This window comes from Hordeum vulgare, chromosome 4H, assembly GCF_904849725.1.
Source record: "Hordeum vulgare subsp. vulgare chromosome 4H, MorexV3_pseudomolecules_assembly, whole genome shotgun sequence".
Lineage (NCBI taxonomy): Eukaryota > Viridiplantae > Streptophyta > Magnoliopsida > Poales > Poaceae > Hordeum > Hordeum vulgare.
The window spans coordinates 23,714,971-23,786,385 of NC_058521.1; the positions used below are offsets into that span (position 1 = coordinate 23,714,971).

A 71,415-nucleotide genomic window follows, 5' to 3' on the forward strand; every position below is an offset into this window, starting at 1 on the left:
AAAATCAACATAGCCTCTATGATGTTCATCTTCATGGTGATTTATGTCCTACTCATGCTTGCATTCAATGTTAGTTAATCTCAATGCATTTTGATGACTGTTGTCTGATACGTCTCAAACGTATCTATAATTTTTGATGGTTTCATGCTATTATCTTGTCAAACTTTGGATGTTTTGCATGCTTTTTATTTATTTTCTGGGACTAACTTATTAACTCAGTGCCAAGTGCCAGTTCCTGTTTTTTCCATGTTTTTGACCCCTTTCAGAGGAGATTTTGAAACGGAGTCCAAACGGAAGAAAATCCCCAAAAAGATTTTTTTGGAATGGAAGAAGATCGGAGAACTTGGGAGCCAAGCCAGAGGAGCGCCAGGGGCCCCACAAGCCCCCACCCCGCGGCCAGGGGGGCCGCGCCATCCAGGCTTGTGGCCCCCCTCGAGGTCCCCTGACCTAGATCTTGCGCCTATATATTCCCAAATATTCCCAAAAAATCAAGAGATCATCGCAATCGCTTTTCCGCCGCCACAAGCTTCTGTCTCCACAAGATCCCATTTGGGGCACGTCCTGGTGCCTTGCCGGAGGGGGATTCGGACACGGAGGGCTTCTTCATCAACACCATGACCTCTCCGATGATGAGTGAGTAGTTCACCATAGACCTACGGGTCCATAGCTAGTAACTAGATGGCTTCTTGTATCTCTTGGATCTTCAATACAAAGTTCTCCATGATCTTCATGGAGATCTATCCAATGTAATCTTCTTTTGCGGTGTGTTTGTCGAGATCCGATGAATTGTGGATTTATGATCAGATTATCTATGAATCTTATTTGAGTTTCTTCTGATCTCTCTTATGCATGATTTCATATCCTTGTAATTCTCTTCGAGTAGTGGGTTCTGTCTGGCCAACTAGATATATGCTTCTTGCAATGGGAGAAGTGCTTGGTTTTGGGTTCATACCGTGCGGTGACCTCACCCAGTGACAGAAGGGGTAGCGAGGTATGCATCGTGTTGTTGCCATCAAGGGTAAAAAGATAGGGTTTTCATCATTGGTTTGAGATTATCCCTCTACATCATGCCATCTTGCTTAAAGCGTTACTCCATTCGTCATGAACTCAATACACTAGATGCATGTTGGATAGCGGTCGATGTGTGGAGTAATAGTAGTAGATGCAGAAAGTATCGGTCTACTTGTCTCGGACGTGATGCCTATATGCATGATCATTGCCTTAGATATTGTCATGACTTTGCGCGGTTCTATCAATTGCTCGACAGTAATTTGTTCACCCACCGTGATATTTGCTATTATGAGAGAAGCCTCTAGTGAACACTATGGCCCCCAGGGTCTACTCCACACCATATTTTTGTTGGAATTATGCCCTAGAGGCAATAATAAATGTATAGTTATTATTATAATTCATGTATCAAGATAATAGTTTATTATCCATGCTATAATTGTATTGAATGAAGACTCATTTACATGTGTGGATACATAGACAAAACACCGTCCCTAGCATGCCTCTAGTTGGCTAGCCAGTTGATCGATGATAGTCAGTGTCTTCTGATTATGAACAAGGTGTTGTTGCTTGATAACTGGATCACGTCATTGGGAGAATCACGTGATGGACTAGACCCAAACTAATAGACGTAGCATGTTGATCGTGTCATTTTGTTGCTACTGTTTTCTGCGTGTCAAGTATTTATTCCTATGACCATGAGATCATATAACTCACTGACACCGGAGGAATGCTTTGTGTGTATCAAACGTCGCAACGTAACTGGGTGACTATAAAGATGCTCTACAGGTATCTCCGAAGGTGTTAGTTGAGTTAGTATGGATCAAGACTGGGATTTGTCACTCCGTATGACGGAGAGGTATCTCGGGGCCCACTCGGTAATACAACATCACACACAAGCCTTGCAAGCAATGTAACTTAGTGTAAGTTGTGGGATCTTGTATTACGGAACGAGTAAATAGACTTGCCGGTAAACGAGATTGAAATAGGTATGCGGATACTGACGATCGAATCTCGGGCAAGTAACATACCGAAGGACAAAGGGAATGACATACGGGATTATACGAATCCTTGGCACTGAGGTTCAAACGATAAGATCTTCGTAGAATATGTAGGATCCAATATGGGCATCCAGGTCCCGCTATTGGATATTGACCGAGGAGTCTCTCGGGTCATGTCTACATAGTTCTCGAACCCGCAGGGTCTGCACACTTAAGGTTCGACGTTGTTTTATGCGTATTTGAGTTATATGGTTGGTTACCGAATGTTGTTCGGAGTCCCGGATGAGATCACGGACGTCACGAGGGTTTCCTGAATGGTCCGGAAACGAAGATTGATATATAGGATGACCTCATTTGATTACCGGAAGGTTTTCGGAGTTACCGGGAATGTACCGGGAATGACGAATGGGTTCCGGGAGTTCACCGGGGGGGCAACCCACCCCGGGGAAGCCCATAGGCTTTGGGGAGACACACCAGCCCTTAGTGGGCTGGTGGGACAGCCCCAAGGGGGCCTATGCGCCAAGAATAAGAAATCAAAGGAAAAAGAAAAAAAAAGAGGGAGGAAGTGGGAAGGGAGGGGGACTCCTCCCACCAAACCAAGTCCAACTCGGTTTGGGGGGGAGTCCTCCCCCCCTTGGCTCGGCCGACTCCTTGGGGGTCCTTGGACCGCAAGGCAAGGCCCCCCTCCCTCCTCCTATATATATGGAGCAATTAGGGCTGATTTGGGACGACTTTCTCACGGCTGCCCGACCACATACCTCCATAGTTTTTCCTCTAGATCGCGTTTCTGCGGAGCTCGGGCGGAGCCCTGCTGAGACAAGATCATCACCAACCTCCGGAGCGCCGTCACGCTGCCGGAGAACTCTTCTACCTCTCCGTCTCTCTTGCTGGATCAAGAAGGCCGAGATCATCGTCGAGCTGCACGTGTGCTGAACGCGGAGGTGCCGTCCGTTCGGTACTAGATCGTGGGACTGATCGCGGGATTGTTCGCGGGGCGGATCGAGGGACGTGAGGACGTTCCACTACATCAACCGCGTTCTCTAAACGCTTCTGCTGTACGATCTACAAGGGTACGTAGATCACTCATCCCCTCTCGTAGATGGACATCACCATGATAGGTCTTCGTGCGCGTAGGAAAATTTTTGTTTCCCATGCGACGTTTCCCAACAATTTTTAGCCTTACAGTTTTTACTTCGTTGCACTTTCCGCCTTCAGATCTCACTTTGCAAACAATCTTGAAGGAATTGACAACCCCTTTGAAGCGTTGGGTGCAAGCATGTTTGTGTTTGCACAGATACTTTGGACTTGACGAGGCCCTCCTTCTAGATCGATACCTTGGTTCTCAAACTGAGGGAAATACTTACTGCTCCTGTGCTGCATCACCCTTTCCTCTTCAAAGGAAAAAACCGATGCAAACCAGAGAAGTAACAAGAAGAATTCCTAAGCGCCAGGGAAGGACTTTTGTTGTCGTAGCAGAAGAATTTCTGGCGCCGTTGCTGGGGAGGAAGATCAAGTCAAGAACTCATCCAAGTAGGTGTCGCAAACTCATCTCTTGCATTTACTTTGTTTGCCAGTTGCCTCTCGTTTTCCTCTCCCCCACTTCACCAATTTGCCTTTTTCGTTTGCCTTTTCCGTTTGCCTTTTCGTTCGCCCTTTTCTTTGGCTTGCTTTCTGTTCACTTGTGTTTCCATGTGCCTTCAATATGCTTGCATCTTCGCTTGCTGAAAATCTATTGATATGGATCCTCATCCACTTGTTAATCTCTTTAAGAGGTCCAATTATGTTGATCCAATTGCTAGTGAGTTGAGTGCATTTGACTTTCTCTATGGAGTTTTGCTTGAGATGCCTGAATCTAAAAATTGTGATGAAGAAATTTATGAAGTGATTCACGAGGGCTCCTGGAATGAAAAGCATGATTGCAATGGTTTCACTATAAATCCTATTAGTGTCAATCATGCGAAAAATATGCAAAACCCTAAGCTTGGGGATGCTAGTTTTGCTATGTCCACTACTTGTTGCAATAATCATGATTGGGGCGATGATTTTTCTTATGATCTTGAAAATTTGTTTAAGCCTCATGATGAATATGATGTTTGCAATAAGATTGAAAGTGGGTTTGGAGAAGTCATGACTTTAGTTGATGATAATCCCACTATTTATCAAGAGCGTCAACTTTGCATGCATGTGGATCATGAAAAGAATATCCTATGGGATAGCTATATTGTTTAATTTGAATATGATCCCACATGTAATTATTACGAGAGAGGAAAAGATTGTGGTAGAAACTTTCGTGTTACTAAACCACCTCTCGTTTTGTTGAGATTGCTATTGTCTCTTTCTTCTTCCTTGCATTTGGTAACTATTGGTTGTCTTTCCAATTTGTTTTCCTATAAAATGCCTCTGCATAGGAAGTATGTTAGACTTAGATGTGATTTTCACATGCTTTATGATGCTCTCTTTATGCTTCAATTCTTGTCCTTTATGTGAGCATCATTGAATTATCAATGCCTAGCTAAGGGCGTTAAACAATAGCGCTTGTTGGGAGGCAACCCAATGATTTATCTTTTTATTTATGTTTTTTTGCGTCCACACTTTCATAATTCTGTTGTGATTGTGTTTTTTGTGTTTCTCTTTGTGTTTGAGCCCAGCAAAACCTTTATAACTAGTCTTGGTAATGGTTGTTTGATCCTGCTGGAAAAAGACAGAAACTTTTCGCTCACGAGATGATTTTTCATTTTTATTCAGAAAGAGCTTTTGAGTTGATTCTTTTTTCCGCTGATTGATATGCTTTTTCCCCAGACCGTCGTAATTGTTCAGAGTTTTTGAGGTACCATAAGTATACGAAGTATACAGAGTGCTACAGACTGGTCTGTTTTTGACAGATTCTGTTTTTGTTGAGTTGGTTGCTTGTTTTGATGAAACTATGGTTAGTATCGGGGGGGGTACTAGCCATGGAAAATTGAGAGTAGAGTATCCCATCATCAATATAGATGGAATTCAAGTTTGCTACAGTACCAAAAGAAGTGGTAGTTTGTTTTCTTGTACTAATGTTATCACAAGTTTCTGTTTAAGTTTTGTGTTGTGAAGTTTTCAAGTTTTGGGTGATGTTCTCATGGACAAAGAGATAAGGAGTGGAAAGATATCAAGCTTGGGGATGCCCAAGGCATACCAACCCAAATTCAAGGACACCAAAAAGCCTAAGCTTGGGGATGCCCCGGGAAGGCATCCCCTCTTTCGTCTTCAATCCATCGGTAACACTACTTGGAGCTATATTTTTATTCACCACATGATATGTGTTTTGCTTGGAGCGTCTTGTATCTTAGGAGTCTTTTCTTTTTGTTGTGTCACTATCATCCTTGCTGGACACCTTTTTGAGAGAGAGAGACATGCACTCATCGTGATTTTGCTAGAATGCTCATAGTGCTTCACTTATATCTTTTGAGCTAGATACTTTTGCTCTAGTGCTTCACTTATATCTTTTGAGCTAGATACTTTTGCTCTTGGGCTTCACTTATATCTTTAGAGCACGGCGGTGCGTGATTTGGTAGTTGGCTTATGCTATGAAAGTAGTCCCAAATGTGCTAGGTACCCAAAGAGGATGCAAAAACCTCCATCTTCATGTGCATTGAGTAGAAAGAGAAGTTTCGATTCCTCTCAATTAGTTTTGAGACGTGGATTTGGTAATATTGAGAGTTATGTTAGTAGGGTGTTGTGAATCTAGAGATACTTGTGTTGAAGTTGGTGATTCACGTAGCATGCACGTATGGTGAACCGCTATGTTAGGAAGTCGGAGCATAATTGATCTATTGATTGTCATCCTTTGTGTTGAAGTCGGGATCGCGCGATGGTTTACACCTACCAACCCTTCCCCTCGGAGTATGCGTTTAGCACTTTGTTTCGATTACTAATAAAAACTTTCGCAATAAGTATGTGAGTTCTTCATGACTAATGTGAGCCCATGGTATAGATGCACTTTCACCTTCCACCATTTCTAGCCTCTCTAGTGCCGCGCAATTCTCGCCGGTGCACAAACCCACCAAATTCCTTCCTCAAAACATCCACCATACCTACCTACGATGGCATGTTCATAGCCATTCCGAGATATATTGCCATGCAACTCCCACCGTTCCGTCTCATGACTTGTGCCATCACTCTCATATTGCCATTGCATGATCGTAAGATAGCTAGCGAGATGTTTCAACGTCATACGCCATGCTAGATCGTTGCACATCCCGGTACACTGCCGGAGGCATTTCCTATGGAGTCATCATCATTGTGATCTTTGAGCTGCGAGTAATTAAAAGTGTGATGATCATCATTATTAGAGCATTGTCCCATGTGAGGAAATAAAAAAAAGAGGCCAAAGAGCCCAAAAAGAAAAGAAAAAAAAGAGGCCTAGGACCCCAAATAAAAAAATGAGAGAAACAGAGAGAAGGGACAATGCTACTATCTTTTTCCACGCTTGTGCTTCATGATAGCACCATGTTCTTCATGATTGAGAGCTTCTTGCTTTGGCACTACCATATGCTAGTGGGAATCTTCGTTTTATAACTTGGCTTGTATATTCCAATTATGGTCTTCCTCAAAATTTCCCTAGGTCTTCGTGAGCAAGCAAGTTGGATGCACACCCGCTAGTTCTCCTCTTGAGGTTTCACATACTTATAGCTCTAGTGCATCTCTTGCATGGCAATCCCTACTCATTCACATTGATATCTATTAATGGGCATCTTTATAGCCTATTGATACGCCGAGTTAGTGTGATCATCTCCTCATTTTTGTCTCACAACCACCACCACACTCTATTCCACCTATAGTGCTATATCCATGGCTCGCGCTCATGTACTGCGTGATAGTTATAAAAAGTTTGAGAAAGTAAGCGTGTGAAAACAATTACTTGGCCAATTCCGGGGTTGTGCATGATTTACATTAGTTGTGTGAGGATGATAGAGCATAGCCAGACTATATGATTTTGTAGGGATAACTTTCTTTGGCCTTGTTATTTTGGAAGTTCATGATTACTTCGCTAGTTTGCTTGAAATATTACTGTTTTCATGTCAATAGCAAACTATTGTTTTGAATCTTACGGATCTAAACATTCATGCCACGTGAAAGAAGTTGCAAAGGACAACTATGCCAGGTAGCATTCCACGTCAAAAATTCATTCTTTATCACTTCCTTACTCGAGGACGAGCAAGAGTTAAGCTTGGGGATGCTTGATATGTCTCCAACGTATCTATAATTTTTGATGGTTTCATGATATTATCTTGTCAAACTTTGGATGTTTTGCATGCTTTTTATTTATTTTCTAGGACAAACTTATTAACTCAATGCCAAGTGCCAGTTCCTGTTTTTTCCATGTTTTTGACCCCTTTCACAGGAGATTTTGAAGCGGAGTCCAAATGGAAGGAAATCGCCGAAAAGATTTTTTTTGGAACGGAAGAAGATCGGAGAACTTGGGAGCCAAGCCACATGAGCGCCAGGGGCCCCACAAGCCCCCACCCCGCGGCCAGGGGGGCCGCGCCATCCAGGCTTGTGGGCCCCCTGGAGGTCCCCTGACATAGATCTTGTGCCTATATATTCCCAAATATTCCCAAAAAAATCAAGAGATTATCGCAATCGCTTTTCCGCCGCCGCAAGCTTCTGTCTCCGCAAGATCCCATCTGGGGCACGTCCTGGTGCCCTGCCGGAGGGGGGATTCGGACACGGAGGGCTTCTTCATCAACACCATGACCTCTCCGATGATGCGTGAGTAGTTCACCATAGACCTACGGGTCCATAGCTAGTAACTAGATGGCTTCTTCTCTCTCTTGGATCTTCAATACAAAGTTCTCCATGATCTTCATGGAGATATATCCGATGTAATCTTCTTTTGCGGTGTGTTTGTCGAGATCCGATGAATTGTGGATTTATGATCAGATTATCTATGAATCTTATTTGAGTTTCTTCTGATCTCTCTTATGCATGATTTCATATCCTTGTAATTCTCTTCGAGTTGTGGGTTTTGTCTGGCCAACTAGATCTATGATACTTGCAATGGGAGAAGTGCTTGGTTTTGGATTCATACCGTGCGGTGACCTCACCCAGTGACAGAAGGGGTAGCGAGGCACGCATCGTGTTGTTGCCATCAAGGGTAAAAAGATGGGGTTTTTATCATTGGTTTGAGATTATCCCTCTACATCATTTCATCTTGCTTAAAGCGTTACTCTGTTCGTCGTGAACTCAATACACTAGATGCATGCTGGATAGCGGTCGATGTGTGGAGTAATAGTAGTAGATGCAGAAAGTATCGGTCTACTTGTCTCGGACGTGATGCCTATATTCATGATCATTGCGTTAGATATCGTCATGACTTTGCGCGGTTCTATCAATTGCTCGACGGTAATTTGTTCACCCACTATGATATTTGCTATTATGAGAGAAGCCTCTAGTGAACACTATGGCCCCGAGGGTCTACTCCACACCATATTTTCAGCCTTACACTTTTTACTTCGTTGCACTTTCCGCCTTCAGATCTCACTTTGCAAACAATCTTGAAGGGATTGACAACCCCTTTGAAGCGTTGGGTGCAAGCTTGTTTGTGTTTGTGCAGGTACTTTGGACTTGACGAGGCCCTCCTTCTGGATCGATACCTTGGTTCTCAAACTGAGGGAAATACTTACTGCTCCTGTGTTGCATCACCCTTTCCTCTTCAAGGGAGAAACTGACGCAAACCAGAGAAGTAACAAGAAGAAATCCTAAGTGCCAGGGAAGGACTTTTTTGCCGTAGCATTGTCGCTCTCTAGTTGGTCGCTTCCCAGTCTTTTGCTAGCCTTCACTTGTACTAAACGGGAATACTTCTTGTGCATCCACTTCCATAAACCCAAAGTTGTTCCATGTGAGTCCACCATACCTACCTATGTGCGGTATCTACCTGCCGTTCCAAGTAAATTTGCATGTGCCACTCTCTAAATCTTCAAGAAATAATCTGTTTTGCGTGCCCGAACCGCTCATGTGGTGACAGGGGGCTATCAGTATCTTCCATGATAGGCGTGTTATCCTCGATATGTGTTTATTCACTATCATTCACGAGAAAGGGCCATGTAATTGGAATGCCCAGTTCGATGCTCAAATCGAAAAGATAATTACAAACAAAACTCCCCCAGGATTGATGTTGGTATGGACGGTACCTGAGGATTCGGCTAGCCGTGGAGTGTGATTGATTGGTGGTGGGGGAGTCAAAACTTTACTTTTCTGTTTGGGAACCGTCTATAGCATGTGTAGCGTGGAAGATGTTGAGAACTCTTAGTCATTGCGTTGACAATGAAAGCATGCCACCCAAAATTATTATCTCTGTTTTCAAAGCTTGAGCTCTGGCACCTCTACAAATCAATGCTTCCCTCTCCGAAGGGCCTGTCTATTTATGTTCCTGTTGAGTCATCCTCCTCTTACAAAAGCACCAATTAGAGAGCACCTCTGTCGTTTTTATGCTTTGGTTTTAACTATGTTGAGTATGACTGTGACTGGATCTTTTTTGCCATGAATTACAATGTTTAGTCAGCCCTTGGTCTTAGAAGGTGCTCTGCATTTATGTTTTGCGGTCTCAGAAAGAGCTAGCGAGATACCATCTGTTCGTACTGCTTCATGTTGTTTTGATTGAAGTGTTGTCATTTGAGGCTTATTATTATTTGCTCGCTAGTTGATTATGCCATTGATATGAGTTCACTGTGAGACCTAGATGTCATTTTCTTATGTGGTTTGCTTGTGATCTTGCTGAAATTCTGGTTATGAGTTAGACATAGTTGCAACAACAAGATCAAACAGAGTTCGTCAAAGTTTTTCTTTTGTCTCTTTCAGTTTGTCAACTGAATTGGTTGAGGACAAGCAAGGCTTTAAGCTTGGGGGAGTTGATACGTCTCCGTCGTATCTACTTTTCCGAACTCTTTTGCCCTTGTTTTGGACTCTAATTTGCATGATTTGAATGGAACTAACCCGGACTAATGCTGTTTTCAGCAGAATTGCCATGGTGTTGTTTTTGTGCAGAAATAAAAGTTCTCGGAATGACCTGACAATTGATGGAGAATTTTTCTGGAGTTAATGAAAAATACCTGCGCAAAGATCCACCGGAGGAGGTGAGCGAGTGGGCCACAAGCCCAGGGGCAGCGGCCACCACCCCTGACCGCGCAGTGAGGGCTTGTGGGGCCCACGAGGCTCCATCGCCTCCAAACTCAGCTCTACATATTCTGTTTCGCCCAAAAAAACACATAGAGGGATTCATCGCGTTTTACGATACGGAGGCGCCGCCACGTCCTGTTCTTCATCTGGAGGGCAGATCTGGAGTCCGTTCTGCGCTCCGGAGAGGGGAAATTGTCGTCATCGTCATCATCAACCTTCCTCCATCGCCAATTCCATGATGCTCTTCACCGTCCGTGAGTAATCTCATCGTAGGCTTGCTGGACGGTGATGAGTTGGATGAGATATGTAATGTAATCGAGGTAGTTTTGACGGGGATTGATCCCTAGTATCTACTATGTTCTGAGATTGATGTTGCTACTACTTTACCATGCTTAATGCTTGTCACTAGGGCCCGAGTGCCATGATTTCAGGTCTGAACCTATTATGTTGTCGCTAATATATGTGTGTTTTAGATCCTATCTTGCAAGTTGTGGTCACCTACTATGTGTTATGACCCGGCAACCCCGGAGTGACAATAGCCGGAACCACTCCCGGAGATGACCATAGTATGAGGAGTTCATGTATTCACCACGTGTTAATGCGTTGGTCCGGTTCTTTATTAAAAAGAGAACCTTAATATGTCGTAGTTTCCATTAGGACCCCGCTTCCATGGGAGGGATGGACAATAGATGTCATGCAAGTTCTTTTCCCTAAGCATGTATGACTACATACGGAATACATGCCTACATTAGATTGATGAATGGGAGCTAGTTACATATCTCTCCATGTTATAGTTGTTACATGATGAATCACATACGGCATACTCATCCATCACCGATCCAATGCCTACGAGTCTTTTACTACTGGTCCTTGCTACGTTACTTTGCCGCTACTGCTGTTACTCTGTCGCTACTGTCGTTACTTTGCTGCTACTGCTGTCACTACTGTTGTTACTTGCTGCTGCTGTCACTACTGCTGTTCTTTGCTACTGCTGTCACTTGCTACTTTGTTGTTACCTGCTGCAACACTATTTACTGGTGCCATTGATACAACAAGTCAGGAATAGTCTGCCGTCAACAGACATTTTTCTCGCACCGTTGCTATCATACCACTTTGCTACTGATACTTTGCTTGCAGACACTAATCTTTCAGGTGTGGTTGAATTGACAACTCAGCTGCTAATACTTGAGAATATTCTTTCACTTCCCCTTGAGTCGAATCAATAAATTTGGGTTGAATACTCTACCCTCGAAAACTGTTGCGATCCCCTATACTTGTGGGTCATCAGCCAACAGGGAGCCCACAAGCCCCCTAGGCGCGGCCGGGGGGGGAGGGGGTTGGCCGCGCCTAGCAGGCTTGTGGCCTCCTACTAGGTCTCCCAGTCGCTTGTGACCTCCGGAGAGCAACGTCGAGGTGTTCCGCACACCCGTCCTCAACCTGGCTGCCGCTGCCAAGATAGCCGATTCCCTCCAACCGACTGACTCAAAGGCTGGTAGAGGGATCGAGCAGATTCGCGCCCTGTTGCATACGGTGCAGCGGCAGAATTCGGCGGTCTCCCAGTCGCACAACATGATCCATAACAGTTTTGTTCACGCGAACACGCATCGGTCGGTTTTCAGCCCTGACTCTCATCAGCGACGCAGAGGGGACAACCGTTCCATGAATCCTGAAGATCGTCGCCGTGCACGCACTCCTCCACGGGGTGGGCCTTACGGGCCCCGACATCACGATGATCGGCGTTCAGTCGGTGACGCGTATGATCCAAGGCCCGACGCAAGAGGGTACATCGCCCAGAGGAAGGTCGACAGGAGTCGAGCCCACCGTGATGGTCACGATAGAGACCGTCCGAGTGGAAGCAGGACCATCGTCTCTGGCCCCGAGTGCTTCAGTCGGGCCATCCGTTCAGCTGACATCCCTCCCAACTTCCGATTGGCGGTGGGGATCAGCAAGTTCACAGGAGAATCCAAGCCAGAAACGTGGTTGGACGACTACCGAGTGGCGGTCTAGATCGGTGGCGGAGATGACCAGGTCGCCATGAAACATCTCCCCCTGATGCTCGACGGCTCGGCACGAGCGTGGCTGAACCAGTTGGCTCCATCAAGCATCTACAGCTGGGCAGATCTGTCCCGAGTCTTCATCAGGACCTTCGAGGGCACGTGCAAATGCCCTGCTGGTCTCGTGGAGCTCCAGCACTGTGTCCAGAAGCAGAATGAGCCCTTGCGCGATTTCATCCAGCGCTGGACGACCCTCTAACACACGGTGGAGAATGTCACAGAGCACCAAGTAGTCTGCGCCTTCAAGGCAGGCGTGCGGTACAGAGATCTGTACCTGAAGTTCGGTCGGACAGGCGACATCTCCATGAGCAAGATGATGGAGATAGCCGCACGCTATGCAAATGGCGAAGAAGAGGACCGCATATGTAGCGGCAAGCATAAGGCAGTCGCCGACGGAGATGGGAACAGCAATCGGAAGCAAAAGCAGAAAGCTCCGTCCACTCCCCAGGCAGAGGCAGTAGCCGTTACCAATGCCAAGTTCAAGGGCAAGGGGAAGGCTCAGTATACCCCCAAGAAGAAACAGTTCGGGAATTCCATCCTGGATCAGCCATGTGCAATCCACACGAAGATGGACGAAGAAGGCAACGACATATTACCGAAGCACACCACTCGGCAATGTCGCCTCCTGATCCAAGGGTTCGGCGAAGCGCAGCCGAGTGAAAAGGACAACGAGCAGGATGATGAGGACAAGGAGGATCCGTTCCCCCAAGTCCATGCAACATTGATGATTTTTGCTGACGTGGAAAGCAAGAGTCGACTGAAGCTGGTGAACAGGGAGGTGAACATGGCAACCCCAACCAACCCCACGTTCCTCAAATGGTCTCAGACTACGATCACCTTTGATCAGTCGGATCATCCAACACACGTGCCCACCCCAGGGAGGCAAGCTCTGGTCGTCGACCCGGTGGTGGAAGGAGTCCAACTGCGCAAAGTCCTCATGGACGGCGGCAGCGGTTTGAACATCATGTACGCCGACACTCTCAAGGGGATGGGCATTCCGATGTCCAAACTTAGCGAGAGCAGCATGCAGTTCCACGGAGTCGTCCCAGGACGAAAGGCCAAGTCACTCAGTCAGATCGCGTTGGACGTCGTTTTCGGTTCCGACAAGAACTTCTGCAAGGAAAAGCTGACATTCGAGGTGGTGGACTTCCACATTGCATACCATGCAATTCTGGGCCGTCCGGCGTATGTACGTTTCATGGCCCGTCCATGTTACGTGTATTTGAAGCTAAAGATGCCGGGTCCCAAAGGTGTGATCACGGTCACGGGCAATCGGCAGCGGGCCGAGGAGTGTCTGCAGCAGGGGTTGAGGATTGCCGATCAGCAGATGGCTATCCTCGAGCTGGATGAGTACAAGAAGACAGCCGACCCCGCTGACTTGATGCGTTCAAAGAAGCCAGCTTCGGAGTCCGCATTCCAGTCGGCGGGCGACACGAAGAAAGTCAGCATCCACCCGACGGACGACACCGCCGCCCCGACGAACATCTCCACCACCCTTGATCCAAAATAGGAAGCCGAGCTCATCCAATTCCTCCGTGAGAACTGGGACATTTTCGCATGGAAGCCCGCTGACATGCCAGGTGTACCCAGGGAGTTGGCTGAGCACCGACTGCATGTGGATCCTGCTGCTCGGCCCGTCCGAGAACGCCTGCGTCGGTCCGCCGAGCACAAAAGGAAGGCAATCGGAGAGGAGGTGGCTAAACTTTTGGCACCCAACTTCATTCGCGAGGTACACCACTCGAGTGGCTCGCCAATGTTGTCATGGTGCCCAAGAAGGACAAGTCTCTCCGTATGTGCATCGACTTCAAGCATCTCAATAAGGTCTGCCCGAAAGATCATTTCCCGCTCCCCCGCATTGATCAAATTGTTGATTCAACTGCGGGCTGCGAGCGTTTATCATTCCTTGATGCCTATTCGGGCTATCATCAGATCCGTCTGTATGGTCCGGATGAATTAAAAACAGCCTTCATCACCCCATTCGGGTGTTTCTGCTACATCACTATGCCATTCGGTTTGAAGAATGCAGGAGCAAATTTTATGCGCATGATCCAAAAATGTCTCCTTGACCAGATCGGTCGAAATGTGGAGGCATATATGGACGATATCGTAGTCAAGTCACGCAAAGGTTCCGACCTGCTGACTGACTTGGCAGAAACATTCGACAACCTTCGTAGGTATGATATCAAGCTCAACCCTGCCAAGTGTTCATTCGGTGTTCCCAGCGGAAAGTTACTCGGTTTCTTCGTTTCCGAACGAGGGATCGATGTCAACCCCGAAAAGATCGGGACCATCGTCTGAATGGAGCGGCCGGTCAAAATACATGATGTTCAAAGGCTCACAGGTTGCCTAGTGGCTTTGAGCAGGTTTATCGCTCGACTCGGCGAGAAGGCGTTACCTCTGTACCGACTCATGAAGAAATCAGATACTTTCGAGTGGACAGACGAAGCCCAAATTGCATTCGACGACCTCAAAGCCCTGCTTTCCACCCAGTCGGTTCTTACTGCCCCGCTCAGTAAAGAACCCCTTCTTTTGTACATCGCGGCTACAAATCAAGTCGTCAGCACTGTTCTCACAATCGAACGCGAAGAAGAAGGCAAAGCGTACAAGGTTCAGCGGCCAGTATATTATGTCTCCGAAGTCCTAACTCCTTCCAAGCAGAGGTATCCCCATTATCAAAAGCTTATTTTTGGGATCTACATGACTGCAAAGAAGGTGGCTCATAATTTCCAAGACCACTCGGTGTTTGTCATTTCTGATGCTCCGTTGTCGGAAATCCTCCACAATCGAGACGCATCAGGCCGAGTGGCGAAGTGGACTATGGAGATGTTATACTGCGACATCAAGTTCGAAGCCAAGAGGGCTATAAACTCTCAAGCTCTGGCTGACTTCATAGCAGAATGGGTAGAACAACAGCAACCGACTCACATCTACTCGGCTCATTGGACTATGTTCTTCGATGGTTCCAAGATGTTGAATGGCTCCGGCGCTGGCGTAGTGATCATATCGCCAAAAGGTGATAAACTTAAGTATGTGTTGCAGATACATTTCGATTCTTCCAACAATGAGGCAGAGTATGAAGCTCTCCTTTATGGATTGCGCATGGCCATCACACTCGGCGTCCGTCGCCTGATGGTCTATGGCGATTCAGATTTGGTGGTTAATCAAGTGATGAAGGAGTGGGATGTCAGGAACCCCACCATGACTACATACTGCAACGCAGTAAGGAAGCTCAAGAAGAAGTTTGAAGGTCTGGAACTCCACCATGTCCCGCGATTGAAAAACCAAGCAGCTGATGAATTGGCGAAACTTGGATCCACTCGGAGACCGGTCCCGAGTGATGTCTGCCTCGAGCACCTACACCTTCCCTCAGTAAAAGAAGATCCTTTCACAGAGGAACCAGTACAACCGAAGAGCTCAATAGATCTGACTGAAGTCGAGGTCCCCGCTGTGGTTGATTTGATCATGGAGATTCTTGCTCTCATCCCCGATTGGACTGTGCCGTTCATTGCGTACATCCTGAGGCAAGAATTACCAGAAGACGAAGTCCAAGCGAGGCAGATCGTCCGCAGGTCGAAGTCCTTAACCGTCATTGATGGCCAGTTGTACAAGGAAAGTGTTTCAGGCGTCCTTCAGCGATGCATCTCCCCTGAGGAGGGACAGTTAATCCTGGAAGAAATTCACTCGGGAACCTGCGGCCATCATGCATCCTCAAGAGCAATCGTCGCCAAAGCATTCAGAGCTGGTTTCTTCTGGTTGCAGGCGAATGAAATGGCAAAAGTTATGGTCGACCGATGCGAAGGTTGTCAGTTCTATTCGAACAAGTCCCACAAGCCAACATCTGCGCTGAAGACAATCCCTCTTGTTTGGCCGTTCGCCGTGTGGGGATTAGATACAGTCGGACCATTCAGAACAGGCCAAGGGGGATTCACTCATCTGTTGGTAGCAGTCGACAAGTTCACCAAGTGGATTGAAGCCAATCCCATCAAGAAGCTCGACGCCCTTACGGCCATCAAATTTGTCAGAGACATCATCGGCAGATTCGGAGTCCCGCACAGCATAATCACTGACAATGGCACAAACTTTGACTCAGACAGATTCAAAGGTTTTTGCACAGGCCAAGGTATCCGAGTGGATTTTGCATCTGTGGCGCACCCCCAAACAAACGGGCAAGCAGAGCGGGCGAATGGACTTATTCTTCAAGGGTTGAAGCCTCGACTCCCGCGAGAAGTTGGACATGCCGCCGGCGCATGGGTCATCGAGCTGCGTTCGGTGTTGTGGGGCCTCCGCACAACTCCGAATAGATCTACCGGGCGATCCCTGTTCTTCCTCGTTTATGGAGCCGAGGCAGTCCTTCCGAGTGACTTGCTTCACAACTCTCCACGAGTCGAACTCTTCTCCGAAGCCGAAGCAGAGCAAGCCACGCAAGACGGAGTGTATCTACTAGAAGAAGAGCGCGAGATGGCACTGACTCGCTGAACAATTTATCAACAAGATCTACGGCAATTTCACGCGCGGCACGTCAGGAGTCGCACATTCCAAGCAGGCGACCTGGTGCTCCGAGTGGACCAGCAGAGGCCTCACAAGTTGGCTCCCGCCTGGGAAGGACCCTTCATCCTAAGGTGCTGAACAACGGAGCATATCGACTCTACAACCTCGACAGAGAAATGGACGAGCCGCGAGCATGGAACGGAGATCTCCTGAAGCGCTTCTACACGTGACCGCTGACGGGGGCAATGTAAAGAACAAGTATCATTGAAGTAATACAAAGCAGATTGATTTCTTGCAGGTTCAAAATTCTTCCGCGTTCGCACACTCCGGTCTAAAAAATTCGCTCCGAGTGCGCACTCAAAGTCACACTCAGGGACTTAGCTGCGACCCAGAATCGCCTAAGTACAAACTTGCTCCGAGTGCGCACCAAAAGCCGCACTCGGGGACTTAGCTGCGACCCAGAATCGCCTAAGTACAAACTCGCTCCGAGTGCGCACCAAAAGCCGCACTCGGGGACTTAGCTGCGACCCAGAATCGCCTAAGTACAAACTTGCTCCGAGTGCGCACCAAAAGCCGCACTCGGGGACTTAGCTGCGACCCAGAATCGCCTAAGTACAAACTCGCTCCGAGTGCGCACCAAAAGCCGCACTCCGGGACTTAGCTGCGACCCAGAATCGCCTAAGTACAAACTTGCTCCGAGTGCGCACCAAAAGCCGCACTCGGGGACTTAGCTGCGACCCAGAATCGCCTAAGTACAAACTCGCTCCGAGTGCGCACCAAAAGCCGCACTCAGGGACTTAGCTGCGACCCAGAATCGCCTAAGTACAAACTTGCTCCGAGTGCGCACCAAAAGCCGCACTCGGGGACTTAGCTGCGACCCAGAATCGCCTAAGTACAAACTCGCTCCGAGTGCGCACTAAAAGCCGCACTCGGAGACTTAGCTGCGACCCAGAATCGCCTAAGTACAAACTCGCTCCGAGTGTGCACTAAAAGCCGCACTCGGAGACTTAGCTGCGACCCAGAATCGCCTAAGTACAAACTCGCTCCGAGTGCGCACTAAAAGTCGCACTCGGGGACTTAGCTGCGACTCAGAGTCGCCTAAGTACAAACTCGCTCCGAGTGCGCACAAAAAGCTGCACTCGGGGACTTAGCTGCGACTCAGAATCGCCTAAGTACAAACTCGCTCCGAGTGCGCACAAAAAGCTGCACTCGGAGACTTAGTTGCGATCCAGAATCGCCTAAGTAAAAAAGCTTCCTTCGAGTGTATCCTCGAGATCCACTCGGAGGCTTAGCAGACCCTCATTGAGGCTCATGTGGATGTGAAGACAACTGACAACTACATGAGTATCAACTCACTCCGAGAGCGCACGAGATGCCGCACTCGGGGACTTAGCTGCGATGCAGAATCGCCTAAGTAAAAAAGCTTCCTTTGAGTGTATCCTCGAGATCCACTCGAAGGCTTAGCAGACCCACATTGAGGCTCATGTGGATGTGAAGACAATTGACAATTACATGCTCCGCATGTTTGCCATTGGCTTCACCAAGAAACGCCAAACAAAAACCACGAGCCAAAATCATGTCAAAAAAAACTTGGCGAAAGAAGAGAAAAATATTCGATTCGAATTCAAAGTTGGATCTACGATCAGTCGGCTCAGTGTGGATCAAGCTTATCCACACCGAACCACGAATGTGAGGGCCAACAGCAGTGGCCAAAGTTTGATACAGATAACACTCGGCATTCCGAGGCAAAAGTGTGTTCACCATAAATTTTTTCAAGCGGCACCAGGACTGGCAGGCTCCACAAAGGTGTCAAGGTCGATTGCGTCTGCGATGCGAGTGGCTGTGTCGATGAAGGTCTCCATGAAATCTTTGAATCGAAGCTTCTTGGTGTTGGCGACCTGCAAAGCCTTCAGCTTTTCTTCGCGAGCTTCTTTGCAGTGCACTCAGACCAGAGATAGCGCCACGTCCGCACCACAACGAGCGGCAGACTTCTTCCATGCCTGCACTCGGTTCGGGACGTCCTCCAGCCGAGTCATCAACCCTTCTATTTCTTGTCGAGAATCGTCTTCGGGCCATAGCTCCTTGTCGATCCGGCCGATGACTTCTCTCAGGCGGCCCATGAAAGGTCCCACTCTGCCAAGGCGAATGTGCGCTCAGAGCATGTCCCGGTTGGCTTCGTCGCCGAGTGGAACGTTCGGAACAACCGACCGTTCAATGTCGGCTGCTTCAGCCTCAGCGTCCAGACAAAAATCTGCCAAGAAAAGACAAGCAGAAAGTAAGCGCAGAATAAACTCCAAAGACAAGAAGCACTCGGCAAAAAACTTACCACCAAGCAGTGCAATCATCTTCCTTGCCCAGTCGCTGACGTACTTCTCCTGCGCCATGCACCGATTGTTCATCAACTTCATCTGACCCATCTGTTCAGTTCTTTGCCTGCCCATTTTCTCAATTTCGGCCACCAATGCCTTGTTTGTCTCCCGGGACTCCTCCCGAGACTTCTCTCGGTCAGCAAGAGCCCCCTTCACACCAGCCAAGTCATTCACAACCGCCTCCAATTCCGCAGCAAGCTGAATCTTTTTAGCCTTCAGAGCATTGTACGCGGATCCCATTTCGCAAGTCTTCTGCCAAATCAACGCAAAGGGAAGATCAGACACATTCAACAAGGAAAACAAACAAAGCTCAAAGTTCTTCAGACCCCTGCCGATGCAAGGAATCGACAGCGGTCTCGGGGACTACACACAGTGGGTTCACTAAGAGTGACCCCACTGGCATGAAGCTCGAACAGGCCGGCCCTATTGAGCTACATGACAAACAGACAAGCCTATGAGACCACTATTACCCGACCTGAGTAACACTACTCTCGGGGATTACACCCAGTGGGTGCACTCGGAGTGCCCCCACTGGTACCATTCAGGCAGATCAGCTCTGATCTGATCAGGTCACGGAAAATGCATATAAAGACATCTGCTGGTGCAAGCACTCGACAGAAGTCTCGGGGACTACACCCACTGGGTTCACTCGGAGTGAACCCACTGCAAACTAATCCTATCGTATCCGAGTATATCACTTAAACCCCCAGTGGGTAACAAGAGGAAAGTAAACACTTACTAGCGCACTTACTCGGATATCGTCCCGGAGTTCCAAGCTTCTCTTGTACAAAGACGTGATGGAGTCATACGCTCCCTTGGCGTCACCCACCATCAGCTCCACCTACACCATGGCTTCCTTGGCAGCCCCCACTTGGTCTTCCGGGAGATGTCGGGCGTCGTACTGGACGATCGACGGACCCGGCACGACAGAAGACTCCTTGGGCATCCCAAGTTCCGCTCCAGTCGGTTCCGCCACGAGGGGCACCGTCTCAGTCGGCGGCATCGTCTCGGTCGGCGGCACGTCCATGGTGGGAGCATCAGCAGATGGGACAACCTCAAGGACAGGTGCCAAAGCTGGCCCTGACCCCCTTTGGTCGTCGTCCTCCATGTGAATCACCTCCGGAGGAAGCCCGACTGAACAACATGAAATTACAGAAAAAGGGCAAGATTAAAGATAGCACTCGCGAAACAATAATACAAACTCTCGGAGTCATGACAGTGTACCTTGCTAGGATGTGGCAGCGTTATCCGTGTCCATGGGATCATCATCTTGGCGCGGCAGAGAGGTGGCAGAGGTAGCAGCTCTGTCGAGTAAAATCCACTCGACGGATAAGCATGAGTTCAACTAGATACTGAAGCAAGATGGGAGAACAAGACACTTACGCTGAGGCGACTGGAACAACGATCCTCATCCGAGGCAAAGCTTTCCGAGGCTTGGGCCCACTAGGTTTTGCCACCTTCGACGGCTGATCCGTGGGCTCGGCAGCAGCGTCCCTAGTCCTCTTCACGCTCCGAGCACTCGGAGCCACGGGAGAGGCTGGGGGAGCACTCGGGGCCACTGGAGGAGCCGGCGGAGCCGCAGGTTCGTGACGATGCTTAGTTCGAGCCTCTGATGGTGGAGATGGCGAGCTCTGCTCCCCAACCTCACCCTCCTCCTCTTCAGTCTCCTCCTCCGTCTCCCCACTGTCGAAGACGTACTCGACACTATCCACGCTGCCCGATTCCCGTTCGAGACGGAAGAATACCAGTTGGTCCACTCCTGCACAAAACACAGTCGACAACATCAGACGTCAGGTGGTGGTACAAGAAAAGCGATAAATCTAAGAAGATTGAAAGCACTCGACAAGAGGTGCTCACCTCATTCGGAGGAGGATTATCGGCGCGGAAGGGCTTCACCCGTCGGGCTCCTCTGGGGTTGTCGCATGCGCCTGTGATGCCGCGGACCCACGCTGTCACAACCTCCCCGGTCACGCATTCTGGATGAGTCCGAGTGGAAGGCCCCGTGTAGTGCCACATGGCGTGGTGTCGGGCTTGCAGCGGCTGGATGCGCCGACCCAGAAAAGTCTCCAGCAAATCTGTGTCGGTGACTCCCTTGCGGACGACAGCTATCAGCGCGTCGACCAGAGGTTGGATCTGGATCTTTTCCACCTTTGAGAGCGCAAGCTGCCTGGGAGGGGCCGGACGGTCTAGGCTAAAGGGTGGCAACCCAGTCGCGGCATTCGGACAAGCGATGTCCTGGCAATAGAACCAGGTCGACTGCCAATTCCTAACTGACTCGGACAACTGGAGAGGGGGGTAGCTACTCTTCGTTTTCTTCTGGAAGCCTAAGCCCCCGCAGAGCTGGAGGAGATGGGTTTTATCGTCCGACTGGCTAAACTTTTTGACAGTCTGGGACCTAGCGGAGAAGATGTACTTAAAGAGCCCCCAATGGGGGGGGGGGGACATCCAATAAAGCACTCGCAAAGGATGACGAATGCGGCAAGATGGGCTATCGCGTTCGGAGGAAAATGATGGAGCTGTGCCCCGAAGTGATTCATAATACCTCTGAAGAAGGGGTGGGGAGGCAAGGAGAAGCCCCAGAATGGTCCGGAGGTAAAGATTGATATATAGGATGGATGGTTTTGGACACCGGAAATGTTTCGGGCGTCACCGGTAGCATACCGGGACCACCGGGACAACCGGAAATGGTCCCGGGGGTCCACCGGGAGGGGCCACCAGCCCCAAGAGGTAGCATGGGCCAAAAGGTGGTGCGCCTCCCACAAAGGGGCCCATATCGCACGAGGTGGAGAGGGGGGAACCCTAGGCGCTGGTGGGCCTAAGGCCCACCTAGGGGTGCGCCACCCCCCCCTGCCCTGGCCGCCGCACCTCCCATCTGGGGGGGGGGGCTTCCGCACCACCTAGGGGGGAAACCCTAGGGGTGGCACCCCCTCTCCCCTCCTCCTATAAATAGAGAGGGGTTTGGGGCTATTTTGCACACCGTTTCCTCTCTCCTTCGGCGCAGCCCTGCTCCCCTCCTTCCTCCTCCTCCCATAGTGCTTGGTGAAGCCCTGCCGGGAGACCTCGTCTCTCAATCAACACCACGCCGTCGTGTGATACGTCCATTTTGCATCATGCTTTCATGTTGATATTTATCGCTTTATGGACTGTTATATTACTTTGTGGTACCATACTTATGCCTTTTCTCTCTTATTTTGCAATGTTTATTTGAAGAGGGAGAATACCGGCAGCTGGAATTTTGGATTGGAAAAGGTGCAACTCCGAGTCCTCTATTCTGCGCAACTCCAAATGCCCTGAAAATCAACGTGGAATTTTTTGGGAATATATAAAAAATATTGGGCGAAAGAAGTGCCAGAGGGGAGCTGCGAGGGGCCCACAAGTCTGGTAGCCGCCGCTTGCCCACCTGGCCGCGGCTATAGGGCTTGTGGGCGCCCTGGTGGCCCACTGGCCCCCCTCTTCTGAAATATGCCCTGGCCGCTGCACCTCCCATCTAGGGGGCTGTTGCACCACCTAGGGGGAAACCCTAGGGGTGGCACCCCCTCCCCTCCTCCTATAAATAGAGAGGGGTTTGGGGCTGTTTTGCACACCGTTTCCTCTCTCCTTCGGCGCAGCCCTTCTCCCCTCCTTCCTCCTCCTCCCACGGTGCTTGGCGAAGCCCTCCGGGAGACCTCGTCTCTCCATCGACACCACGCCGTCGTGCTGCCGGAGATCTTCCCCAACCTCTCCCTCCTCCTTGCTGGATCAAGGTGCGGGAGACGTCACCGGGCTGCACGTGTGTTGAACGCGGAGGTGTCGTGGTTCAGCACTAGATCGGAATCACACCGCGATCTGAATCGCCGCGAGTACGACTCCATCAACCGCGTTCTAGCAACGCTTCCGCTTAGCGATCTTCAAAGGTATGAAGATGCACTCACCCCTCTCTCGTTGTTGGTCTCTCCATAGGAAGATCTGAATATGGCGTAGGAAAATTTTGAATTTATGCTACGTTACCCAACAATAAGATCGGTGATGTGGCGCGAACTGCAGCAACAGTCGGGACCCTCAAATGTGAGAGTCCTCGTGTCTCTCATATTCCTCACTTGAGGCTTTTGTAGGATTAGGCTTGGGTTGAACATCATGAGGAAATTCATTCTGTAGTGTTACCTCGACCCCCTTTAACAGTACGGTGTTTCTATGACTCGAGAGTGAAGAAAATGAAACAGAAAGAATAAATCTTCACGCTTCAAAGTCTTCGTATTGTTTTTCTTCAGAACACACTGAATTCCTCATCTTCAATATCTTCATGAGGAATATGAATCTCATCACAATTTCTTCGCGATCACAGTCTTTAGCCGAAGATATACATTTTTAGGGGTCGATATTCATCGTATAACTCAAACTCCTCACCGACTTATAGAGCATGTGTATACTTATAAACACATTAGTTACTTAACTTATAAGTCTTCAAACCACCAAAATCACTAAGGGCACTAGATGCACTTACACATCTTCATCATCCGAGCGGAGGCCATGATGAGGATGGAGTGGTCCACCCTTGGGGCTGAGGGCTTGTACCAGTAGCTATGTGTTTAATCTCTCTCTCTCTATCTCTCTCTCCTGTTCTTAAGATGTCATGATCTTGATATACCACGGGACTTGTTAATATAGTTGGATCATATGGCGTTTGTCCAGAATGGGGCAAGAGGGGCCACAGGGAGTCGACAAGGCATCAGGGCGCGCCGACCCCTCCCCCCCCCCCCGCCGACGCTCCCTGTTGCCTTGTGGGCTCCTCGTGGAGCTCGAAGTCTCCCCCGAAGCTTCCACGTCTTATTTGGTCCAGAAAAAATCTTCAATTTTTTTTCTGGCAATTGGACTTCATTTGGTACTGGAAACCTGAAAAACAAAAAACACACAGAAAACAACAACTGGCATTGGGCACTAAATTAATAGGTTAGTGCTAAAAAATAATATAAATTGGTGCATTGTGACCCAAAAGGTATTCTAAGATGATAATATAACATCACTGCATAATAAAAAAATATAGATAAGTTGGAGATGTATCAACCATCGTCATCACCAACGCTTCCTCCTTCATGGGAGGACCAATCTTCGTCAACATCTTCACAAGCACCATCTCATCTCCAACCCTAGTTCATCTCTTGTATTCAATCTTTGTCTCAAAACCTGAGATTGGCACATGTGGGTCACTAGTTGTGTTGATTACATCTTGTAGTTGATGCTTGTTAGATTACTTGGTGGAAGATGTTATGTTCAGATCCTTAATTATCATTATTACACCTCTGACCTTGAACATGTTAGTGAGGCATGAGTACTAACTATTGTTCATGAGGACATGTGAGATGTCTTGTTATAAGTAATCATATAAAGTTGGTATTCGTTCGATATTTTGATGATATGCATGTTGTTACTTCTCTTAGTGGTGTCATGTGAACATCGACTACATGACACTTCACCATGTTATGGGCATAAGGGAAGTCATTGTGGAGTAACAAGTAGATGATGGGTTGCGAGAGTGACATAAACTTAAACCGCAGTTTATGCGTTGCTTCATGAGGGGCTCATTTGGATCCATAATGCTATGGTTAGAGTTATCTTAATTCTTCTTTCGTAGTTCTGGATGCTTGCGAGAGAGGGTAATCATAAGTTGCTTGTTTGTTCAAGTAACAACAACACCTTAGCACCGGTCCACCCACATATCAAATTATCAAAGTAGCGAACGCGATCAACTCAATATGATGAATATGACCAGAGAGAAATTCCCATGTGTCCTAGGGAGCACTTGCATTATATAAGAGTACTTTCAGGCATGTCCTTTGCTACGAAAAGGATTGGGCTACCTTGGTGCACCTTTCTACTATTGTTATTGTCATTTTTTATGAATTATCTTGCTATAAAACTATATATCACTTTTACTTGGAGCACTTACAGAGAATACCTTGCTGAAAAACGCTTATCATTTCCTTCTGCTCCTCGCTGGGTTTGACACTCTTACTTATTGAAAGGACTTCGATTGATACTCTATAGTTGTGGGTCATCAACCGCCAGCTCTTTCTTCTCCAACTCGATCTTCTCCCTCTCAATTTGTAGTTTCTTGCTTCCCCTCTCCCGGTCCCAATCAATTTTCTCCGTTTGCACATTCAACATAAGCTTTTAGCCTCTTTCTTTTCTCCCTTACATAAAAAAATCCTACCCATGTGGAGGATATTTTTGTCCCCAAGGCATTAGGGAGGCCCTTGCCTTCTCCCACTTGTTTCTCATCATGTGTGAGTTATTCTTTGGCACGATGGATCTTCCATTCTCCCCCAGAACTTCTTTTTTTGTCGTCTAACCCAATGTATTGGTGGGAGCTTGACCCATCATTCTTACTTTTGCCGGCCTTGAGTTCTTCCGCAAGTCGTGTCCAGTTTGGTTTGCCATTTATTAACACCCAACATTTGCTAAAACCAAATGACTTCTACTTTATTTCTTGATACATTACGGCTGCCACCACCCTCTAGCAAACAATGTATGTATAACTATGGGAATGAAAAAAACAATTGGAATGATGACAAATAAAATAATTAAACTTATGTGTGTTGCCAGTCCCACCCCACTTTGAGGGCGGCCAAGCACTTGAGCATAGTAGCCCATATACTTGTTCGCTTCTCCTTGAATGACTCCATCGTTGTTGGAGAGATGCCATATTGCGGGTGGTCACGATAAGATACAGTTCCACGTAGTGTTTGTGTTCATTATATTTCACTTTTGTTTTGTGCGAGATATGTGGTCCACAGTTGTGGTTTTGGGCACATCTGCCTTATTTTTCTAGTTGGGGTTGAGGTTCGATGTCACACCAACTTCAAGCATAGGACAATTTGGATCCCCCACTCATAGTCCATTTTGGTCGGATCTTGATTATCATTGATCATATTCGACACTATGTTCTCCTAAATCTATTACGATTACAAATGAACTAAAGTGTGTGCAACTAATTGCAATGAAAACTGCGAAGTAATGACCGAAAATTGAGCAAAAATGGTATTGAGCCATCTGTGTCATTTCATTGAACATGACATGGGCAGACCAGGCGCTACTGATGCTCGTGGTTGTCCGCGCCCGTTGGAGACGTAACAAGTAAAAGACATCATCTGATGTCATGCGTTGGTGGAAAATACTCCAGAATGCCCTCCCAACCAGGCGTCAAATTGTCCTCTGAATCGAGCGGGTCGAACGACGCAATCCTTGTCGGCGTCTAGATGGACCGGGGGGGCTGGGTGCAGCGAGGGGACCACTCCTCCTCGAGGTCCACATCCGGTCCATGCGATGTCGTTTCCCTCTCCCGCTGCCTCCGTCGCTGATCCCTATGGGCGATGTTCTCTCGTTTGCACGCCGGAGCCAAGAACGGGGCACCCACGGACGATGCGAAAGCAACCTTCGTGGCAGAAATGTGGGACGGGTTGGGCAACATCTAAGGTAGTGGATCGATGGCGAGGATGGGGGGCAAGGGTGAATGACGGCAATGGCTCGGACACGGGAAATGGTGGACATATGCGAGAGGAGGGTGGTGGTCTGGTGGGTTTGGGAGATTTGGTGTAACTTGTGATAGAGACGAGTTGCCTCGTCCGGCGTGGACGCGCCTAAACGCGCCCAAGCCTCCTCTTACCCATCCTAGATTTTGGATTTGATATGAAGTCTGTCGGTCAACCCAGACGTTTGGAAACAATATGAGAAGCATGTTCGAGTCATTTTTTTTAACGAGCCGGTGATCGGGCCGTCCATCCGAACGTTTGAAGCTGGTTTGAGACGTCCGGTTTTAGACGCTCTAAAAGCATCTATAGCCGGACTTGGTAAATCCGATTCCTCAAGCGTTCGCGGGCACATACGTAAGCATTGACCTGATAACTCCTCCAATCTCTCTCTCCATCCAAACACCTCATATGTGAAATCTTAAAACCATACAAATAAAACAACCGTATAGTACGTAGATCAACTAAAATCGTCTCGGGCTACCCGTTGTCATGGTAGATGGTTCACCATCTCTGTTCCGTACTCCGGTACATGGGGCATACACACCTCCATAACGAGTTTGGCGAAAAACGCATCGGCCTCCACCGAGTCACGGCGGGGCCACGAGCAGAAGACCCACCCAACGGGCGCCCGTTCTCCCGCTCAGACATTTAAAAAATCGAAATTTCTCGAACCCGCACGACTGCCCACGACTAAACGGCAGGAACGGGTGGAAGAGCCGTCCATCCGAACCACCCAACCACCACCCACCACCCACCGCCCGCGCCGGACGGCCAGTCCCCCCCACCGAACGGCGGGCCCACCTCCCCCCACGGCCCGCGGCACAGGCGAGACATCCCGTCGTGGGGAACAGCAGCGGCGGTGTCTCAGTTTCACCAACGAGGACGACTGGATGAGGTGAGGCGGCCGCGCCACCAACCGATCCTTTTCCCCATTTCGAAATGAAAAAAAAAAAGAGCCAGCCCCTTACATCAACCCAGCTCCACCGCACCCAAACGCACGCGCACGCCCAGCAACAGACGCTAGCCCCACACGTCAGCGGCGCAGCACGCGGGTAAGCCCCTCTACCCAAGCGCAAACAAAAAGCGTGCCAAACTTCAGAAACCCCCCTCGGAGTCCACGTATTTTCGGAAAGACGCGAGCCACCCGACCGTTGGCGGGCACGGAGGAAACGGGAGGGCGCGGATGCAAAAGCGCCCATCCATTCCATCCATCCCTTCGCCAGCACTCCATCCATCCAGGGCTGCTATAAGAGGGGCCGAGTGTGGGCGGAGGAAACCCTAAGCAGAGACATCGCAGAGACCGGCGTCTTCGTACTCGCCTCTCTCTCGCGCCTCCGAGCTTTGGCCTCCGTCCTCCCTCCCTCCCTGCCCTCCCGCCCGCTTCCGGTTTCTCCACCGCCGTAGCGCCCGCCGCTCCGATCCGCCGGCGACATGAGGGAGTGCATCTCGATCCACATCGGCCAGGCCGGCATCCAGGTCGGGAACGCCTGCTGGGAGCTCTACTGCCTCGAGCACGGCATTCAGGTACCGACCCCTTCGCTTCCTCCCCTCCCTTGATCCGCCATGCTTAGACGTAGGTTCCTGCTAGATCCGCGCTAGATCCGGGGGTTTCTAGCGGTTGCTGGGCGTGGATAGTTGGATTTGGGGGCGGATCTGACCGCGGCTGGTCTGACCTGCGTTTGTTGGAAGGGGAATTCGTGCGTGCGGTTGCTTCTGTGGGCCGGTCTGGTGTTGCGAGGATACCGGATGGTTCGAATTTGAATTTTAGTAGGTTGTAGGTTTACTTGCATAGCGCCACAGTTCACTGGATCCCGGAGCGGTTGCAATTCTGTACGCGATTGCCGCCTGCTTCGGGTTGTGTTGTTTGTTCAAGTGGCAGATCTGATCACTGTTTTCTAAATTGAATTCATCGCTGTGAAATAGATGGATAGTAATGTATGTTGTAGAAGGACATAACCTGTTTTGATCTGTTAGTCCTTGTTACATTCGACCCTCACATGACGTGGATCCATTATTATTATGTTTTGATCTGTTAGTCCTTGTCGCAACAGTAAGGTCGACTCAACTTAGTGTCGACTTGAAAAGCGAGTTGTGACTAGTCGCAACTACAGGCTCGACTCTTTCTGAGTCGCTACCCCTGAGTGACTCGCATGAGTTGCGACTCGAAAACCATGCTTGTTACATTTGACGCTCACGTGATGTAGATCCATTATTATTATGCTACAAGCATAACCAATTGGCAAGCACTTGTTTGTTTGAAATGTCCTGGCCTGTACCATTTAGATCTGTTCGAAATCTGCTAGAACGGTGATATTTGTTCATGCATGTTTTAATATATCCTTGCTGATGGTTCTGAAATGTACATTGAGTGCTCTTATAGAAATGCATCTCTAATTAGTTACTCCCTCCATCAAGAAATATAAGAGCGTTTAGATCACAAAAGTAGTTATCTAAATGCTCTTATATTTCTTTACAGAGGGAGTAAAATACTTCTGTTGCTATGAATTCATCTGTAATGCAAACTGTTCTCTGAATGTTTTCCTGTTCTGTTGCTACAAATTTAATATATTTAGCTTCACACCTTTAACACTGTCTAATCCCCCTTATGCAGCCTGATGGACAGATGCCCGGGGACAAGACCGTTGGGGGAGGTGATGATGCTTTCAACACCTTCTTCAGTGAGACTGGTGCTGGGAAGCATGTACCCCGTGCTGTGTTTGTTGACCTTGAGCCCACTGTGATTGATGAGGTGAGGACTGGCACTTACCGCCAGCTCTTCCACCCTGAGCAGCTTATCAGTGGCAAGGAGGATGCAGCCAACAACTTTGCCCGTGGTCACTACACCAGTAAGTTCCATGCTCTTTGTGTGTGGTGTACTTCGTGTAATGATGCCAATTATCACTGTTGCTGATCATGTGGCTACCTTTTGCTTCCACTTGTGCAGTTGGCAAGGAGATTGTTGACCTATGCCTTGACCGTATCAGGAAGCTTGCAGATAACTGTACTGGTCTCCAGGGATTCCTTGTCTTCAACGCTGTTGGAGGTGGAACTGGCTCTGGCCTTGGTTCTCTCCTTCTTGAGCGCCTCTCTGTTGACTATGGAAAGAAGTCCAAGCTTGGGTTCACAGTGTACCCATCTCCTCAGGTCTCCACTTCTGTTGTTGAGCCATACAACAGTGTCCTGTCCACCCACTCTCTCCTTGAGCACACTGATGTGGCTGTCCTCCTTGACAATGAGGCCATCTATGACATCTGCCGCCGCTCCCTTGACATTGAGCGCCCAACATACACCAACCTCAACAGGCTCGTTTCTCAGGTACAGTCCTGTTTCTGCTTGGCACATGTTTTTCTGTTTGATGTATGATATGTCGCACTGTCTAATAATGTTGTACTGCGATCTTTCATTCTTGAACAACTGATGTGCAGGTCATCTCATCCCTGACTGCTTCCCTGAGGTTTGATGGTGCTCTGAACGTCGATGTGAATGAGTTCCAGACCAACCTGGTGCCCTACCCGAGGATCCACTTCATGCTTTCTTCCTACGCCCCAGTGATCTCAGCTGAGAAGGCTTACCATGAGCAGCTCTCTGTTGCCGAGATCACCAACAGCGCCTTCGAGCCTTCCTCCATGATGGCCAAGTGTGACCCCCGCCACGGCAAGTACATGGCCTGCTGTCTCATGTACCGTGGTGATGTTGTGCCCAAGGACGTCAATGCCGCTGTGGCCACCATCAAGACCAAGCGCACCATCCAGTTCGTCGATTGGTGCCCCACTGGCTTCAAGTGCGGTATCAACTACCAGCCACCCAGCGTCGTCCCAGGCGGCGACCTCGCCAAGGTCCAGAGGGCCGTGTGCATGATCTCCAACTCCACCAGCGTTGTCGAGGTCTTCTCCCGCATCGACCACAAGTTCGACCTCATGTACGCCAAGCGTGCCTTTGTCCACTGGTACGTGGGCGAGGGCATGGAGGAGGGAGAGTTCTCCGAGGCCCGTGAGGATCTCGCTGCCCTGGAGAAGGACTACGAGGAAGTTGGCGCCGAGTTCGACGAGGGCGAGGACGGTGATGAGGGCGACGAGTACTAGAAGCGGCCTGCCTCCTGGGGTGCTGCTGCTACCCTGTGATGTGCCCGAGTGGGTTTATCTGTTTGAATGTTTGCTTTGCTTTGTGGTGGTTGGTTTACAACCGTGTTGTAAGAGCCTGTGGTATGTTTGAACCTGCTTCGCACCTTGGTTAATATGCATGTTATCTGGTTTGCCTACACACGCCCATAGCCTCTGCTGCCATCAGCATTTCCCTGTTTGTGTTTGTTTCCTTGGTGTGTTTTGCTTTGTGCCGTTGCCTGGAATCAGTATTGTGCTTCTGCTCTGCTCAAGTTCATATCGCTGCGCTTGCCATCCTCTCCACACAAGTCAGTCGTCCCGTCTCTACTATGCGTCTAGTGCCTGTTTCTTTCGCTGTCGGCTTCTTTGTCCAATGCATATGGTGATACATCCTTGCGGTCGTCTGTTGCACCCACTGCTTTCTTGTGCTTGTACTATGCGAAAAACATGTGCCGTTTTCCCTACTTGCTTGGTGCTTACTGTGTTTTCAAGCGTTGAGACTGAGAATGACCTTCCATGGAGCATTTCCATCACTCTTTCATTACGTCCGTGCATTTCTCGAGATTCCGACAGTTCAGTTCGGAGAAATATCAAAGATGCCGCGACGAGGGTTTTGCGACGCCCTGTTCTTCTTAGATCACGTGGCATAATTGCGAGAAGGTTTGTGACATATGTTTTGGTTTCGGCCAATATCCCTGCAGGCAACCTCTGCTGAAGGATCTCACAAGGCAGATCACACCATTGTTTCTATGAGAGCTCCACACAGGCCAGTGGGAGTACATCCCCACGGTTGGTTCCAGCAATCTATAGCTTACAGATTAAGAGTGTAGTTCTTTAGTAAGCACCAATCAGTGTGTGTGTGTGTGTGTCAACATAGTTTAAGCAAGAAACATGCTCCTGATTGACCCCCTTCCTATCCACAAGAATGTGACCTAACTTTCAGAGAGTGGATATGCATGGATGCTTCTTGTTGGCAGCCCACTTCAGCAAAGAGATGGAGATAGGCATCCTGTGGGCGTGGCGAGAGTCAAATCTTGCTGTGCGCTCAGATATTCGTTGCGCCACTCACTGCCCCCCCCCCTCCAGTGCGATGGCAGTGCGACGATGATGCCGTCTGATGAACATCATGGTTTGGTGCAGCAGTTCCACCCTTGTCTTCGATCTCACAGGCTTACCTACTACGGACCCCGCGGCCATATTTTTGAACATACAGTATCGTCATGATGTTAAAAACGCTCTTATATTATGAGACGGACGGAGTAGTAGATAACTGAACCTCCTTCCGTTCAGTAAAAGAACAAAAAACAGGTTTACACTTCCCTTTCCACTATGAATCCTTCCTTTATTTTCAGGACGGTTCTCAGTTGTTGAAGCATGAGACAGCCGATTTGCCCCCATTGTTGACGCAAATCGCATCCGAAGATCCGGATGGTGGTATGTTCTGGGCCCGGAATTTCTCTCCGGTTTTGTGAAACACATGGTGCTGCTCCTGCCCTACGCCTGCCGCCGTCTCATTCTTTGAGATGACTTATCACGATGACGCCCAGCAGGTCCACGTGAATACAAAGGCCCCGTCATCTTTTGCGCGGTCGTCATCTTCACGTTTCCGCAACGTGCCACCAGATCCATAGATGACCGGGAGAAGGATACGGGGGGGCTTAATCGTTTTTATTATTATACCCTTTGCTTGATTTGTTAACAGCTCCTCCTCTTTAATCAGGTCTTCTTCTTATCTCGACGGTGCTATTTTTTTCTAGAAAAAAGGAAAGGTTATCCGGCCTCTGTATCAATGGATGCATACAACCATCTTTATTAATTATTCGATATCTGAATGCTGCTATGGAGTATATGTGTCGTTGCTAAACCCTGAAGCTATGGAGCGCTTGAATCCTAACTCTCAGCGTGCATGCATGATGCCAAGCACTCACGTCACGCAGTTGTTGACGACAGGAAAAAGGATAGGATACCTGAAGCTGGAGGTCACAGGGAGAGGGAGGGATTAGCACAAGGCAAGAGGGACTGGCTGAGCCACTTTGGAGGAATTGCAATTGGATATGGATTAGCGTAGTACTTGGTGCTCATGGCCTATGGATTTGCATGAATTCGGGGGAGGAGACGTCCACGAAATCAGTCACGAAGAGGCGCTGGCGATTGCTTCTAGGATACCCCGTCGCTCTGCTCGTTGAACTCTTCCAGACAGGTTGGAGCGCGTCGTACGCCCGTCTGCCCGAGAGGGGCTCAGACGCCATGGAAGCAGAATTCGTGTTCCGTGGAGGAAGTGCTGGTCTGACCATGGGTAGTTTCACATTCCTATACAGGGAACTTGGCCCCAAAAACGAATTCACAAAAATAGAATAGATGCAAGTATGTGTTCTTTACATGAATGGTGTTTTTTTCATAATCTTTCGAAACATAAATAACGTGTCTTCTGACCAAATTTCATACTCCCTCCGTTTCTAAATATAAGTCTTTTTAAAGATTTCACTAGAGGGCTACATATGAATGAATCTATACTCTAAAGTATGTTTACATGCATCTGTATGTAGTCCTCCTTATGGAATCTTTTTAAAGACTTATATTTAGGAACAAGGGGAGTATATGCCTAGAATATAATAAGAGCATCTCCAACGGTCGCGTCAAACTAGCGCCGCGCCGTAAAAGTGGTCGTTTTAGCGCGCGCAACCGGTATTGTTCCTCCAGCGGACGCGCAAAAACAGCGCGCGCGGCATATGTAGTTCAGCGCGCTCGTCGAAACGCAATCGCGCGCCGCTTATTTGCTGCACCCGCTCCCGCGCGCTGTACTCTCGCACGCTCGCTCTCCCACTTCCTCCCCCATCCAGCCGCGCCGCCGCCGTCGCCCGCGCCCCCCGGCGACCGTTCAGGCGCTTCCCCGGCCTATCCCCGCGCCGCCGCCGTCGCCCGCGCCCCCCGGCGACCGTTCAGGCGCTTCCCCGGCCTATCCCCGCGCCGCGGCTCTTTCGCCCCCCCTCTTAGTCCCGCCAGCCCTCGCGCGCGTCCGTCGTCCGAGGAACAGCGCTCGCTGCCGCGCCGCGCCACGCCCGCAAGGTGTTCGACAAAACGCCTACAAGGTATGTATTGCTCAAACTTCATGAATTTGGTGCATGTTTTAATTGTAGTTTTTATACTATAGTATTGAACATTGTAGATGAGTTTATCGTATGATTCTTCCGAAGAAGAATTTGATATGGAAGAGGAGGAGTATTTGAGATCTCCCAATGCTGAAGACGTCGCAAGGCTATTGGCGATGAACAAAGCTCGCGGCTTTCCTGGCATGCTTGGCTCAATAGATTGATTTATTGTTGATTTATTTTGTTTAGTTTGATCATTTTTGCTTCTATTTGAAATGTATATGTGGTTTGTGCGTGCCGCGCGCGTTGTATTTTTGCGCGCTGCTGGAGCGGCGCGTGCGTGCTGCATTTTAGCGCGGTTGTTGGAGCCAGCACTGGCGGCCGCGCTAAACCAGCTGAAGCGCGCGCGGCAAAAGTTTTTTGCGCGCGGCGCGGAGCGCGGCTGTTGGAGATGCTCTAATCCGCTCCTGTTTCGTGGACAATATTCTTTTTTGAAAATGAGAATCTAATAATCCGTTCCGCCGGGCTCGTCATGGTGGTGGCTTGCGGTGGCGTGGTTGCAACCCCGTGGTCAGCCTGGTCTTCCGCGGCGACGAGGGACATGCTCCGACGGCGGTTCGTGTGCGACTGAATTGGGTGAGCTCCCTCCCTCTTCTACGGATTTAGCTACGGGCTCGGCACGCAGGGGTGGTTCCACGGTGTGGTGTGGGTGCGCGCAAGGCTTGTCGGAGGTGACAGGGGACTTCGGGAAGGGGGCAGGATGCCCCCTCCGTTGCATCTGGTGCTTGGATAGTGTGGTTGCCGGAGTTCCCCTCGTCCAGATCTGGTCGTCGAGGCCACCGACCCTACCAAGGTGTCGGCTTTGGGGCGGAAGGGAGGTCTTCTACCCCGTTTCAGTCGACCGCGTCGGTTTGGGCATCCTTGGATGAGGGTTGGGCTCGGATGTCGGGGGCGACGACCCGGTTGGTGGAAGCCGGGGTGCTCATGGACGGAGCTCACGACTCGGGCGCTGCCCGGTCACCATGGCTGTGTGGGCGGCATGTTGATCGGAGTGTGTCGTTCAATGGCGGTGTTGTTGTTGTCTGTATCTCAATCTGGTGACGATGAGTGTTGGCGGGGGAGAAAACCCTCTCTGTCTTGTCAGGCCGCCGGCAGCGGCGTCTGGCGTCGTCCCCTTCTTTAAGGCGTCGTTGCGGCATCTCATTTGTCATCGTGGTGCTTCGGGGGAAACCCTAACCCTTGGATTGGACAACGACGATGTTATGGTGTCGTTTCCTTGCCGAAGGCGTCGCCTTGAAGCCCATTGTTCGTCATGCACGACTTCTCCTCTTCGCGGTGGCTCGTCCACGGTTTAGGGCCCCGACGACTTTGTAGTAGTGCTTAGTGTTTCATGAGATGTTTGCTTGGAGTTTGTTGGGGGTGTTGTTGTTGTTTTTAGAGCATCTCCAACAGGCGCCCAAAAACTGCTCCGCGCGTTAAAAGATTCGTTTTTTGGGCACCGGACTGCTCCAGCAAAAGCTGCAAAACACTGCGCGCGCTAAAAACTTTTGGACGCACGCTCAAAAACACTATCGCGCGCAGCATATTTGGTGCGCCGGCTTGCGCGCGCAGCAAACTCTGAGCTGTTGCAGATGGGACCGATGGATCGGACTGGATTAGGCGCCACACTAGCGCGCGTCTGTTGAAGATGCTCCGGTCCCCGCGCTTCAAAACTGATACAGTGGCACGCTAAAAAATTTATTGGGCGCGGATTTTTTGCGCTACCGTTGGAGATGTTCTTAGCGTCTGTGTATCTAGTCTTGGGTGTGTGTGGCGTGGTGTGTGTGTGTTTGTATCAGATTGTTCGGTGATGGTTGCTTTATATATAAAGCATGAAAAAAATATCCTTTTTTATAGATACCAATTACACCCAGCCTTTGTATCTACAAGACGTCGGAAAGACATTCGGGATGCACACAACCAAACGAGTAGATAAATAGAAAGAAAAATAAATAAAGGTCTTGCCACAACGATAAACTCCTCTCAACATCATCACTTCTACCACCACCAAATACAACACCTGGAAAACATAAAAAGTCATCTCCAAGAAAGAAGCAGTGCACAAGCGTCGTCGTTGACCGATCCAAGATCTTAGATTTTCACCATGGAAAATGTCTGGGCTCTTAAAACAATTTCTTCAGCAAGGTAATCGCGAGCACAACCAATGAAGGCCAAACCTTTGGTTTTCATCGTGAAAGTCACGACTCGGTACAAGAGAAGTACCACGAAAAATGAAATCTTCCAGTGTTGCTGGCCCCACTTATCACTGCTGCTCGTGAGAATTATCTAACACCTGGCTGACTCCTTAGCCTCCAAGGCTCCATCCGTGTAACTGATCCTCCGATCACGACCATCATGACCTTCTTCACCGCCATCTTCATCATGGAAATCGAGAAACCGACATGTCTCAGGGTGTCATTAGCCAACAAAGCTTCACGCCACGTCCTCGAATCCTCGTAGGCTGATATGGACGCGCACGATCGAAAATCAACCGATCCAGATAAGAGAGCTTCCATGGACAACACAATTCAACATGAAAAAGGCTCAAAGTCATGCGATTATTTCCAAAAAGAGGAAAACAAAAGCCTATATAATTACAAATGGCTAAGTCCAAACACCATGCTACAAGTTTAATACGTTCCTTTTTTATTTATGTTGTCATATCCAATAGCTAGAAAATTATTTTCTTCACCCCCCCCCCCCAAAATATGTTTAGTTTGTTTTGTGCATAACACTAGGTAATTTAGCATTGTGCTTCGTTCGAGACAAGTTTTGCGTCGATGGCTAGTGTCGTGAAGATTCATAATCGATGAAGCCAATATAGACGTCTCTCTATTGATGCAAACGTCATCCTACACAGAAAGAATGCCCGCTTTAATGAGACACACAAAGTAGCAAACCAAGATTTTGATCCATGTCAGCCCATAGATATAACCACTCTCTTAAACCATCCAACTACTGGTTGTTTTTTCCATGAATTTCCATCTTGGACCAGCCACCTTCACTACATGAAGGCGATTGTAACATTTATACCCACATGACAAAGTCGTAGTGTAAATACAAATCTATCACTTACTTATAAAAACATGAGTTTGGTGAATCAAAATGACATCAACAATTCAATCACCTATATGCAACATCTCACACTCCAATGTTGAATTGATCAGATCAATAATAATACGAAAATAGCATTTAATGCATTGATTGAATTGCTATTGAAAACATTATTAATTGCATTAATTCCAATTAATCTTGGAAAACAACATTAGTTACAAAAATATTCTTCGTAATGGCATATGCTGTAATCGTTTATATCCCCTCAATCGTAACATGCCACAACCAATAGTCCGAATAAGAAGGGTGGCTGGAAGAGTTTTCCTACACCGATGCATATGATTATGGATATTATGGGTGGTAAACCCCCAAGATTCAGCAGCGCTGCCCGTTGAAGTCATCCAACCGACAATGCATGCAGAGGCATCACCGAGAGCTCGACTAGAGCAGTTACGGAGCAACATCGCCTCAACAACACGTATGTCGCGAGCCATGACCTTGCTCCACCGGGGAGTGAGACCGAAAGGCACACCACACCTTCTGTGTGGAGAAATGAGGGTGCCGTGGCAGGTATGCAGACGATCCAAAAGTCAAGTCCGCATAACCAAGCCATCACACACGACATAGCTCGGATTCTAGAATGGACAAACATTAGGCGACATCCGTGCAAAATGAATGAAGAGAGTCGCCGGAGTGGGCGATGACTAGGTAAAGCTCCTGGACATGCTATTAAATTGGACGCGCGTTTTGCACGGACAAGATTACTAGTAACATTATGTTACGTGTGCGGGACAAGACGCGTGAGCCATGGTCCCGGAAAGACGATAAGACAACACAACGTGAAGGTTTTATTTTACTCCTTTATCCCTGCATTTCGGTAAAATGCGGTTGCCTTGTATGTTTGTTGGTTAGTACTAGCTAAGTAGAGAGATACCTTAAGCATAAAGAAACCTAGAAAATATTCTACATAAAAAAAGATGAGAAAACAAAATGTGGAGAGAGAAAAAAGAAAAAGAAGAGGGCCAGGGGCAAAACAGTAATCCAGCGACACTTTGTTTCCATGTCCCAAAGGCGAAGTTGCTCCCATCCTCCACCTACAAATACGCACACGCCCCCCATCCGCACCCCCCCCTCTCTCTCTTCCTCCTCCTCCTCTCTCTCTCTCTTCCTCCACACGGCGCCCTCACCTCACGCGCACGCGCGCACACACGCACACCTGTCTCCGCCTCCGCTTGTTCCCGAGTGCGCTCGCCGCATTCCGATCTCGCCGCCGTCCCCGCGGCCAATCGGTTCGTCGAGGGGGGCGATGGTGTCGGGCGGGTGCGTGGGGACGGAAGGGGCCGCGGAGCCGGAGGACGCCGCGGCGGCGGCGGCGGCCGAGGGGCAGGCGATGGCGCCGGCGCCCGCGCGCGCCAGGGAGCTGGTGGTCGGGTACGCGCTCACGTCCAAGAAGGCCAAGAGCTTCCTCCAGCCCAAGCTCCGGGGCCTCGCCAGGTACCCACCACGTCCTCCTGTAGATTCGTCGGGTCGCGTTTGTTTCAAGCCTAGCCGCAGAAAGAAAATCTTTTTTTTCGAAATGCGCCGATTGCGTGGGAGATGATTTAATTTCGGGGCCTTAACATGTCCTGCATTGGAGGAAAAGCGCCTGGTGCGGCGGAGGCGGCCCTTGTTGTCTGTCCGTGTGAGGAACAGGAAAAAAATAATTCGTGTCCAGGTTTTTGTGCAATTTGATGAAAGATCAGTGGAAAAACATGATCCTTCTGGCCACTCCGTCAGCAAGAGGAGAACTTACTGAATGATACATACATCGTTTCCTAATGTTATTATGTTGTAATTAACGCCTCGTTCATTGACCTCTGCTCTTGACCGGAGAAGATTCTGGACTCACACACGGGGCCCCCTTCTTTAATCTGCTTAGGGAGAAATGGCTAGTGCTTATTGTTGTCCCACCCACTAATTGTTTGTCTGAGTTAAAGAGATCGCAAAGTTGTTGAGCACAAAAGGAAGGGGAATACTTTAGCTCTCTCTATACAGGATTAAAAGTGGGAAAACGTTTTTGTCAAGTTATAGTCAAAAAGGCGGCGAAAAGGGGTTCTTGATTGATACCCCCGATTGTGATATCCATTGGCGTATGATTTGTTTTGTTTACCTTTCACGGTATGCTTTCTAGATATTTGTTTGGGGTTTATTATGCCCAAGGAGGTTTTCTTTACACCTGTTTCAATAATTTTGGAACATCTATTTATTCAATCAAAGAACCGGGATCTCGGTTTTGTGGAATCATTGTCCGCACTGACTGAAATTAGTCTATTCAAGCATGTTCCTGTATTGCTGCTATTTCCTTTGGGATGGGACAGTGACATCGATGCACTCCCTGTCTTATGGTAGTATTATATTCGCTTCCAGTAGTGACCCTTTCTTAATTTATTCAATGAACCGTAAATAGTTAAATCCCTGAACTAATCCAGGAACCTGCCACTGAAATGCCCTGTTTTGACATTATTCAAGTAATTATGTGAAACCTTATTACAAAATGCTGGTGTTATTAACTGGTGTGACCAAGCGTGTATGGTAAGCAACTGCAGGGGTCCAAGTTGGCTAAAATACACCAGAGATCTAAAGTATGTCATCAGGTTCCATATTGCAGTTAAATGCTCAGTTTTTTACTTGACAGCTTGTGCCATCCTCACATCACTAGGACCAGAGCAGGATGTGGATTGCCGAATATGAAAATAGTATAGGTCCAGCATGATAACATTCTGATAATAGTTAAAGGATCCGCATGATTTAACATGTGCATTACCTTTTATCATGCAAATCAGCACATCACTAGTGCTCAGTGTGGACTAAAGAGTCATTCTAATATAATTATCATTAAATTTGGTTCATTTATCTTATATAATATTCAATATAATATAACCGGTAAACATTCATTTCAAGACAATTTACTGCTCATTTTCTGTTGTCTGGGCAGTGGGCACTTATTAACATACAAGAGATTGGAGACTTTAAATGTTTGCATTGTTTTAGTGAAAATACTTTTAAGTTGTAATTTTAGAATTTGGATTAATATGTTAAAGTTATGTGTTGGCTAGCCACCAATTGCTACCGTTGGGCAATTGGTGCTGCAGACTTACTTATTTGTTAGATCTTCCAGATTATTTGCTTCTCATCCTTACCAAATTTAATGCAGGAAGAAAGGCATTCAATTTGTTGCAATTGATCAAAAGCTTCCACTGTCAGATCAAGGCCCTTTTGATGTTATTCTGCATAAGGTAGCTATATGGAGTATATTTAACTCTTATTCATGTATTTTATGTCAAGGGAGTGTTGAATTTTTAGTGCTGTTCTCTGAGATTTCCTTTTTTTTTCTTCTTTGAAATATATATATTTTATTCATTGACAACAAAATGATGAAATTATGTTTTCTACAGTTGACTGGAAAGGAGTGGCAACGACGGTTGGAGGTCAGTAGCATACAATATGTTAAAACCACTGTTGAACTTCTCTTTGCGAGACATGTTCAATATCTTTGTAAGACATTTTCAATATGATTTTTTTAAATGTTCTGCACATTCTGTCTTTTTATTATTTTAAACTTCCGCTGAAGGTTTTGCATCATTTTGATAGGAATATAGGGAGACACACCCAGAAGTTACTGTTCTTGACCCACCAGGTGCCATAGAACATTTGCTGAACCGCCAATCTATGCTTCAAGAAGTTTCTAAACTGGACCTTGCGGATTGTCATGGTAATTTTATGAACTTTCTTCTAATTCATGTTTGGAAGTAACCCATCATCCTTACTAGGATTATACAGAAGTTCACTTGCCTTTTCTGGTTGAACAAAGTAAAGTTAGTTATATTTGGATTAATCTCGTATTAACATGTTGCAAATACTAGTTCAAGTAGTGATATGGATATGTTAAGGGTATATGATATGCTATTAAATGTAGTATTAGGCAATGTGTTCTACTCTACTGTACATTTGGCCGTCAAGAGCCCTTTATTCTCTTGTCACCTGAGCTATCATATTTGTTCTCATGTTGACCCCTTTACCAATGACTGTTGAAGATTGTGATCCTTTTCTATTGTTTATCTTTTATCTTTATACACTTAAATTTGCAGTGAACTTTTATCTGCTTTCATCAAATATTTCCTGCACTGTCAGTAGCTTGGATATAATGGGTTGGTTCTTGGAACCTTCTCAAAGGCTGATTTGATCACCACGGTGCAGTTGATTTTTGCAGGTAAAGTTGGTGTCCCGAAGCAGCTATTTGTTAACACAGACCCATTGTCAATACCAGCTGCGGTTATGAGGGCTGGGCTATCACTTCCATTAGGTAAGTCTGCCTTAGAAGTAAGGGTGGTCTTTCTCTTTTCAGCTACCATAAGGCACTCTGTACTATAGAATCAAAATTCAGGTCACCATTGACATCTCTCATAAGTAAATGGACATGCTTTGTCCTCTTGACTTCTGTGAAAATTTTGTATCTGCTAGAGCAAGTGATCATTTTCCATCATTTTTCCTCCATTTCTTTCCTGGTTGATCAGTTCATATGATTGTCATGTTAGTTGCAGCATGTACTTCTGTAGTCTGTACATTTGATGGATAGGTAGTAGGTTGCAGATAGCTTGAAAGATACGAATCCAATCCATGGTACACTAACTGGATTAGGTCCTCTCCATGTAGCCTAATAATAGAAAATAAAAATGAAGGTCGATTAAGCAACAAATTATAAATTGATATGCTTTTTGTATGGCTTGATAATTCCAAGGTGTCTCTTGGATTTTATTTTTTATTAAATTAATTGGAGTGCTCCCTGTTCTTTTTGTTGAGCCAGAATCAATGCTCTGTGTTCTGAATGAGATATAAGCAAGGCATTTCTTGCCAGATATTATGTCAGTAGTCCTGAGTTCACCCTGTATGTTCACATCATGCGCATAACACCAGTGGGCCTTCTTTAATTTTGATTTCACCCCTAGAAGCCACCCATATGCACAAAAGACCCCCCCCCCTCCCAAAAAAAAAGATCACAGAAACTGGCATAGATGCAGAAGCTTACCAGGGCACTCCCCGAGCCATAGCTTTCCTCTGGGGGCATCCTAACCCATGAGCCCTTTCTTTGACTCATCGACGATTGAGTGAGAGCAATTTATGGCTCTACCTCTCTCCACCGTGCGCCCTGGACAGAAGGAGCATCAGTTTGGCCCTCTCTAGGTTCTGACTGTATAGGCTGTTTAGCCCGAGAATGCCTGGCACGTACCTCCTTGTCTCCTCCTGGATGTCAACCCCATGTGTCGCCTAACTGCTTGTGCCGGCCGGGGTACCGAGTACCGACTAGTTTTTCTCTTAACATGGATCGTACGTGGTGCAACAAGTTCACTGGTGTCATGTGCCTTATTTACATGGTGCAACTCGAAATTAGTTACTCAATGCCTGCTCCAAATTGCAATTACTCCATTTAAGTAACAATGATGAGCGTTTGACATTGTTGTTTGATATGAAGTGTAGTTTTTTTGGACTGACTTAATGTTTACCTGACTTGAGTATTTAATTATTGGCATTACTGCGGTCTGTTTTGAATCCCCTGGCAATTTGTTGTTTCAATATGGCCTGTTAACCACATATACTATGTGCAGTGGCGAAGCCTCTGGTCGCGAAGTCTCATGAGTTGTCTCTTGCTTATGACTCAGCTTCCTTGACGAAGCTTGAACCTCCATTGGTTCTTCAGGAATTTGTTAACCACGGTACTATACTTGAGTTTTATCTGGTCATTCCTTTGAACATTTCTCCAATTCTACATTGACCTTGTGTTTTTGTGTCTGTCATCTATAGGTGGTGTCTTATTTAAGGTCTACATTGTTGGGGATGCAATTAGAGTAGTGCGTAGATTTTCACTGCCTAACGTGGATGAGGGTGATCTGTCAACTAATGCTGGAGTTTTCCGGTTTCCGAGGGTCTCTTGCGCTGCAGCCACTGCGGAGGATGCAGACCTTGACCCCCATGTTGCTGGTAAACTTACATGGCTTGGGTTCTCTTGTCTTACAGTAGTTGTTGCCGTTCTACATTGATTTCAGAAAACGCTGTTGTCAACTGATATTTTTACATATTCCATCAGAACTTCCTCCAAGACCACTGCTTGAGATACTGGCAAGAGAGCTGCGCCGCCGACTGGTACCAGAGATTCTTGCACTTGTTGTTCTGCTTAATTTGATGCCATATGATTAATATCAGCTGTATGCCTGATTGACAGGGTCTTAGACTGTTCAACATAGATATGATCAGAGAGCATGGGACAAGGGATCGGTTTTATGTTATAGACATGAACTATTTTCCTGGTATGTGATCAAACTTGTTTCAGGGGTGTTTTCTTTATCTGGTATTATTTTGAGCTGTCTTCTGCTTATCGGTTTTGAATAGTACACTGCCAAATGAGATGTTTACCTCCCATGTCAGGGTGTCAGCTACTGTATGAACATGATTCGGCTATGTGCAATATGATATGTTTATCAAGTATTAGAAATTGCCAACATCAAGTGAACTTTTGCTTGCGCCTTTGGGAGAGGTCGTTCTGCTTTATCGCCAATTTGCCATGGGCACAAATCGTATTCTTTCATTTTCTGTGTGTGATACTTCTGAACAACTGCGGAAACAAGTGCATTGCCAATCGCTTGTATGCATGTATCATACAAATATTATTTTCACAAGCATGTATCATACAAATATTATTTTCACAAGCGACCTTCCTCAGATAAATCTTTTTTGGTGGTTGCAGGGTATGGTAAGATGCCTGGATACGAGCATGTTTTCACCGACTTCCTGCTGAGTCTGGACCAGCAGAAGGAGTTCAAGCGACGACCAAGCTATACCTCGGGCGAGGGGTGAGAAGGCTCTCTTCCCCTTTGACTCCTTGCCAGTATGTTTGTCTTCGCATTCGCTGTGTGTACGAATCAATGTGCATATCAGGAGAAGGAAGGAAGGATCATCTTATTCTGTGGTAGAGTTGGGCATCAGTAGTTGCGATAAGGCAGCGAGGACTGTGTCGAACTGTAATTATTAATTTTGCATTTTGGCGCAACTTTGTTCAGTTCATTTTCTCGAATAAGTTCGTTCGGCCTAGTAATGGAATCAAGCGGGGGTATCCACGGCAGGTATCCCAAAAATCTCAAAGATGAACTCGTAGATGTAGAACAATCCATATAAGAGAGTGGCCTCTCTTCGATTTCATTGAACTGAAACCATAATGTCTTTCTACACAAACTATTAGCTGCAGGAAACTAAAACTATATATGACCTGTGCAACTTGGAAATCCAGCAGCTCGGAAGCTACCGCAGTTCACAAGGCAGCAGGGACAGTACACAACCCAACATATCAGAGGGACAGTACACCACCCAACATGTCTTTGGTCATCTGCAATTCAGATCTCTTAAACATGGAAAATCAACATCCAACTTCAGGCCAAGCACCAAGTTGATGAAGTATCTAAGTACCCCCTAACACCTAGCGAATGAAGCTTGAAACAAAAACAACACAGTAGATGAAGTAGCAGAAGCTACTAACCCCAACCTTTTTTCGTGTTCACGCCATAATCCTGTTTGTTCCCCCTCTTCATCCATGCATTGCTTCTTCTCAATATCCTTCTTCCACATGACATCTATCATCTCCAGACGGTCTTGACATTAACCTCTGGCCCACGGTCGCCCTCGCAATCCTTTGGGAATTCTGGGACTCTTTTAGCGACCAGGTGTTTCACTCCGAGACTCACTCCGCTTCGAACACTCTTCGGAACTTAATCTCTGATTCTATACTTTGGATGTTCAGATTTGAAGACTCTTTCTTTTGAACACCAGATTTAGACTCTATTAGTAGGAAAGCGGCCATGTCATGGCGGCTATACCTCTTCTCTCTTCTCTCTGATGTAGCACCGCCCCAGGCCCTTTTGAGTTTTTTTTAAAACGAAGGCAAAGATTGCCTCACTGAGTAAAAACCAGAACAACAAGGGCCAAGCCCACTCCCATAGACTGAAACACTCAAGGTTTAGATATGTCAACCTGCAGCCATATAACGCAGCTCCGACTCTAACGAAAAACTCAGAAGAACAAAATCAGGTACGACTGACGCCACGGAAGATCGCCTAACGGGCCCTTTTGAGTAATATATTTAGGTGGGGATGCCCTCCCCCCCTGCGCGCGCTGTGGTTGTTAAAAAAGACTCCATTTGCTATCATTTCGAACATTTTTACTGCCCATCTCAGTGTTCTTGGCTTCACTGATTTGTCTGCAAACATAACCAATTATTAAGCCATCTAGCAATCATATTAATAGAAAAGATGAAGCCATCTCAGTGTTCTTGGCTTCATTGATTTGTCTGCAAACAAAACCAATTATTAAGCCATCTAGCAATCAACATACTTAATGAGATTTATATTATGCTTGGCCATATCAATTGAACAACCCAAATTAACCCCCCCACAGGTATCCATCTCAGCCAAGCTAGTATTAGAAGAAGTCACAATAGTAGGAATATGCAACTCACCATAGTTATTCTTGGCTGCCACTCTTTCCTTAGTTAGGTCTTCCACTATGCAGCCCTCTTTATTTTTAAGTCTAAAGCATCTCCTAGGCTGTTCTCCCTGCTCATTGGAAGTATTTAACTCCCCTTTTTCAGCCTTTTAATCAGAGTGCCAAGATTATAATCCACAAGCTTTAGGTCCTCATTGCCATTTTCATTATTGTCTTTATCAACCTCCTTTCTATACTCATCTGGTCCCCCATCTACTTCCACACCATTGTTCTTAGCAGCAGTATGGGGTCCCACACCTTACAACTTCTCAGTATCAAAAGTTGTTTTGATGTTTTTGCTTGGCAATTCATGTTGTCTTTTGACCACATTTTCTAGACCTTTTGTTTAGGATTTCCATATCTTCTCTCTTCCTTTCCTCTATACTAGTTGTGCTGCCTGCCTACCAGCACTTTCTTTAGCAATATGTAGCCTAAGAAGCAACTCTTCATTAGTATTCTTATTGTTCGATGTCTCACCCTCATTTCTACAAACACCGTATACTGGTATGTGTCTATACCTAGCCATTCGCCAGGCCGGGATTAATAGCCCGAGGTAGAAAACCTAGGCTCGAGCCCGGCCCAACCGTCGGGCCTACTTTTCAAGTCCAGGCCCGACCCATCAGCAAGAAACCCGCTAGGCCTCGGGCCGGACCCCTTCCCTAAAAAGCAAAAATCTCAAGCCCGGGCCTGGCCCAACATGTTCTTCAGGCTCAAAACTCAGGCCCAGGCCCAGCTCGGCGGGAAGACCGGGTCGGGTCGGGTTGGCCGGGCCGGGTATCCCATGGCCAGGTATATATGTATCTCTCCCTTCAACACCGTTTTCATATAGTTTCAGTCTTTCAGAAACAAACTTCCCAAAGTCATATTTGTAACAGCATGTTCATGCATTCTTCCCCTTTTTCCCATACCTTCATCTTCCTTTATTACTTCTAAATTTTTAATATTGATGAAATCAAAAGTCCTTCTTTTGTTACCATCCTCATTCTTATACCACCCCTGCTCAACTATAGACTCAATAACAAAGCCAACATCATACAACAATAGCTCTTTAGTTGTTATCTTTCTACCAACAGGAATCCTATGCGATGTTTTGGTTTCAAGTGCTCTACATACAACGATATCTAGCTAGTTGGGCGAGAGCCTTTTTCGTCATCTCTTGCACGTGTTCATATGGTAGCTATGAGTATGACTTGATGAGTGGCCATGACCATGGATGCAAGCGGGGCTGGCTGGCGAAAAACATCATAGTATAAATACATCATTATGTTTAGGCAAGTGCTGATCAAATCATGAACTAATTTATGAATTTCGTGGAACGAAGAGGGATGCCACTTGTACCTGCTGTCACTACCTCATGGGTAAGGATAAGGTAATTGAATTAATAGAGAAATTCATAGACCTAGGTAGGATAGGCAAATTGATAAAGGATGGTGGAGCTAAGGAGAAAGTTCAGGGAAGGCAAATGATAAAATATGCAGATTTGAGGGGGTCAAATACTAAATTAATCCTAATCTAAACCCTCTACCTGAAAGTATTTCCGAATCTTACGTCATGTATATCGTGCCAGAGATTTGGATATGCATACACAATCCGTTAGAAATCCTAGACCAGCGCTACGAAACTGTATATGATATGGTATTATTAGGATATGATGATATAAGCAATCTGATTTTTCTAGCCGGACTATCCAATCTTTAAATATGACCGTCGAATTTATCTGCAACTTTTTAATTATTAACTTGTAACACATGATTGTTAATGTTTTATTACAGATTTTCTCTACCTTACACTCTTTTATGTGTGCTGAATGTTTATAAGTATTACTACTTGCTCATTTTGTGTATAGTTTCAGTTTAAACATGCTAATTTCTACAATGGTTGTATTCATTGTATATGCACGTGCAATATATCGTTTCCAACTTGATGCTGTTACTCATGTCTGATTCCGACAAAGCCGAGTAAATTACCAAAAACACCACAATTGGAGACGATATCTCAGAAACCACCGTTTTCATAACAGTTTGTCCATAATATCGTTTTTGAGTAATCCGTTGGCCAAAAGCACTAAAACGACAATTGACCACGTTTTGAAGTTGAAATACTTAATCGACGAGCTCGTGACAAATGTGTCAGGTTACCATCATTTGTGTTAACGCAAGAAGGTGAAATCGTAAGCCATTAATTCCTAATCTGCACAGTTAGCACCCTCGGAAACCGAAACAAACCTGTACCTACAACATACATAGTATCATACAAGGCAGTTAGTTAGCTCAATGCATTCATCGTCGTCATCTACTTGGGCTAACCCACCTTAACACGTATAATTAAAGTCGATTCATCGACCGTAAACCACAGATCGGTAGCCAAGGCACAGAGAAAGAGAGCCAAATCAGCACAACATCAGCAACGGCCGGTGACACTGTCGTGCCGCTCCTCGATGTGCTCCTGGATGATGGACTCCGCCACCTCCTGCACCGTGTCGCAGAGCTCCTGGCTCGAATTGGACGCCTCCTGCGCCGGGTCCTCCAGGATCATCTCGATCGGGACGTCGTCGGCGCTGCCCGGTGGCGACTGGCAGTAGGCGTCCAGCAGGTGCTCGTGGATCTCCCGCATCCTCCCCGACTGCTCGTCGTCTCTGTCCAGCTCAATGAAATCCTGCAAGCACGGCCAACATTTACATTGTGTTTTCAAAGAGGAAAAGAAGTACCAACAACGAATGTATGAGATCATGGGACCTGAGCGGAGTAGGAGTTGAAGATGCGGGCGAAGCGCTGCCGGCAGTACTCGTTGAAGAGGATGGTGCCGATGAGGAGCAGGATGGTGAACCCGGTGGCCACCGGCGCCTTTTTTATGGTGAACACGCCCAGCGCGATGATCTGCGTGAGCACCAGGGAGAACACCATGGTGTTGTGCATGATCGGCCACAGCTTCCCTCCCATCTCGTACTTGGGGTAGTACACGTTCAGGATCTGCAAGCAAGCATTAGAACAGAATTGTTCGTTTGATCCTTCTAATGAATCAACAAATCGATCAAGTTCTGAACATATATATATATACCTGGTTGCGGTACACCAAGTAGCCGAGGCAAAAGTAGACGAGCAAGAAAGGCAGTATGAGAGGCGCCATGATCGAGAACGTGAAGCCGAGCACGTTGAACATGAGGACCTTGGGGACTTCGGTGTGGTAGGGGAAAGAGTAGACATATTCTGGCTCGTCCTGGTAACAACATATGAATTTCCTGAAGAAATTGTACACCAGGTTGTACACCTGCAGTATCTCCGAGCATAGACTGAACCAGCCTGATGTGAGGACGTAGGTCATGAAGAACGTTGCCTGCCATGCCCATCCAACGAAAAAGCACACAATCAACAAACCCATCACTTAGTTGATCCTTTGTACTCTCTCCGATCCAAGATAAGCGTCGCAGTTTTGAATTAAGGTCAACCTACCTGCTTTGGCACGAGCTCAGCTAGCATAGACGGCATGTCCTTGGGTCTGGTGAGGACGTTCAGCTGGTTGAGCACGGACCCTGATAGCACGTTCACAAAGAAGACATTCCAGATGTTGAAGATGAGGATCTTGGTGCACGCGCTCGTCTTCCTGCCGCTGCGAGAAATCGACCCCTCGATCGCCGAGAAGCGCATCATCAGGGGAGGAACGGTGTACAGGGACAGCAGCAGGACCACGCTGGGGAGGTATCCCGTTATGACCCTCACGCAGAATGACCTGCACAAACAAGGGATTCTTTCTTTCAGACTCATGGCATGAAGCATGATGCAACAAGCTCAGCCGGCTGCATGCAAACCTGTTAGCAAAATGAACTCTCTATATATAGATTATTGATTGAGATTTCTACTTACGTCTTGAGTGCGCCTCTCAGGTTTGGGAACATTTGCTTGAGCTGTTCCAGCTGCATCATGCTTTGAACAAACGCGACGGGTACGATGAAGACAAACATGAAGAAGACACTAGCCGCGAGCGTCGCTATTTTCCGGAGCCAGATCTGCCTGTAGGGTATCCAGAGGTTCGACCAGTAGACGTCGCGCGGCTCGGGTGCCAGATTCGTCACCCATAGCATAGGGTTCGAAGACTGAAGAACTTGGGAAGCCACAATCGCGGCGTAGCGAGTCTTGAAGAACACGATAGCACCTGGGCAGTCCTGTTCGGCAGTATGACTAGATTTATTTATGAGGAGAGAATGCATAGAAACCATAGTTTCTTGACAACATGCTATTGCTTAACACAAAAAAGAATGAGATCATGCAATGTGCTGGTCAAAACTCAACACATGTAGTAATTGCAGTCTTAACTAGATCAATTGACAACAATGACCTTTTGAGCTTCGACTACTTCTGGATCAGTGAGGTCTGACTTCTTGGCATCGACGAACTTGTTGCGGTAAAGCTGAAACGAGGAAGCTCGTACTCCACAGAGACCACATCTATTCAAGCTAGACCGTACGTTCTGGTCAAATACCGAAAGTTTTACTCTTACAAATTTCCTGTAAGCTCTCTCAGCACTATCCTGCAAAAACAGAGTTTGAGGAAATGAACTAAGTAGTCAGTACAAGATATCCATGTAAGCTGAACTTGAACGATAAAGGTAAAAGTAGTGCATACACATGTTGCCGAACTAACTCAGAAGTGTGGACATGCAACATAAAAATTCGATCATTTTGAAATGTAGAGAACATCAAGACTGTAAACTAGCTTCAGGAGAATAAAATTCATAGAATATAGGTAGATAATTTGAGTTCCAACTAATCATATCTGAAAAGCAGAAATATCATTGCTGGAATGGAATGAATTCTTACCACAAAATTCTGCAACTTTCCTTTTCGATAGATCATTTGATGTGACAGGTAACTAGATCCATGATAGTTAACAAAGAAATTCCTGATGGTGTCATCGAGAAGCTCATTGTGTGACTTTGGAATCGATCGAACAAGCACAGCAAAATGACCCGGATTGGGTGTTGATCCAGTGATGTGTGCTAATCTCTTTCTTGAGATATACCTGTACTCCTGCAACATAGAGATGTATGATCAGCTGCAGCATATATGGTTGCTCTGAACTTTTTGGGTCAGAATCTTTTGGTAACAAACATGAACATCATTGTGGACAGGCCTTACTTGGAAAAGAAGAATACAAGCTGAGATTGTTATAACATATAAAGCAGTACAATGCACCCAAAGCCTATGCAAAAAAAAAAAAAACAAAGGCCGTGTGTCAGTCAGATTATTTGATTCCAGTAAATAAACGAGATAGATACAGAAATAAAGATGCAGGCAGCTTACATTCTTGATCCTTCCTTGAGATTTGCAATGGTGAAAACATTGAGCGACTCCGCTGGGACCCGCGTGTGGGCCATTTCTTGGCCATGGTAATTCACGGGGAGCACTCCAAAGACACAGATGAGGGTAGTGATGGAGAAGATGCGTATGCTGTATCCGGTTCAGTCGCGACAAGAAGCAAGCATCAACATGTAATTGTAAGTAAAACAAGCATATATACAAACGAAGGTGGTTTGATTGATTGGAATTGGAGGAGGGAGACCTGAAGATGAAGAGGCGTAGGAAGACGACGGAGTCGAGGCCGGCGACGCGTCGGATCTCGTCCTCGGTGCACCAGTATGCCTTGACGAGCCAGCCGGCGGTGGGCAGGAGCCTCTCGAAGGAGAAGTAGTCCACCTGCTCCCGGAACTTCTCCTCGGCGAGCCGGCGGCCGAAGTAGACGCCGAAGTTGTGCGGCTGCTTGCGGAGGATGGAGTAGAGGGACAGATAGAGAATGCACAAGGCGATGTTTATGCCCGCCGAAGTCAGAAGGGCGGAAAATTCCATCCCCTGCCTCCTCTACCTTGTGCTCTTGGATCTCCTGACCATCTACCCATGAAAGAACTGCGCACGCACGCACGAGAACCAATTCAGCACGCCGGATGAATTATTAATTAATTAACCGACAGCATGCATGCATCCTAGGAATCCTGCTGTTCTTGGCAGATTGCGCTTTAATTCCCGATCAATCGATACCAAAACGCGATCGTTCGAGATGCGAAATGGCGCACCGCAATAAATGATTCCCCGTACTGCATGCAATGCAATGCAATGCGACGGCCGGCCGGAGACCGCACGTCCAGAGATGCGTCGGCTAGCTAGGCAAGAGGATCGCCGGAGCCAAGCAAGCAAGCACGTACGGCGGCCGGAGCGGGGAGGGAACCGAAATGGTACGCGGGCGGGCGAGCGGGGACGTACGGGTCGTGCGCTTTTCACATGCAGCCGGCCCGTGCCGGATCGAGCGCGCGCGCCTTGGCGTCGTCGGCGATGGCGCGGAGGAGGAGGCGGCGACGGCGGTGGGTCGCCGGCCGGCCGGGGCCCCTTGGCGACGGCAGCGCGCGGGGGGCGGTTGGCGGAGTTGTCGGCGAGGGGAGGGCGGGGGCAACCGTGCGCTCCCGGTTGTGGTGGTGGCGTCGTTCGCGTCGCGTCGTGCTGCATGCGGCCGCGTGGCGTCTTTGGTTGGTTCCTTTCCTTTCCTTTGGCGTCGTCGCAACGCAGAGCAGCGCAGGGCAGTTCCCCCCCTCCTGGGCGGCCCGCAACGGCCCGTGACGTGTGATCCGGAAGGGACGCGTTTAAGTGGGCCAGGCCCATCTTCCGCCCCCTGGCCGGTAATTGGCTGGCTGGACCGGCTTCATCTGGGCCGCAGCTTGTGGACTTTTTTTTCACATTCCACGAGTGTGCTTGACTTTTGGTAAAAAAAAACAAAAATGTGCTCCACTCAGAAAGAGTCCACAAAAAAATGTGTGCTTTGCGTAAAAGGAAAAGGAGAATATTTTTTTTCAACTGTCTGGACTACGGAGAGTAGCGACGAAAGAAAAACACATTTTAAAACATTTGCTCATTAATTACTTGTAATTTTGCATTGAAAAGCGCTATGTGATGGTACTAACATATTATGCTACTTTATTGGATCTTTTCTCATTAATTACTTGTCACATTATTTTTTATTCATGTGCTCCCTCCGTTCCTAAATATAAGTCTTTTAAACGATTTCATTAAGGGTCTACATACGGAGCAAAATGATTGAATCTATACCCTAGATGATGTCTATATGCATCTGTATGTAGTCCATTAATGAAATCTCTACAAAGACTTATATTTAGGAACGGAGGAAGTAACATTTATGTTATTAGTCATGTTATTCCCACTGTGATCAGCCTTATCTTTATCTCGAATCCTACCTATTTTATTAAATTCATTTTTCATTCGCACACAAAAGAATCCTACCAGTGCCATTTTCCCTTTCGCCGCGGTAGCGCAGAGTACATTTTCCACGGTCACCCTCACGTATCTGCGTGTCATCACGACCGATCTAAGCCAGGATAAGCCATTGACGCGGTACCGTGTGTTCATCCATCTTATCCCATCGATCGCATTCTCACTGAAGAACAAAACTTTGACCACACCAGATACGTCCATGTGTACCATATACTGTGCTTATACTACTACTAAAATCGCATATACGTCGTCGATGTGTCCAATACACTCCAATTTAAGAATGCTCCTACAAAAACATATACGTAAGCCAAATCGGAGACACGCCCCACGTATGCTGCGGAAAACGTATTATGTTCCGCCACGTCCCCGCTCGTCACCCATGACTTTTACGGAATCCCTACGTTTACACCATGCTAAAATAATTTGCGTTGGGCTGTGTTGTATTGGCGATGAAGTACGCCGTTTACGACAGTGGTAAGCATTATTTTGTGGTTCTCATCTCCTATTTTTTAAGCAGCTGTGGTTCTCATCTCCTGACTTCCTGAGAGCATCTACATCAGCCACCTATACGTCCGGACGCGTTCGGACACGACGTCCACGGACGCATCTAGATGTTTTCTCATATTTCGTTTCGTGCATTCATATATCTTATATCTAAAATCTAAAACCCATACAATATCATACATGTAGATCATTCGATAATAAACATCACACGTAAAATAAATGTTGGTATCTAACATAAAAAGTTGGTTTCAGATCAAAGTAATTTTTCTGCAGTAGCTTTGCTCCGGATACCCTATCTCGATTGATGACTCTTCTCACTTTGATTGAGCCCTTAAAATTGAGAATGTGCTCCACTTTCCAGTTCATTTCCTCTTGCATGCTCATGAGCATCATCATGTCCACTTCTTCGTCCGAATACGATGAATCAAAGAACTCATCTCGAATCAGTCGATCAAACTCCGCCTATCCATACTCGTCGCCACACGAAGCATCGGAATCCATCGTTTCTCTTCAAAGTTTGACCAACAAACCCGGTCAGACATTCTTGCAAACACATCCCGCGCAAGGCACAACCAGAGAGTTGCCGGACGTACCGCGGTGTCTTCCGGGCCGGCGACGAAGTTCTACGCGGACAGGCCGGGAGAGATGATCCCTTTGACCGAGTGGCTTGGGTGACAGAGGCTACTAGGTGACGTAGCGCATGCGGCGGCGAAGCTGCGAGACAGACGGCGTGCGGAGGAAGAAGAGAGGTAACCAAGAAATGGATCCGGCAGTTCTGCAGGGTGGATTTGGTGCAATTTGCGGTACGGTCGGGCTGCCGGGTCCGACATGGCGGGCGCGCCCGGGATCCCCCATATTCGCCCCATATTTGGGCTATAAATGGGGGTGCCGGTGAGCCCGAACGTTTGAGGACGGTTTGAGAGGCCCGTCTGGGTCGAATATTTGTGACCGGACAGTGACCGGGCAGCCTGCCCGGGCTTTTCAGGAGGGTTTGAGAGGTCCGACTGTAGATGCTTTAAAAAATCACATCTGGTACCTTCCCACGTTGTTCCTGTGGGCGGCGAGGAGGGCGCCCCAGCCGTCGCCAGCACCCTCCTCTCCCTCCTCCCTCTCGCTGCCGCCAAAGAACGCGGTCGGGCAAAGCCTGGCTGGCATCGACAGTGACGAGGCATTTGGCCTTCTCGCGGAGGACCTTTATCACGGGACGACGCGGCTGGGTCGGGGCATCGTGGTGGCGAGGGTCGCGGTGGTGCGACGACAGATTCCCACGGCGGAGTCATTCGGGATTGGTGACGCACGACGTGCTTTGAGGTGACGGATCGTGCAACTCGGGGGATGGTGGCGGGATCGAGATCTGTCCCGGTCTGGTGTCCGTCTTCAGCCGACGGCGTGGGCTGCGGGCAGGGTGGGCCGGTGACCTCTAGCATGGCGGTTATGGCGTGGGTGTGGTGAAGGCAACAATGTGGTGGCGGTCCTAGTGCGCTTGTCGCATGACGGCAAGAATTCACATGATCAGTCCTCCTTGATCAGGTCGTCGACGCGTTTCAGAACTGCTGCCGGAGATCTTGCCAAAGATGTCTGAATCAGATAGAATCCGATCGCCGTCCGTATCAGCCTACACGAATCCATGAGGGTGCGGTGCGAAGCTTTGTTTGTTTGTTGACACCATGGAACTTGTCGGTATCGCAATTTCCATGGCATAGATAGCGGTGGAGAAAGCCATGGTGGCCGAGATCGGAGGATCAATAAGGCGGAGGGGGCCTTGGAGGCGATGGAGTCTGCCATGTATTTGATAACTTGCAGAAGCAGCAGTGACATGTGGGGACGGCAGAAGTGCAGGATTTCATTTTCGATGGTGCTCCTCGGATGCCGAATCATGACTTTTAGGGTAAAAACCTAATGACCGACCTTCATTGATTGTGCGTGACAATTGACTTGTCGAAATGCATTATTTTGAGAGCTCGAACTTTTTCGAGGATGAAAACTTAAGATCGTGGATTGAATGATGATGACACTTGTGCATTGTTTTCTTCTTAAAGTCGTCGTTTTTGAAGACCTTTTATGTCTTTTGGGTGTTGTCTTTAATGATGATTTGTGTGCTGCTGTTGAGGAGAGTTGATCACTATAATGAAGTTTTTTTTCTGGACTTTGTGTATCCTGGTTATCTTTAAGTCATTTTATTGATTCAGAAAATGAGTGTAATTGATATATTTACAATATTAACATATTTATTTATTCACAAAGTTATTTTATGGTCCTGTAGAAAAGGGAAGGTCTCCAACAGGACAGGACTAGGCGTGAATGCCACGGACGTGAAGCCAAGAGGCCTGACGCGCACCCAAGTCAACCAGGCCATGCCTTGGTTGGAATCATCTGCCTCTTACAGTTAACGCGTCATAGGACTGGACTTGGCTGTGGATGGAAGGGTAGTACCGCGCGTGATGCATAAGACAATCGTACGTGTTACCCTATGGCCGGAGAAGTTGGGTCATTCTGGTGGGTGCCGATGCATGTCGACCAAGGTGACCTGACCACTGGAAGGAAGTGACCAGTGGCCAGTGCACTAGTGCGCACTGCTCGACAGACGGACAGGCACGGGGAGCCGAGTGCAGAGGGACAGATCGAGCCGGGCCACCTACCACTCTCATCGTTTAGATCCATATACAACTCGACGCCTCAAATCGTCCTCCATACGTATGCGAATAACCGAACCCGCCAAACGCTTTTTGAATGTTTGGACAAACCGTCCGGTCATTGTTCGATTATAAAAATTCGATCCAAACGGACCTCCCAAACCGATCTTAAACGACTAGGCTGACCGGCAACCCTTATATCCAGCCCAAATATAGGACGGATATGAGGGAGTCCGGACGCGCCTGGGCACACTCACCTCACAGGTCTGGCCCACCATCGACCCCATCGCCATGTCAGCCCGGCCCACCATGGACCCACTAAATACCTCAATCCGGAAACCCTAGACATCCGATAGTTCATTCTCCGTCCACTCCACTTTCAATCCCCCACACTCCGACCCGATGGCCGGCGACGCAAGCAGCTCTGACGGATCGAACATCGATGTGGAAGAGGTGGCTCTCCGCATCGCGTTGCGTCGGTCGCTGCACGATGAAGGTGGTCCCGACGACGGTGGATCTGCATCCTCCGTACCCGTCACACGCCGATGGAGCGTCTACGATGGTGGATCTGCATCCTTCGGGCCCGTCGCACGCTGACGGAGTGCCGACAACGTCGCAGGCCAGGTACGCCACCCACCTCCACCACCTTTTGCTCCGGCGAGGCGCGCATGCAGCTCCTATCGCTCCCACTCCGGTTGGTCTGCTCCAGGTCAGGTACGCCACCCACCTCCACCACCTTTTGCTCCGGAAGCAGTGCCCGACCATCGCTGGGTCCTCGTGCCCGCGTTGGGACGGGGCGCACGAGGACGCCGGAGCCCGAGGCACGTGCAACCCGACGCGAGCGGCAACGGAACAGGGAGAGAGGGGAGGCGCTGGCCTCGCGGCGTTCGACCTTGAGCGCGTCGGTCGACTACGAGGATGCGCTCCTCGCAGGCGTGCTCCGTCGCTCGCTGACGACGACGGAGTCGGATGCACGTTGCCTCCGCCGCAAGAATGCTGACGCGCTCCAACTAGCCATCCAGTTATCGAAGCGTGAGGCAGCGAAGGAGGCGGCGACGAAGGCGAAATCGGCCCGCCATGCCAAGGAGCAGGCCCGCCTACTACGCAGGTTGTGCGGCATGCACTGCAAATTTATCGAGGACGACGAGGGCGACAGCGATGCCTCCACCTCCGGCTCCGATGACAACGACGACAACGCTCCATCGCACGTCGATGCCTACACGGAGGATGGGCACAACTGCGTGGACGACCGAAAGGGGTAGGGGCGGCGAGGAAATGGTGATTTCCTGTGCCTTCTCCGTGTTGTGTACATTTTAATTATGCTTAAGTAGTTTCTAGTATGAATATGCCGATGAACTATGATCCTTTTGTTCGGCGAAGCAATCCGATCCGATGGAAGATGTTGATCTCTTATTTTATGTAGCGTTGCATGTGTTTGTATGGATATGAGGGATGCAGATGTGGAAGGCAAAAAATAAGGTGCGTCCAGTCAGTGTCCGCGGACCCGTCATATTTGCAATAGATGCTCTCTAAGAGGTCATGTCTGTCCATGCTAAGCTCGTCGAGTCAACCTAGGTGTTTCGCGTGTGTAAATCTGGCTTACACCCGTTGTATGCGAACGTTAGAATCTATCACACCCGATCATCACGTGGTGCTTCGAGACAACGATCCTTCGCAACGGTGCACACTTAGGGGAATACGTTCTCGAAATTTTAAGAGGGATCATCTTATTATGCTACCGTCGTTCTAAGCAATAAGATGAAAAACATGATAAACATCACAATGCAATCATATAGTGACATGATATGGTCATTATCATCTTTGCTCTTTCGATCTCCATCTTCAGGCATCGCATGATCATCATCGTCACCGGCGTGACACCATGATCTCTATCATCATGATCTCCATCATAGTGTCTCCGTGAAGTCGTCACGCCAACTACTACTATCACTACTACTATAGCTAACCGTTAGCAATGAAGTAAAAGTAGTAAGAACACGGCATTGCATCTCATACAATAAATTAAGACAACTCCTATGGCTCCTGCCGGTTGTCATACTCATCGACATGCAAGTCGTGAAACCTATTACAATAACATGATCATCTCATACATCATACATGCAACATCACAACTTTGGCCATATCACATCACATGTCAAACCCTGCAAAAACAAGTTAGACGTCCTCTAATTGTTGTTGCAAGTTTTACGTGGCTGATTTGGGTTTCTAGCAAGAATGCCTTCTTACCTACGTGACAGCCACAACGATGATATGCCAAAGCTATTTACCCTTCATACGGACCCTTTTCATCAAATCCAATCCGACTAGAGTAGGAGACACACACACCCGCTAGCCATCTTTATGCACGGTGTGCATGTCTGTCGGTGGAACCAGTCTCACGTAAGCGTACGTGTAAAGTCGGTCCGGGCCGCTTCATCCCATAATACCGTCGGAAAAGAATAAGACTAGTAGCGGCAAGCAAATTGACAAATCATCGCCCACAACTTTTGTGTTCTACTCGTGCATAGAATCTACGCATAGAAAACCTGGCTCGGATGCCACTGTTGGGTAATGTAGCATAAATTCAAAATTTTCCTACGCCATATTCAGATCTTCCTATGGAGAGACCAGCAACGAGAGAGGGGTAAGAGCATCTTCATACCTTTGAAGATCGCTAAGCGGAAGAGTTACTAGAACGCGGTTGATGGAGTCGTACTCGCAGCGATTCAGATCGCGGTGTGATTCCGATCTAGTTCCGAACTACGGCACCTCCGTGTTCAACACACGTGCAGCCCGGTGACGTCTCCCGCACCTTGATCCAGCAAGGAGGAGGTAGAGGTTGGGAAGAACTCCAGCAGCACGACGGCGTGGTGTCGATGGAGAGACGAGGTCTCCTGGCAGGGCTTCGCCAAGCACCGGCAGAGAGGAGGAGGAAGAAGGGCAGGGCTGCGCCGAAGGAGAGGGAGAAGTCTATCTCCCAAGGGCCAAAACCCCTCTCTATTTATAGGAGGAGGGGGGAGGGCTGCGCCACCCCTAGGGTTCCCTCCCTAGGGGCCGGCGGCCACCAGATGGGAGAGGGGGAGCGGCGGCTAGGGTGGGAGGGGGTGGCGCACCACCTGGTGGGCCTAAGGCCCACCTGCGCCTAGGGTTGCCCCCTCTCCCCACCACTTGCGCATTGGGCTGGGTGTGGAGGGCGCACCAGCCCACCTAGGGGCTGGTTCCCTCCCGCACTTGGCCCATCTAGCCTCTTGGGGTCGTTGCCCCCCTTTGGTGGACCCCCGGGGCCACCTCTGGTGGTCTCGGTACGTTACCGGTGACGCTTGAAACACTTCCGGCGTCCAAACCCATCCATCCTATATATCAATCTATACCTCCGGACCATTCCGGAGCTCCTCGTGACGTCCGGGATCTCATCTGGGACTCCGAACAACTTTTGGTAACCTTGTATAACAATTCCCTATAACCCTAGCGTCATCGAACCTTAAGTGTGTAGACCCTACGGGTTCGGGAGACAGGCAGACATGACCGAGACACCTCTCCGGCCAATAACCATCAGCGGGGTCTCGATACCCATGGTGGCTCCCACTTGCTCCACGATGATCTCATCGGATGAACCACGATGTGAAGGATTCAATCAATCCCGTATACAATTCCCTTTGTTTGTCGGTATAGAACTTGCCCGAGATTCGATCGTCGGTATACCAATACCTTGTTCAATCTCGTTACCGGAAGTCTCTTTACTCGTTCCGTAGCACGTCATCGTGTGACTAACTCCTTAGTCACATTGAGCTCATGATGATGTTCTACCGAGTGGTCCCAGAGATACCTCTCCGTCACACGGAGTGACAAATCCCGATCTCAATTCGTACCAACCCAACAGACACTTTCAGAGATACCCGTAGTGCACCTTTATAGTCACCCAGTTACGTTGTGACGTTTGATACACCCAAAGCACTCCTACGGTATCCGGGAGTTGCATAATCTCACGGTTGAAGGAAAAGACACTTGACATTAGAAAAGCTTTAGCATACGAACAACACGATCTAGTGCTATGCTTAGGATTGGGTCTTGTCCATCACATCATTCTCCCAATGATGTGATCCCGTTATCAATGACATCTAATGCCCATGATCAGGAAACCATGATCATCTATTGACTAACGGGCTAGCCAACTAGAGGCATGCTAGGGACACATTGTGATCTATTTATTCACACATGTATTACTGTTTCCTGTTAATACAATTATAGCATGAACAATAGACGATTATCATGAACAAGGAAATATGATAATAACCATTTTATTATTGCCTCTAGGGCATATTTCCAACAGTCTCCCACTTGCACTAGAGTCAATAATCTAGTTACATTGTGATGTATCGAACACCCATAGCATTATGGTGTTGATCATGTTTTTCTCGTGGAAGAGGTTTAGTCAACGGGTCTGCAATATTTAGATCCGTGTGTACTTTACAAATATCTATCACTCCACTCTGGACATGGTCCTGGATGGAGTTGTAGCGGCGTTTGATGTGCTTCGTCTTTCGGTGAAACCTGGGCTCCTTGGCTATGTCAATGGCCCCAGTGTTATCACAAAAGAGTGTCATTGGACCCGACGCGCTTGGAACCACTCCAAGGTCGGTGATGAGCTCCTTCATCCAAATTCCTTCATGAGCCGCTTCTGAAGCAGCTATGTACTCCGCTTCACATGTAGATGCTGCCACGACTTCTTGCTTGCTGCTGCACCAGCTCACTGCCCCACCATTCAACACATATACGTATCCGGTCTGTGACTTAGAGTCATCCGGATCTGTGTCGAAGCTAGCGTCGACGTAACCCTTTACGACGAGCTCTTCGTCACCTCCATAAACGAGAAACACTTCCTTAGTCCTTTTCAGGTACTTAAGGATATTCTTGACCGCTGTCCAGTGTTCCATACCGGGATCACTTTGGTACCTCCCTATGAAACTTATGGCAAGGTTTATATCAGGTCTGGTACACAGCATGGCATACATTAGAGAGCCCACGGCTGAAGCGTAGGGGACATAACTCATCTTCTCTCTATCTGCTGCCGTGGTCGGCGACTGAGTCTTACTCAATCTCATACCTTGCAAAACTGGAAGAACCCTTTCTTTGAGTTTTCCATATTGAACCTCTTCAATATCTTGTCAAGGTATGTACTTTGCGAAAGACCTATGAGGCGTCTCGATCTATCTCTATAGATCTTGATGCCTAATATGTATGCAACTTCTCCAAGGTCCTTCATTGAAAAACTCTTGTTCAAATAGGCCTTTATGCTCTCCAACATTTCTGTATTGTTCCCCATCAATAATATGTCATCCACATACAGTATGAGGAAAGCTACAGAGCTCCCACTCACTTTCTTGTACAGACATGCTTCTCCGTAAACCTGTATGAACTCAAACGCTTTAATCACCTCATTAAAGCGAATGTTCCAACTCCGAGATGCTTGCACCAGCCCATAAATGGAGCACTGGAGCTTGCACACTTTGTTAGCACCCTTAGGGTCGACAAAACCTTCTGGTTGCATCATATACAACTCTTCCTTAAGGTTCCCGTTAAGGAACGCTGTTTTGACGTCCATTTGCCAAATTTCATAATCATAAAAGGCAGCAATCGCTAACATGATTCGGACTGATTTCAACTTCGCTACAGGAGAGAAAGTATCTTCGTAGTCAACTCCTTGAATTTGTCGAAAACCCTTTGCGACAAGTCGAGCTTTATAAACGGTTACATTACCGTTTGCATCAGTCTTCTTCTTGAAGATCCATTTATTTTCTATGGCTCGCGGTCATCGGGCAAGTCCACCAAAGTCCATACTTTATTCTCATACATGGATCCTATCTCGGATTTCATAGCTTCAAGCCATTTGTTGGAATCCGGGCCCGCCATCGCTTCTTCATAGTTCGAAGGTTCACCGTTGTCTAACAACATGATTTCCATCACACGGTTGCCGTACCACTCTGGTGCGGAGCGTGCCCTCGTGGACCTTCGCGGTTCAGTAGTAACTTGATCCGAAGCTTCATGATCATCATCATTAACTTCCTCTTCAGTTGGTGTAGGCGCCACAGGAACAACTTCCCGCGTTGCGCTACTATCTTGTTCGAGAGGGGGTGTAATTATCTCATCAAGTGCTACCTTCCTCCCACTTACTTCTTTCGAGAGAAACTCTTTCTCTAGAAAGGATCCGTTCTTGGCAACAAAGGTTTTACCTTCGGATCTAAGATAGAAGGTATACCCAATAGTTTCCTTAGGGTATCCTATGAATACGCATTTCCCCGCTTTGGGTTCGAGCTTTTCTGGTTGAAGTTTCTTCACATAAGCATCGCAGCCCCAAACTTTAAGAAACGACAACTTCGGTTTCTTGCCAAACCATAGTTCATACGGTGTCGTCTCCACGGATTTAGACGGTGCCCTATTTAAAGTGAATGGTGTAGTTTCTAATGCGTATCCCCAAAATGATAGCGGTAAGTCGGTCAGAGACATCATAGATCGTACCATATCTAATAAAGTGCGATTACGACGTTCAGACACTCCGTTGCGTTGCAGTGTGCCAGGCGGCGTCAGTTGTGAAACGATTCCACACTTCCTTAGGTGTGTGCCAAACTTGTGACTCAAATATTCTCCTCCACGATCAGATCGCACACATTTAATTTTTCTGTCACGTTGATTCTCAACCTCACTCTGAAATTCCTTGAACTTTTCAAACGTCTCAGATTTGTGATTCATTAAGTAGATATACCCATACCTACTCAAATCATCGGTGAGAGCGAGAACATAACGATAGCCACCGCGAGCTTCAATGTTCATTGGACCACACACATCAGTATGTATTATTTCCAATAAGTCGGTTGCTCTCTCCATTATTCCTGAGAATGGAGTCTTAGTCATCTTGCCCATGAGGCACGGTTCGCATGTGTAAAATGATTCAAAGTCAAGAGACTCTAATAGTCCATCAGTATGGAGCTTCTTCATGCGCTTAACGCCGATATGACCAAGGCGGCAGTGCCACAAGTATGTGGGACTATCATTATCAACTTTACATCTTTTGGTACTCACACTATGAATATGCGTAACATCACGATCGAGATTCATCAAGAATAAACCATTCACCAGCGGAGCATGACCATAAAACATATCACTCATATAAATAGAACAACCATTATTCTCTGACTTAAATGAGTAGACGTCTCGTATTAAGCAAGATCCTGATACAATGTTCATGCTTAAAGCTGGTACTAAATAACAATTATTAAGGTTTAAAACTAATGCCGATGGTAGATGTAGAGGTAGCGTGCCGACGGCGATCACATCGACCTTGGAACCATTCCCGACGCGCATCGTCACCTCGTCCTTGGCCAGTCTCCGCTTATTCCGCAGTTCCTGCTTTGAGTTGCAAATGTGAGCAACAACACCGGTATCAAATACCCAGGAGCTACTACGAGCGCTGGTAAGGTACACATCAATAACATGTATATCACATATACCTTTAACGTTGCCGGCCTTCTTGTCCGCTAAGTATTTGGGGCAGTCCCGCTTCCAGTGACCCTTTCCCTTGCAATAGAAGCACTCAGTCTCAAGCTTGGGTCCATTCTTTTTCTTCTTCCCGGCATCTGGCTTACCGGGCGCGGCAACGGCTTTGTCGTCTTTCTTGAAGTTCTTCTTACCCTTGCCCTTCTTGAAACTAGTGGTCTTGTTGACCATCAACACTTGATGCTCTTTCTTGATTTCTACTTCTGCAGACTTGAGCATCGAGTAAAACTCGGGAATGGTCTTCTCCATCCCTTGCATGTTGTAGTTAAGCACAAAGCCTTTGTAGCTTGGTGGGAGAGACTGGAGGATTCTGTCAATTATAGCATCATCCGGAAGTTCGACTCCAAGTGAAGTCAGACGACCGTGTAACCCAGACATTTTGAGTATGTGCTCACTGACAGAACTGTTCTCCTCCATCTTAAATCTATAGAACTTGTCGGAGACTTCATACCTCTCGATACAGGCGTGAGCTTGAAAAACTAGCTTCAGCTCTTGGTACATCTCATATGCTCCGTGTTGCTCAAAGCGCCTTTGGATCCCCGTTTCTAAACTGTATAGCATGCCACACCTAACCAGAGAGTAGTCATCATTCCGCGTTTGCCAGACATTCAGAATGTCCTGGGCTGCTGCGGGAGCGGGAGGGTCACCTAGCGGCGCATCAAGGACATAAGCCTTTTTAGCTGCTTCAAGGATGAGCTTCAAGTTGCGAACCCAGTCCGCATAGTTGCTACCATCATCTTTCAGCTTGTTTTTCTCTAGGAATGCGTTGAAATTGAGGTTGACGTTGGCCATCTACAATATTTATAAAGACAACTTTTAGACTAAGTTCATGACAATTAAGTTAATGACAATTAAGTTCATTTAATCATATTAAGTATGAACTCCCACTTAAATCGACATCCCTCTAGTCATCTAAGTGATACATGATCCATGTTGACTAACCCGTGTCCGATCATCACGTGAGACGGACTAGTCACCACGGTGAGCAACTTCATGCTGATCGTATTCAACCATACGACTCATGTTTGACATTTCAGTCTCTTGTATTCGAGGTCATGTCTGTACATGCTAAGCTCGTCGAGTCAACCTAGGTGTTTCGCGTGTGTAAATCTGGCTTACACCCGTTGTATGCGAACGTTAGAATCTATCACACCCGATCGTCACGTGGTGCTTCGAGACAACGATCCTTCGCAACGGTGCACACTTAGGGGAATACGTTCTCGAAATTTTAAGAGGGATCATCTTATTATGCTACCGTCGTTCTAAGCAATAAGATGAAAAACGTGATAAACATCACAATGCAATCATATAGTGACATGATATGGCCATTATCATCTTTGCTCTTTCGATCTCCATCTTCAGGCATCGCATGATCATCATCGTCACCGGCGTGACACCATGATCTCCATCATCATGATCTCCATCATCGTGTCTCCGTGAAGTCGTCACGCCAACTACTACTATCACTACTACTATAGCTAACCGTTAGCAATGAAGTAAAAGTAGTAAGCACATGGCGTTCCATCTCATAGAATAAATTAAGACAACTCCTATGGCTCCTGCCGGTTGTCATACTCATCGACATGCAAGTCGTGAAACCTATTACAATAACATGATCATCTCATACATCATACATGCAACATCACAACTTTGGCCATATCACATCACATGTCAAACCCTCCAAAAACAAGTTAGACGTCCTCTAATTGTTGTTGCAAGTTTTACGTGGCTGATTTGGGTTTCTAGCAAGAATGCCTTCTTACCTACGTGACAGCCATAATGATGATATGCCAAAGCTATTTACCCTTCATACGGACCCTTTTCATCAAATCCAATCCGACTAGAGTAGGAGACACACACACCCGCTAGCCACCTTTATGCACGGTGTGCATGTCTGTCGGTGGAACCAGTCTCACGTAAGCGTACGTGTAAAGTCGGTCCGGGCCGCTTCATCCCACAATACCGCCGGAAAAGAATAAGACTAGTAGCGGCAAGCAAATTGACAAATCATCGCCCACAACTTTTGTGTTCTACTCGTGCATAGAATCTACGCATAGAAAACCTCGCTCAGATGCCATTGTTGGGTAATGTAGCATAAATTCAAAATTTTCCTATGCCATATTCAGTTCTTCCTATGGAGAGACCAGCAACGAGAGAGGGGTAAGAGCATCTTCATACCTTTGAAGATCGCTAAGCGGAAGCATTACTAGAACGCGGTTGATGGAGTCGTACTCGCAGCGATTCAGATCGCGGTGTGATTCCGATCTAGTGCCGAACTACGGCACCTCCGCGTTCAACACACGTGCAGCCCGGTGACGTCTCCCGCACCTTGATCCAGCAAGGAGGATAGAGAGGTCGGGAAGAACTCCAGCAACATGACGGCGTGGTGTCAATGGAGAGACGAGGTCTCCCGACAGGGCTTCGCCAAGCACCGGCACAGAGGAAGAGGAAGAAGGGCAGGGCTGCGTCGAGGGAGAGGGAGAAGTCTATCTCCCAAGGGCCAAAAGCCCTCTCTATTTATAGGAGGAGGGGGGAGGGCTACGCCACACCTAGGGTTCCCTCCCTAGGGGCCGGCAGCCACCAGATGGGAGAGGGGGGCGGCGGCTAGGGTGGGAGGGGGTGGCGCACCACCTGGTGGGCCTAAGGCCCACCTGCACCTAGGGTTGCCCCCGCTCCCCACCACTTGCGCATTGGGCTGGGTGTGGGAGGCACACCAGCCCACCTAGGGGCTGGTTCCCTCCCGCAATTTGCCCATCTAGCCTCTTGGGGTCGTTCCCCCCTTCGGTGGACCCCCGGGGCCACCTCCGGTGGTCCCGGTGGTCCCGGTACGTTACCGGTGACGCCCGAAACACTTCCGTCGTCCAAACCCATCCATCCTATATATCAATCTTTACCTCCGGACAATTCCGGAGCTCCTCGTGACGTCCGGGATCTCATCCGGGACTCCGAACAACTTTCGGTAACCTCGTATAATAATTCCCTATAACCCTAGCGTCATCGAACCTTAAGTGTGTAGACCCTACGGGTTCGGGAGACAGGTAGACATGACCGAGACACCTCTCCGGCCATTAACCATCAGCGGGGTCTGGATACCCATGGTGGATCCCACTTGCTCCACGATGATCTCATCGAATGAACCACGATGTCAAGGATTCAATCAATCCCGTATACAATTCCCTTTGTCTGTCGGTATAGAACTTGCCCGAGATTCTATCGTCGGTATACCAATACCTTGTTCAATCTCGTTACCGGTAAGTCTCTTTACTCGTTCCGTAGCACGTCATCGCGTGACTAACTCCTTAGTCACATTGAGCTCATGATGATGTTCTACCGAGTGGCCCAGAGATACCTCACCGTCACACGGAGTGACAAATCCCGATCTCGATTCGTACCAACCCAACACACACTTTCAGAGATACCCGTAGTGCACCTTTATAGTCACCCAGTTAAGTTGTGACGTTTGATACACCCAAAGCACTCCTACGGTATCCGGGAGTTGCACAATCTCACAGTCGAAGGAAAAGACACTTGACATTAGAAAAGCTTTAGCATACGAACAACACGATCTAGTGCTATGCTTAGGATTGGGTCTTGTCCATCACATCATTCTCCCAATGATGTGATCCCGTTATCAATGACATCTAATGCCCATGATCAGGAAACCATGATCATCTATTGACTAACGAGCTAGCCAACTAGAGGCTTGCTAGGGACACATTGTGATCTATTTATTCACACATGTATTACTGTTTCCTGTTAATACAATTATAGCATGAACAATAGACGATAATCATGAACAAGGAAATATGATAATAACCATTTTATTATTGCCTCTAGGGCATATTTCCAACAATCATTGTGTAACATGTGGGAGCCAATATGGGTATCCAGATCCCGCTATCGTTTATTGGCCGGAGAGGTGTCTCGGTCATGTCTGCATGGTTCCCGAACCCGTAGGGTCTACACACTTAAGGTTCGGTGATGCTAGAGTTGTAATGGGAATTGTATGTGGTTACCGAAAGTTTTTTGAAGTCCCGTATGAGATCTTGGACATCACGAGGAGTTCCGGAATGGTCCAGAGGTAAAGATTTATATATGGGAAGTGCTATTTTGGCCACCAAAAAAATGTTCGGGATTTTTTGATATTGTACCGGGAAGGTTCTAAAAGGTTCCAGAGTGGGGCCCACCTGGATGGGGGGACCCACATGAACGTGGGTAGTGGGAGAAGGCCCCACACCCTCGGTCAAGGCGCACCAAGATCCCCCCTTAGAAGGAATAAGATCATATCCCGGAGGGATAATATCAAGATCCCTAAAAAAGGGGATAACAATCGGTGGGGAAGGGAAAGGATGGGATTTCTTTCCTCCCACCTTTGCCAACACCCCAATGGACTTGGAGGGCAATAAACCAGCCCCCTCCACCCCTATATATAGTGGGGAGGCGCATGGGAGCTTTATCCTAGCCCCTGGCACAACCCTCCCCCTCCTACACCTCCTCCTCCTCCATAGTGCTTAGCAAAGCTCTACCGGAGAACCACGAGCTCCATCGCCACCACGCCGTCATGCTGTCGAAGCTCTCCCTCAACTTCTCCTCTCCCCTTGTTGGATCAAGAAGGAGGAGACGTCCCCGGGCTGTATGTGTGTTCAACACGGAGGCGCCGTCTGTTCGGCACTTGGATCGGATCTTCCGCGATTTGAATCCCCACGAGTACGACTCCATCAACCGCGTTCTTTGGAACGCTTCCGCTTAGCGATCTTCAAGGGTATGAAGATGCACTCCCTCTCTCTCGTTGCTAGCATCTCCTAGAATGATCTTGGTGACACGTAGGAAAATTTTGAATTATTACTACGTTCCCCAATAATGACATCAGAGCTAGATCTATGTGTAGATTCTATGCACGAGTAGAACACAAGTAGTTGTGGGCGATGATTTGGTCAATTTGCTTACCGTTACTAGTCCTATCTTGATTCGGCGGCATTGTGGGATGAAGCGGCCCGGACCGACTTTATACGTACGCTTACGTGAGACTGGTTCCACCGCCTGACATGCACTTGTTGCATAAGGTGGCTAGCGGGTGTGTGTCTCTCCCACTTTAGTCGGATCGGATTCGATGAAGAGGGTCCTTATGAAGGTTAAGTAGCAATTGGCATATCACTGTTGTGGCTGTTACGTAGGTGACAAACGTTCTTGCTAGAAACCCATAGCAGCCACGTAAAACTTGCAACAACATTTAGAGGACGTCTAACTTGTTTTTGTCGGATGTGCTATGTGATGTGATATGGCCAAAAGGATGGGATGAAATATATGTGATGTATTATACTGAGCATGTTCTTGTAATAGGAATCACGACTTGCATGTGGATGAGTATGACAATCGGCAAGAGTCATAAGAGTTGTCTTAATTTATTGTATGACCTGCGTGTCAATCAAAAACGCCATATGATTACTTTACTTTATTGATAACCGGTAGCCATAGTAGTAGAAGTAATAGTTGGCGAGACAACTTCATGAAGACACGATGATGGAGATCATGATGATCGAGATCACGGTGTCGTGCCGGTGACGATGGTGATCATGCCGCGCCCCAAAGATGGAGATCAAAAGGCGCAAGATGATATTGGCCATATCATGTCAGTTCATGATTTGCATGTGATGTTTATCATGTTTTTACATATTATTTGCTTAGAACAACAGTAGCATAAATAAGATGATCCCTCACCAAAATTTCAAGAAATGTGTTCCCCCTAAGTGTGCACCATTGCGAAGGATCGTTGTTTCGAAGCACCACGTGATGATCGGGTGTGATAGATTCTAACATTCGCATACAACGGGTGTAAGTCAGATTTACACACGCGAAACACTTAGGTTAACTTGGCGAGCCTAGCATGTACAAACATGGCCTCGGATCACGAGAGACCAAAAGGTCGAACATGAGTTGTATAGTAGATGCAATCAACATGAGTCGTATAGTAGATGATCGGACACGGACTAGTCAATATGGATCACCATTGATGACTAGTCCGTCTCATGTGATGATCGGACACGACCTAGTCGATATGGATCATGTATCACTTAGATGACTAGAGGGATGTCTATCTGAGTGGGAGTTCATTAAATAATTTGATTAGACGAACTTAATTATCATGAACTTAGTCTAAAATTGTCTTTACAATCTATCTTGTAGATCCAATGACCCACACTAATGTTGCCCTCAACTTGAATATGTTCCTAGAGAAAATTTAGTTGAAAGTTGGTAGTAGTGTTGGGGAACGTCGCATGGGAAACACAAATTTTCCTACGCGCACGAATACCTATCATGGTGATGTCCATCTACGAGAGGGGATGAGTGATCTATGTACCCTTGTAGATCGTACAGCAGAAGCGTTAGAGAACGCGGTTGATGTAGTGGAACGTCCTCACGTCCCTCGATCCGCCCCGCGAACAATCCCGCGATCAGTCCCACGATCTAGTACCGAACGGACGGCACCTCCGCGTTCAACACACGTACAGCTCGATGATGATCTCGGCCTTCTTGATCCAGCAAGAGAGACGGAGAGGTAGAAGAGTTCTCCGGCAGCGTGATGGCGCTCCGGAGGTTGGTGATGATCTTGTCTCAGCAGGGCTCCGCCCGAGCTCCGCAGAAACGCGATCTAGAGGAAAAACTATGGAGGTATGTGGTCGGGCAGCCGTGAGAAAGTCGTCTCAAATCTGCACTAAAAGCTCCATATATATAGGAGGAGGGAGGGGGACCTTGCCTTGGGGTCCAAGGGACCCTCAAGGGGTCGGCCGAGCCAAGGGGGGGAGGACTCCCCCCCCAAACCGAGTTGGACTTGGTTTGGTGGGAGGAGTCCCCCTCCCTTCCCACTTCCTCCCTCCTTTTTTTTTCTTTTCCTTTGATTTCCTTTTCTTGGCGCATAGGCCCCCTTGGGGCTGTCCCACCAGCCCACTAAGGGCTGGTGTGTCTCCCCAAAGCCTATGGGCTTCCCCGGGGTGGGTTGCCCCCCCCGGTGAACTCCCGGAACCCATTCGTCATTCCCGGTACATTCCCGGCAACTCCGAAAACCTTCCGGTAATCAAATGAGGTCATCCTATATATCAATCTTCGTTTCCGGACCATTCCGGAAACCCTCGTGACGTCCGTGATCTCATCCGGGACTCCGAACAACATTCGGTAACCAACCATATAACTCAAATACGCATAAAACAACATCGAACCTTAAGTGTGCAGACCCTGCGGGTTCGAGAACTATGTAGACATGACCCGAGAGACTCCTCGGTCAATATCCAATAGCGGGACCTGGATGCCCATATTGGATCCTACATATTCTACGAAGATCTTATCGTTTGAACCTCAGTGCCAAGGATTCGTATAATCCCGTATGTCATTCCCTTTGTCCTTCGGTATGTTACTTGCCCGAGATTCGATCGTCAGTATCCGCATACCTATTTCAATCTCGTTTACCGGCAAGTCTCTTTACTCGTTCCGTAATACAAGATCCCGCAACTTACACTAAGTTACATTGCTTGCAAGGCTTGTGTGTGATGTTGTATTACCGAGTGGGCCCCGAGATACCTCTCCGTCACACGGAGTGACAAATCCCAGTCTTGATCCATACTAACTCAACTAACACCTTCGGAGATACCTGTAGAGCATCTTTATAGTCACCCAGTTACGTTGCGACGTTTGATACACACAAAGCATTCCTCCGGTGTCAGTGAGTTATATGATCTCATGGTCATAGGAATAAATACCTGACACGCAGAAAACAGTAGCAACAAAATGACACGATCAACATGCTACGTCTATTAGTTTGGGTCTAGTCCATCACGTGATTCTCCCAATGACGTGATCTAGTTATCAAGTAACAACACCTTGTTCATAATCAGAAGACACTGACTATCATCGATCAACTAGCTAGCCAACTAGAGGCATGCTAGGGCATAATTCCACTGTCTATGTATCCACTGTCTATGTATCCACACATGTAAATGAGTCTTCATTCAATACAATTATAGCATGGATAATAAACTATTA

The 71,415-nt window shown here is 47.8% G+C and overlaps 3 protein-coding genes across 4 annotated transcripts; 2 read left to right on the plus strand and 1 right to left on the minus strand.

Annotated features, from left to right (window-relative positions):
• Positions 1-27,774: 27,774 nt before the first annotated feature.
• On the plus strand, positions 27,775-30,836 carry LOC123447635 (tubulin alpha-3 chain). Its single transcript, XM_045124241.1, has 4 exons — positions 27,775-28,100; positions 29,188-29,422; positions 29,521-29,891; positions 30,002-30,836. Exons 1-4 carry the CDS (start codon positions 28,008-28,010, stop codon positions 30,656-30,658), a joined length of 1,356 nt encoding a protein of 451 aa, XP_044980176.1. The 5' UTR covers positions 27,775-28,007; the 3' UTR covers positions 30,659-30,836.
• A 7,146-nt stretch (positions 30,837-37,982) lies between these two features.
• Positions 37,983-44,015, plus strand: LOC123447636 (inositol-tetrakisphosphate 1-kinase 3-like). Of its 2 annotated transcripts, XM_045124242.1 has the most exons (11): positions 37,983-38,352; positions 40,052-40,133; positions 40,293-40,325; positions 40,489-40,609; positions 41,108-41,200; positions 42,501-42,608; positions 42,697-42,873; positions 42,980-43,035; positions 43,115-43,199; positions 43,318-43,426; positions 43,637-43,732. In XM_045124242.1, the coding sequence occupies exons 1-11, from the start codon at positions 38,165-38,167 to the stop codon at positions 43,644-43,646; spliced, it is 1,062 nt and encodes a 353-aa protein (XP_044980177.1). In that variant the 5' UTR covers positions 37,983-38,164; the 3' UTR covers positions 43,647-43,732. The 2 variants fall into 2 exon arrangements, with proteins under 2 accessions (XP_044980177.1, XP_044980178.1); XM_045124243.1 differs by lacking the exon at positions 43,318-43,426 and having other exon boundaries at positions 37,987-38,352; positions 43,637-44,015.
• Positions 44,016-47,586: 3,571 nt separating this feature from the next.
• Positions 47,587-51,886, minus strand: LOC123451079 (CSC1-like protein RXW8). Its single transcript, XM_045128091.1, has 11 exons — positions 51,674-51,886; positions 50,979-51,319; positions 50,720-50,866; positions 50,555-50,618; positions 50,237-50,446; positions 49,756-49,947; positions 49,284-49,582; positions 48,873-49,149; positions 48,481-48,756; positions 48,159-48,392; positions 47,587-48,078 (listed from the first exon to the last, which is right to left on the minus strand). Exons 2-11 carry the CDS (start codon positions 51,260-51,262, stop codon positions 47,824-47,826), a joined length of 2,238 nt encoding a protein of 745 aa, XP_044984026.1. The 5' UTR covers positions 51,263-51,319; positions 51,674-51,886; the 3' UTR covers positions 47,587-47,823.
• Positions 51,887-71,415: the final 19,529 nt, after the last annotated feature.

Excerpts from the sequence above, each read along its gene's own strand:
- LOC123447635 (XM_045124241.1), top strand. The coding sequence starts at position 28,008 with ATGAGGGAGTGCATCTCGATCCACATCGGCCAGGCCGGCATCCAGGTC. Across the intron at positions 29,423-29,520 it reads TGCCCGTGGTCACTACACCA|TTGGCAAGGAGATTGTTGAC; the intron begins GTAAGTTCCATG and ends CCACTTGTGCAG. Across the intron at positions 29,892-30,001 it reads TCAACAGGCTCGTTTCTCAG|GTCATCTCATCCCTGACTGC; the intron begins GTACAGTCCTGT and ends ACTGATGTGCAG.
- LOC123447636 (XM_045124242.1), top strand. The coding sequence starts at position 38,165 with ATGGTGTCGGGCGGGTGCGTGGGGACGGAAGGGGCCGCGGAGCCGGAG. Across the intron at positions 38,353-40,051 it reads AAGCTCCGGGGCCTCGCCAG|GAAGAAAGGCATTCAATTTG; the intron begins GTACCCACCACG and ends AATTTAATGCAG. Across the intron at positions 40,134-40,292 it reads TTGATGTTATTCTGCATAAG|TTGACTGGAAAGGAGTGGCA; the intron begins GTAGCTATATGG and ends TGTTTTCTACAG.
- LOC123451079 (XM_045128091.1), bottom strand. The coding sequence starts at position 51,262 with ATGGAATTTTCCGCCCTTCTGACTTCGGCGGGCATAAACATCGCCTTG. Across the intron at positions 49,583-49,755 it reads AAGTAGTCGAAGCTCAAAAG|GACTGCCCAGGTGCTATCGT; the intron begins GTCATTGTTGTC and ends ACTGCCGAACAG. Across the intron at positions 48,393-48,480 it reads ACTTGGTGTACCGCAACCAG|ATCCTGAACGTGTACTACCC; the intron begins GTATATATATAT and ends GCTTGCTTGCAG.